Source organism: Genypterus blacodes, unplaced genomic scaffold, assembly GCF_046128005.1.
Source record: "Genypterus blacodes isolate CSIRO-AG114 ecotype Tasmania unplaced genomic scaffold, CSIRO-AGI_Gbla_v1 ptg000055l_1, whole genome shotgun sequence".
Lineage (NCBI taxonomy): Eukaryota > Metazoa > Chordata > Actinopteri > Ophidiiformes > Ophidiidae > Genypterus > Genypterus blacodes.
In genome coordinates this window covers 944,769-1,012,778 of record NW_027466867.1, presented here as the reverse complement: position 1 = coordinate 1,012,778, position 68,010 = coordinate 944,769, and the positions used below count along the sequence as shown (strand labels likewise).

The window sequence follows — 68,010 nt, the reverse complement described above, 5'->3', positions numbered from 1 at the left end:
CTGAGGTCGAGAAATGCGGCACGGGCTGGAACATCTGTAAAACTGGCTGAGGAACAAATCTGCCAAACGCTGAACAACAAACCGTTAAAAGGCTCAACACTCACACACATCCTGTGAGCTGGAAGCACTGCAAAGGGTACACACACACACACACACACACACACAGACTGCACCACACAGGGCTATATGGTGGTACGTGATGTACAGTATAATCAGAGCAGGAGAAGAGTCGGCATGCGTGCGACCGTGACATTTGCATGCGAGGATAGATGGATTTACAATCGCTCAATCAAAGTTCAAGGTCTGCGACGTTCTTCATGCATACCTTTAATGCTCATTCCTGTCGCATTATGGTGATGAAAAAGATGCGATTAATGCACAGAAATGTTGCTCAGAGTGCTTTTACATTAGAGAGTAAAGCTCCGGGCTCTTATATGGGAGGAAGATTGATTGAGAGACGTTTAGGAGCAAAGTTGTAAAAGCTGCAATCTCCAATTCTGTTGAAGGAGTTTATACGGGCGACAGAACGATTATAAGAATGCCTTTAGAATGAAGGAGGAATAGAATCAAAGCATGGAAATGAAGCAATGCGGGGGGAGGAAGAGGGAGGAAGAGGGAGGGAGGAAGAGGAGGATGAGGGAGGAAGACTGGAGGAGCTGCTGATGACCTGGATGAAACATGTCTGCATGAAAACCTGCAGAAAGCACGCATCAACAAGAGGAACGCAGTCACACAAACATCGTAATCAGTCAGTGAATTTGTAGTGGCAGGCATTGGTGTGTGTGTGTGTGTTTGTGTGTGTGAGAATGAGAGAGTGTGTATATATGAGGGAGGGAGGGAGGGAAGGAGGGGGAGCCAGCATTAGTCAACGTTGCCTGAGAGCGTCTGCATATATGCAAATGTACACACATGCACACACAGGGGAGGGCATGTCTGGGTGTGTGTATTCATATGTGTCTGTGTGTGTCTGTGTGTGTCTGTGTGTGTGTGGGCCACACAAATCTTTAAAGTCAGACTTTGGTGTCGATATCTCTTGTGAGGCCAGACGCTCTCAAATTACCTCAGATTACCGCCTGCTAGTACCGATGCTGCCGCTAATCGAAGCCAATTTGCATTTGGCTGATGGGCGAAGTTAAAAGCGTCTGCCTGATACGGTTTGCGGTGGAGCTGGGGCGCCGTCCCCCCCTCATACGTGTGCTGGGGAGGAGCGCCGCATGAAAGGGAACGGAAACGAGGGCTGACGGTTCAAGGAGGGAGCTTCAAAGGTGAGGAGGTGATGATAAACGGCCTGAGAGAGAGAGAGAGACGAGGCTCCATCAGAGAAGAGATGGATCAAAAGAATAGAAGACGAGGGAGGAAGAAGGCGGTAGAGTTCAGAGGAGAGGTAGAAGAAGGGGGAGGAGAAGGGGCTCGCGTCAAACATTAACGGTGGCAGTGCTGGCGGCGGAGGCCTCGGCACTGGGACTCGCTCCAAATGATGTGGCCGTTCATTATCGTCAACGCGGGCAAGGCAACGCCAGAGGAGCGATAGAGAGGGGGGGAGAGAGAGAGAGAGAGAGAGAGAGAGAGAGAGAGAGAGAGAGAGAGAGAGAGAGAGAGAGAGAGAGAGAGAGAGAGAGAGAGAGAGAGAGAGAGAGAGATACGAGCCCTGGGAAGTGAATGCTGAAAAATCCTTCGCACCAAATTAATCACTGTGCTTGCAATGTGTGTGTGTGTGTGTGTGCTGCTGAGAGTGTGTGTGTGTGCTGAGAGGGCAGAAGGTCCAATAAGTATCAAAGAGTCAAGAAATAACAAGAGAATGAAGAAGTCCACCTCGCTGAAGCACAACTAGAGACTTCTACAGCTTTCAGGTAAATGGGATGAGATGGAACCATTAGTGTGGACGCTCATTCAGTCGCTCCTGTCAGTGCGTCACTCTGATGTTGTGCGTCTGTATCTCTGTTGTCTAACACATCACTCCTGTGTGATGATAAGGTGAAGTACGAGGCTTCACTGAGGCATTTAGGGGAAAGATTGATCGTCTTAATGCAGGACAGCCACTTGAATTATCGTGTCAATTTTTGCGGCGGTGACACTCGCTCACGCCGTCTCAATCAATTCTGTAACCTTTCCACAAATCCAGCCGCCGCGTAGATGTGTGACCATCCAGTCTGAGTGTGTGTGTGTGTGTGTGTGTGTGTGTGTGCCACTCACCAGCTCGATGAGCTCCTGGTAGCACACCTGTCCCTCCTCATTGCTCTGGACCAGAGCTAACAGCATGTCCAGTTTGGACGGGTCCAGCTGCAGCTCATGGTGCTCCACCAAGCTGGTGAAGTTCTCCACTGCGATGAAACCGGTGTTCTCTGGGTCCAGCTGGGGAAACAAACACACAAACAACAGCACCGCGTCAGGAAAGCGGTGATAAAGACGTGACCTCGTTACTCGTTTGTGTCGGCGCTGCGCAGGTGAGACGCATCAGCAATCAGCCGGAGTCAGGATCAGCTCACAAGTCAGAGGACCAAAATAGATAAATAGCATCTAAAGGGCGGAGGAAGAAGAGACGAGCACCGTCTATGACACCCGGTTTAATTAAGCGCTGTTGCCGGGGTGACGCCTATGAGAGGATTCGGCCTGCCTTAAAGGAACGGCCCCCATTTAACCTCATTAAAGGAGCCTGGGGCCTGTCACAGGAAACAGCGGGGTCGCCATTGTTGTTGTTTGGAGCTGTGAGAGGGAAATAACAAGATATTCTAAAAATGTACAAGCGACCCGCAGTTCCCCTGAAATTAGTTGGAGGAGGAAGAAAGAAAAACACCCTTCAACGCCAAGAGATTGACTTTTCAGCCTTGCTCTTTGAGTGGCTGCTTCATTTGATGCCGTGTGAGTGTTTGCGTGCGTGCGCGTGTGCGCGTGTGTGTGTGTGTGTGTGTGTGTGTGTGTGTGTCCTCGGCCACGTTCGCAACTTCCAATCAGTGCTTGGTTTCGTAATCGCCACTCACTCAGCCGCCCCGTCGGGTTATTACCGCCGACGCCTGTGTGCCAAAGCTCCTCGTCCTAATTGATGTAAGAGGATGAGCATAATAGAAGGAGCGAGCGTAGCCGTCTGAAATAGTGCCGGGGTAAAAATGGAATGTAAAGTATAGGGTGTGTACCTATGTGTGGTTTAGGTCGTGTGGGTTTTCTGCACGCCGGCTTATTACTTCATTTTTTCCCCCGTCTTTGCTGGCTGATGGAGTGTTAATCTCTCACGCCGGCTCCCTTAAGAGCGTCTGACTGCGCCCCAGGACAAAGTTAAACATCACAAAGGAGCCACGTGGGACGGGACGGGACGGGGCCCCGGCCGCCTCTTATGTTACCGCTTCCTGAATGCTAACGGGAGCTCGTTAGATATCAAAGAGAGAGCTTTCACGTGTTGCATCAGTGTGGCGTCAGTGGCGGTAGATCATCTCTAACCCGGGTCACGATTCCAACGTGAAGACTCCACGCCGGGCTCGTCTTTGACTCCGGACCCCCGACCGGCTCGGGCCAGGGCAAAGGCGTTTGTAACGGGCGGCGGCGTGCGGCGAGCGGGCGGCGGTGTGTGGCGAGCGGGCGGCGGCGGTGTTGAACTACACCGTGTCCGTCTGTGCTGCAGGAGGCCCGACGTGTAAAAGCTCTACTGCTCAACTGAGGAACAAAAGAGATCAATGGGGAAATCCATCACTATGTGTGTGTGTGTGTGTGTGTGTGTGTGTATGAGTGTGTAAGCCGCATACGTGTGTGTGTGTATCTCCGCTTTGAGCTTTCTTTCTGCCTCACACAGTTCGAGGTATTTATGACCGTTAAATTGAATCCAAGCAGACCTGTAATTCCACTTAATCTACTTCTTTAACGCTCCTGAACATCTACTGTATGCACGCGTTCACCTGGGACAGCGGGCTGGAGGAGGGAATCAATGTGTTGTTGTGCGGAGACATGCCTGCAGTTTTACTCGGGTAATTACGCTAGCAGACCCTCCGTCTGCCCTGCGGGGGGCCGGGGAGGAAGGAGTCGACGTGTTTCACTCCAACAGATCGTTCAACTGATGTAACGTTTTCATCTTCAGCAATCATTTACAGGGGAAGCCATCACAGTTAGGGACCGTCAAGAAAGTGCAGTTCTCAAACAAATCTATATGTTCTGTTGGAGTAGAACCTCGACAAGACACACACACACACACACACACACACACACACACACACACCTTATCCTTGTACGCTCCCTAACCCGTTACATCCGCATCAATCCGCTGCATTTGTTTCCAGCCCCATTTCCCCTCCCGTTCAGTCTGCTTCCTTTGCCTTTGCTGTCTTATCTGTGGAGCTATTGATCGTCGATGTTACTAGATTCTTTTAAATGTTGTCTTGCACACCGCCCTGGCATCAACAGAAGAAAATGTTCCTATTCTCCCTGTGAGGCGCGCAGAGCAAACGGTGTGTGTGGACGGCGTTTGCTCAGGACGTGCGGGGCGGCGAGTCAACATGTGGGGGAGAAGAGAGGAGAGGGGGGAGAGAAAGTAGAGAAAAAGATAGCAGAGGGAGAGAAGAGGTGGGGGAAAAGAGGAGGAAGGTGCAGAGGGCAGCTGAGGAAATGAAAAGAATGAAGAACGATGACATTTAGGAACCGGCGGAGGGAGCGAAAGGTAAATGAGAGGAGAGGCGGGGAGGACGTGAGGAGGAAGACGCAGGGAGAATGAAAATGCCTCGGCCACACCGCCCGGGCTCCTCTTGCCTCTTCCTCCCTCTCCTCCTTCCTCTTCGTCTGCGTGCTATCAGAGGGGCCGTGACACACTCAGGCGCTCTGCATCGTCTCGCGGCGGAGGGGAGATAGATCAGATTGTAATGTGCTCCTGGCTCAGCCCGGGCTGACAGGGGGGAACAGAGAGCCACGCTGGGGACGTCTGATTACTGTCAGCCCCCATATGTCAGCACATCCAGCAGCAGCAACAACACACACATGCACACACATGCACACACACACACACACACACCGGCTCACGGTGTATGGCTGCAAATTTACGCGGAGCAAGTGTTGACACTAAGCTGTCAGGCGGCACAGAAACCTTTCCCATCGCCGCGTGACCTTATTCGGGAGAAACATTACACGGGGGAGGCGGCCTGCTGGGAGGGGGGGGAGGGGGAGGGGTCGGCCCTTGTAGCCAATTAAGGATATCAATTAATGAAGATGAGGTACAGCAAGATGAATGAGCGTTGGCATGGAGAAGAGGCTGTTTTTGGTGGCGTGCAGAAAAAGGAGGGAGGGAGGGAGAGAGGGGGGGAGGGAGAGGGAGAGGGGGGGGAGAGAGGGGGTGAGGGAGGGAGGGAGAGAGGGGGGGGGGAGAGGGGGGGGAGAGAGGGGGTGAGGGAGGGAGGGAAGAGGGGGGGGGGAGAGGGGGGGGGAAGGGGCAGAGGGGGGGAAGAGGGAGGGAGGGAGGGAGGAAGGGTTGGATAAAAGCGGGGAAAGATCCAGAAAGGGAAGCGATTATTGAAGCGATCCAACACTCGTGAGGCAGCGGCTTTGACAAGCTGCATACGTTGCCATGGTTACCGGTTGCCTGCGTGTCACCCCTATTCTTGCGTTTCCCCGTCTATTTTTCTTCTTTTTTTTTCCCCAAGAGGTATTGGTTTTCGCCAGGCAAAGCAAAGACACACAGGAGTGTGTGTGTGTGTGGTGGGGGGGGGGGGGGGTAAAGGAAACAAGGAAAGGATGCAAGGGGAGAGGGAAAACAGAACGTAGATGAATGGATAGAGAGAGAGAAAGAGGACGAGATGGTGGAGGCAGGGTGGAGATGTTGGCGGATTTGGGGAGGGAGAAAGGGGGAGCGGAGTGTGTGTGTGTGTCTAAAAGAATGGTGGAGGTGTTACAGGAGGAGGAAGCTAATTGGAGGAGAAGGATCAAGCTGTGGAGGAGGAGGAGGAGGAGGAGAGAAGAGGAGGTGGGGAATGCTGGGTGCGACGGGAGGCAATGATCTCCACCTGAACCCCCAGGACCCGGATTAGAGTCGGTGCCGTCACTCCGGCCGACTCCAGCCTAACAGGAGCGATCTGAGCGTTCCAATCTGTTCAACAAGCACGCGTTGTGTTGGAGCTACAGCCAGAGGGTGGGAACGCAACGACGAGGACGAGGACGAGGACGAGGACGAGGACGAGGACGAGGACGAGGACGAGGACGAGGACGAGGATGCGGACGACACGCCTCATGGTGTAATTATCAGGTTATTGCGGTCGTGAACTTGACAACTGGAGGAGGAAGTCGTCGTTGGGACTCGGATCAGATCCATGAGAAATGTTGCAAACCCAGATCCGGATGGTTGTTGTAATGATAGCAGCCAAGTAGGACTAAGCCAAGATTGTAACAACAGTCTGCAACAGGAGCATCGATCGGCGCTCCAGGCCAAGTCTCATCCACACGGTTCTGATCCAGAGGGGCAAACCCAATAATAAATCAAACCTGAGCTTCCTGCTGTTCATCCACTCTGTAATTATCACAATGCGCCGCTCTGTCCTTCGCTTCACCATGGTTACCCCTGCGACATCACCGACGGCCTCGCCGATCCAAACAGAAAGCGAGCAAGATTACCGACCGGATTCTCCTAGATGCAATTATCTCACTTCATTTTCCGGTACGGTACAAACAGCCGGGGGCGTTTCTTAAGAGCGGCCTCATGCAGACGGGCCGGCGAGACGTGATGAGAGGGGTCAGAGGGGTCAGAGGGGTCAGAGGACGTAGAGTGGTATAGTTTGTGCTCAACATAAAGACGTCAGAAAGAGCGTCCAGACTCTGAGCTCCTTCTGGAGGAGTTATAAATAAGCAGGGCCGCATAGTTTAGTGGTCGAGTACCATCCAGTCAAGTGCTGCCACCTTATCAGCGCCGCCGCTACAGAGAGGGGGAAGTGTGTGTGTGTCTGTGTCCGTGCTCTGATCACAAACACATGTGTGTGCCCGCATAAGCCAGAAATAGCCTGAGCTCAGCATTGCAACCTCCTGCAGACAAAGACTAATATAAAGTCGCTGGTGTGGCCATTGTTATTCTACTTCTCTCTCTTGCAGCATTTCCGTGTGGTTCAGGGTGACACGGCAACAACAGCCTCCCCTCCTCTACGCCCACATCATGACAACGATAGGACACAAGGAAACGCTGCCTGCCATGTGTGGGGCCACTGTGGGCGCACGGAGCCGAGAGTTGAAAAGGTTGCTGGTTCAAACGCCCTGCGTGGTTGCTCAGAGGTCACAGGCCAGACTGAGGTCGGGGGGTCGGTCGGGGGGTCGGCCTCAGACTCGCCCGGCCTAAATCAAATATTGACATAAATGACTCAGCGTCTTCTAGAAGCACTTTAAATGAGGCTGTGAGGGAACACACTGTATGTATTCTACACGGTTAAGTGCGAATACGGTAAACGACTGGAGCGATGTGACCACACACACACACACACACACACACACACACACACGGAAAAAGATGCATGCACAAACAAATGACCATCACCGCCGTCTTCCCCCCTTTGGGCTCTTAAGTCTGTTAATCAATGCCTTCATGATGCACCCCCAACACACACACACACACACACACATCTTACAGCAGCAGATAATCAATTCCTCCCTCCTGGACAGAACGGTTGACCAATCTCTCTGCCAATCAGGCCAAGCCCCCCTCAGGGCTGGTTCATCATCACAAACAGCAGACACATTAGACAGCCTAGAATTAAATAGCAGACATGAAATTGGGCTGGGAATACACACACACTCTCTCACACACACACACACTCACACTCACACACACACACACACATCAGCCTTCAGGGAGATCTCCAGCCAAAGATATGCTTTTCTGGAAGGAATCTGGCTTCAAACCGATTCGGGGATGTTAATTTGGGAGACGGCAGACCGAAGCTAAATACGGACGCAGATCCTGTTCGCTGTCGCCCGGCCCAAACACAGTTTAAGAAACCATACGTGAGAAGAAACGGTCAACATCTCTGACCAGCGTAGTGTTGGTTCTAGGCAGTAACACTGAATTGTAGGGGGGAAGAGAGTTCAAAGGCCGTTAACGGGATTTCTGCATCGGTTCTTGCGACTCTACAACAGCAGGTGAGGCAAAGTGCAACCATCTCAGGTCGCATGGAAAAGCAGGTGCACACACACGCACACGCACACACATACACGTACACACACATACACATACGCGCACAATCAGTCAGCAACAGCTCAAACATAAGGAATAGAACCATTTTACATGCATATCTATAAATACACACACACACACACACACTCTCACACACAGAGTAAACCATGACATTACGCCCCCCCCCCCCCCCCCCTCCCCTCCCCTCCCCTCCTGCTGTGGCTCAGGATCTGACCTCACGTTCTCCGGGGGGCCCCCACATGGCTACACGCTTGCTTGCGGGTGTCGCGGCGTACGGGTGGGAGGGTCGGGAGGGGGGGATGGACGGGACGCTATCCATCCCCAACATCAGCTCTAACCCAAAAGCCTCCTGTCTCAATCCCCAGGATAGACGGGCGAAGGTGGCAAAGGAGCGCCGTAACCATAGAAACCTGGGCGGCGGTGGCGGCGGCGGTGGCGGCTGCTGCTGCTGGCCCGCTCTCTTACCTGCTCTTGTATGAGCTGAAACAGGGAGCTTCTATCCATATACTGGCCAGGGAGGTGAGAGGAGCCGCCGAGGACAAGGGCATAGGGAGGAGCGAGAGAGGAGCGCCGGCGGTGTCGGCGAGGATGGAGGGAGGGTAGGAAGGGAGGAAGGATGTCAGACGAGGTAGCAGCCGGTGCCTAAATGGTAGCCCCCCCCCTTCTGTAGGTGCTGCGTCCCCCCCTTGATGGCGGGACCTGGGCTCCTGCTTCCTCGCCGTCTCCTCCTTGCTGCTGCTGCTGCTGCTGCTGCTGGTGTTGTCGTTCGAATCTGAATGGCACAGAGTGTGTGTGTGTGTGTGTGTGTGGCGGGTAGATGTGCAGGGCCCCCCTTGACTCTGCTCTCTCTCAGTGCGGCGTGGTGTGTGGCTAAACCCAGCCTTGGCAGACAACAGGCACGCACACACACACGCGGGCAAATCCAGCAGCTCTCATTCACTCTCCTCCTCCTCCTCACTCTCTTCTATCCTACTGCACTGACTGCTTGCTTGCTTGCTGCCTCCCTCTCTCTCTCTCTGTCCTCTCATCATACACACACTGCACCTCCTGCATGCCAATGAGGCAAGGGGAGGGAGGTGGCCCTTCTCCGCCAATGGGAGGCGCAGGGGGGCGTGGCCGGCGAGCTGCAGCTCCTCTCCGCCACGGCTCGGGGAGGAAGCAGGGGAAGGGCTCCACTGCGGCTTTGCTCGTACTACTGGCACAGAACCTCCAGCACACGTCTGGGCCATTACTCACAGACACACACACACACACACACACACAGAGAAACACACATAAAGTAAACACACAAATGCTACTAATATATCAGCAGAGTAAATCAGAGCCATGTGAGCAGATCTTAAGGGCCAGACGAGACAGAAACAGCAGCGTTTGTCACCCAGGCAGAGTATTTATAGCTTTACTACTTAAAAAAACGACTGCGTGGAGAAACCCTTCATACTTCCTGCTAATGAAATGCACCGGCACAGTCTGCTGCACAATCAAGCGCGCATCCTCCTCCTCCACCTCCTCCACCTCCTCCACCTCCTCCTCCTCCTCCTCCTCCTCACATGCACAGAGCTTAGACTGAACCCTGAATGGATCAATGGTCCGCCCATGTGCTCAAATGAATATCACTGCAATTACACACAGATTGTCCTCCCGTCCACTTCACGGTGAGAAGTAAGACCAGAACAAAGGCTCTGTTACGCTGAGCGGTGTGCAGGGATCAGAACAATACAAGTGATGAAGAAGGGAACTTGTTGGTTTCCCATATTGGATCCCAGACAAGAGGAAGAAAACCACATGTGACCACAGAAGAAGAACATATAGTTACTGCCTGATTCAATCGGTAATCAATTGAAGGGAATCTGTCTTTGTCTCTGTCTGTGGTTGAGAGCACTTGATCATTCTGAGCGGATGTGCAAACTGCAATAACAGAGCTGGATTGAGAGAAGAGAGCCAAACAGGGACTAGATTCATCTGTTGCCTTGGTAACCTCGAAGGACTCCTCTAACAATTATCTGACAAGTACCTTGAACTACAAAATAATCCAATGCAATATAATGATAAAAAAGGAGGGAAAGGAAGAAAGAGAATCCTCCCTGAAGATCAAACAGCCGCAGTGCAGCTCCACCATGTGTGTGAGAGGGGGGGAGAGAGAGAGAGAGAGAGAGAGAGAGAGAGAGAGAGAGAGAGAGAGAGAGAGAGAGAGAGAGAGAGAGAGAGAGAGAGAGAGAGAGAGAGAGAGAGAGAGAGAGAGAGAGAGAGAGAGAGAGAGAGAGAGAGAGAGAGAGAGAGAGAGAGAGAGAGAGAGAGAGAGAGAGAGAGAGAGAGACGAGCGGGGCCAAAGTTATTAGCAGGGAGAAGAACTGTGTGGGCCGTATGGATAACGTCAACGCGCCGCGGCTGTAAACGTTTGCCTTAAAAGGCTGCGAGCACAAAAGCCCGGGCGCTGGATCTAAATGGACTGCTGTAAACACACACACACACACACACACACTTACACACACACGTACTGCTGAATGTGCAGATGAACTGATGGAGGGACAAACGACAGATTAAAGAAGCAAACAGAAGCTACCTGTCATGGCTCCCATTAGATCAGCACTAAACATCACGGCTCAGAGTGGGAGTGAAGTCAGCAGCCCTCTGACTAAACCCCTCACGTTCACAACGCCGCCGCCGCCGCTAATAGAAGGATGCAGACGGCGAAATCAAACACACACGCGCCTTGTTCGTCTTTAACAAGGCCCAAGAGCAGCAGACAGAACGCCGCTTCTCTCCCCTGTGTGAGACAGACGGGAGAATAACAAAGCCTTTCAGCCCCCAAACCAAAACGCACATTAATTAGAGCGCCGCTCTGCACTCTCCGCTCGCAAGCTTAATGACCTGCAGGTCCACAAGACAAGGTGCTCATTTATCTGCGCCTTTGTGCGAATAGTTGTGTTTCTGTCCACAAAATGGATGGTTAGGGGAGCCTGTGAACACACCACAGGTCTGGATTCAGTGCACGTCTTAATTGTGTCAGTGCCGTAAGCGTGAGAGGAAGGTGTTTGTTGCTTTGCTGAGCAGACTTCTAATGTACAATGTGTGATGCAGGGATAAGTCTGGGTGCAGGCGGGGTTTAGAGGGACGGTGTGCTGGGGTTCAGCTTGTTTTGTTGTTGTTGCTGTTGTTGTTGCAGTGGGAATGTCCACAGCCAAAACATAGATCTGCCATTTCAAACAGCAGCAGAATCATAAAGCTGGTTGTTCTCCGTCTACCAGAGCTGCAGCTGAGGGACCAGAGGCACTATAGGCTGGAGATGTTGGAGCTGCCGACCGCTCCTAACAGTGAGGATGGGTTGAACGCAGTTGGACAGATTTCACTCCAGGGACTATAAAGTGTAACATAAACTTCAAAGTTAAGATCAGGTGAACCACAGACGTTCTCTCCCCCGCGTCCAATGTCCTCCAACATTTCAAACGTGTCCAATTCAAGAGGACAATCTGTGCAGCAGCTCTTCAGATGAACGCTGACACACAGGGAGGCAGTAGTCGAGTGGGTAGAGCTTCCACTTAAGAACCGGAGGGTTGCCGGTTCGAGTCCCTGCCGAGCCCTCAATTGCTCCCCCCTCTGCGAAGGGTGGTAATATAATGTAATGTAAGTCGCTTTGGATAAAAGCGTCTGCCAAATGATCGTAATGTAATGTAATGTAACACCTGTCCTTTACTTCACCCAAAAGCCACAGCAGTGACCAAATGAAAGGTGAGATGAATAGCTGTCTGGGTTTGAAGGTGAGTGAGACACAGGGAGACGACACAGAGGGGACGGAGGCACTTTGTGGTCCTGGTGGTCTGTAATACACTTAACACCCGCTGCATTGTGCTAGATTACATTACAGGGCCGCTGTATTGTTCTACGTAACAGTATTGTCTCTTGGCTGACCTTGTGTCTTGTGAGATAATAAGAGCAATCATTCTGGTTGAGCTCTATAGAACCCCTCTGCCCCAGTGGAATAATAAGAATTAGGATAAATGGTGCTTCACCCCGCCGCCGCTGAATGTCAAGAAGTAGTGATTGTGCAAAGGAGGGAATCACCCCGTGTGATGAAAAACAGAAAAATGAATCAGGTCACTGAATGACACAGTTTTAGTTCAAACTGCTCCACTTAGGGCGTCTCCTGGGGATAGAGAAGGAGAGGAGAGGAGAGGAGGAGGGCTGGAAAAGAGAGGGAATTAAAATTAGAAAAAGCAATAGAAGGAGGCGAGGGGGGGGCAGAGGGGAGGGAGACCGAAAAATGGATTTGAAGTCAAAGTTCAATCTGAATTAGGGGATTCTCTTAAATGTTGCCAAGATTTGTCCTCACAGGGGAGCGGGGGTCTCATCGGTCTGTCAAACATCAAACAATACCTCTATGGTGTCAGGTCTCCATCGGCTGCTCCTCCTGTGGCCTCCTGCTACAGCTGCAGTCACCTTCCTCTGGTGTGGAGAGACCCCTGCTGTCTACAACCTGGAGCTGCACGCCACACTGGAAGGGGAGGGAGGGGGGCTGGCCTGCATCCATAGAAACAGAGCACATGTTGTATCCAAGGAGTATCGACTAACTGGAGACAAGTTACACCAGCTAAACAATGGCGGCTTGTAACGCCTGCGCTGTGAATGAAATACAAGATAACAACAAAATAACTGTGCACTTTCCACGTTTATGGCCATAATAAACACAAATATAACTGCTCAACCAGACTGCGTGTGCTCCTCCACTACAGGAGGGGAAGTAGATTCATGCCAAGTCAAACATGATGTGAACGGTACATAAAACAATTACGTGCTTTTGCTGCCCTCTGCTGGTAAAACTAAATACCACCATAAAGTCTCATCAGGCTGCACAGGGGTCCAAGCACATGACCTCAACCTTTGGTGCTTCATGGTTTGGTTATCAACGCTCTCAGAGATCTGAAACACGGATTGCATCTCAATAAATAAATTCCGTTATAACCGCTAAGTTAAAAACGCGAGCCAGGCCGCCGGGCACATTGTTGACGGCCATGTGAGGTAATAACCGACAATAGCCTCCTCGCTGAGTCATCCCTGTCCGCCGTGACTGACAGCTCACAGGTGGCGGTGCGATGGCGTCCAATGAAGAGATGAGGCGCTCTGACAGCTGACAGAGTGGAAATAGTTACCTGCTGTTAATACTGAGGTGGCCTGAGGTCAGAGGGGGAGGGGCCAAGACGCTGACAAAGAGAGTCTTGGTGCGGCCCGGGCCGTCTGGGCTTCTGTTGGCCGGAGACCTAGAAATACATATTCTGTTTCTCCGTGTGTGTGGGTTTGTGTGTGTGTGAATGGGAGCTCGGGCCTGGATGTTTCTGCTCTGTGTTGTGCAGCAGTCAGCAAAACACACACAGGCAGAGGTGACACATGCTCACACAACCAAGTGTTGGAACAACTGTCACCAACACACACACACACACACACACAAACACACACACTGTGCAGCTGGCCTGAGGGCGAGTACATTAAACCCAATTTGAGTCAAAGCCTCGTTTTCATCTTCTGATGATATACCATCAGCAGCTTTGTGTACATTAAGAAACACACACATTTAGGCAACATAGCTTTGCTGTATCCTGGGGAAATAATGGGGATGAAGTTGTTAAAACTAAAACATTTAACACTTAAATCTGCTATTTTGAGCCGGTTCCCCATTTGCTCTATGGGATATTTTGGTCCATTATAAAAGTAAAAGTAAAAACAGGGGATCAGCTGTTTACAACTAAGTCACAAGAGTGTGTGATGTTCGGCCCCTTTCAGATGAATCAGTAGGGTTTCCTGCAGAGATGAAGTTGGAGGTTTGGCACTGGACTTTGTCATATCATTTCCAGTTTGATGAACCAATAAATTACAAAGTACTTCCATCCAATTACATCTAAGAAAAATACCAAGGGTTCACTTTCACTTGCCTGGTATTATAACACACATAAGGTGTAATAATGTCCAGGAATAGCTCACAGTGATGTCATAGCATGAGGACAGGGGAGTCATATTCATATTATCCATATCAATGTTCAATGTTAAAAACACAGTGGATTATAATTAAAAATGTCTGTAATCTGCAGGGTTTTGTGGATCTGAGCTGCTCTCAAATCAGATGTGTGAGAGAATCAATGAGGAGAAACCAAGAGAGTTCATGTCAAATATGAAAGACAGTGTAGATTAAACCCTGATGAAGTGATGAAGATAAAGCCTTCAAAGCTCCATTTCCTCCTTTAGTATCTATAATAGATCGGACTTTAATTTAACCTGATTTCACTTTGAAAGCCTGAGTAAACCAATCGCTCTGCATATCAAAGTCACTCAGAATGAAACTTATGTTGCTGTGTGTGTGTGCGTGTGATACTGGGTGATGTTTCCCAGAATGCCTCGGGGCCACGGGCAGGCCGAGACATGAGAGGGGTTTACACGCTCAGATTACAAGGTGGTATCAGATACATGTAGACGACATAATACCAGAAGACTGACATGACTGGGAGCTTAATGTCTCTGTCCATGTGAGCCACAGGTTAACTACACACACTTACAATACAGTGTGTACTCATCAAAGTACTGCTGTATATCAAGCATTACTACACTATACACAGCTTGTATCATTGTTATATAAGAGCCAGAGATGAGCTGGTTGATTGGTATTTCATAATGTAGAAGTGTGACATCATTGGTTTGAATTGTTTGGTTTATTGAGTGACGTCACTTTGTTAGTTTGACGGCATCATCATCATTTTATATAAGCAGCTTTAGAGTCTGATTGTGAGTCTGACAAACTGTTTGCCAGGCTTACCTAGTGCCTTGGTCAAGGGCAGTGGCAGGAGCATGAACCTGAGGCATTATCATGTCCATATTAGGCCTCTGCACTATAAAGCAACAGAGGTTCCACTCTTTCACTCTTCACTAACTGCATACTGGAACTCGGCTCACAATGAAATGATCATAATATAATTTGTGTTATAAAGCAACTGTTTTATAATTGCGAATATTTTGCCACATTAACAAAATGGATGGTGTATCAACAGTGGACGCTTTGAGGACCACCAATGGTACTCGTACCTCAGCTTGAGAACCCCTACCTTCCAAACAAAGTAGGCTCAAACACAAGCTGCGGGCCGATGAAGCCACGTCACTGAATTATGTCCACTTATCAGCCGCAAATAGTACACACACGCACGCACGCACGCACACGCGCACACACGTTATTAAGACGCCCGGGTCATCAGGTTAGATCAAATTAGGCGCATAATTAGGTTGAAATTGCGCACGGAGCGGCGGAGCGGCGGAGGGCGGAGGAGCGTCTGTCGGCGGGGGAAGGGAGTGGCCTGACGCGGGGAGGGAGAAGTCGGTGCTCGGCCGCTGTTTTTCAGCACCGCTTCCTGAACAAGGCACACACACTCATACACACAAACATCTCACACACCGCAGATGATCAGTGACAATAACAACGGGGAACTGTTCCGACACGAATCCCCAAAACAAGTCCCCGGCTGTGACTACACACACACACACACACACACACACACACGAACACACACACACACACACACACACACACACACACACACACACACAGTGCGGACAGCAAATCAACAAAAGCCATTTGTAGCCGTTACTGTACGCGCGTTCACGCAGCGCAAACCTCCCCCATCATTTAATCACTCGGTTAATATAATAAAGTATGAAAGGAATTTATTATTAAATGTGATATTATTCACCCCGGACCCCCCTCGTCATTCACCCTTTCACACACACACACACACTCCTCCCCTCCCATCCCCTTTATTCAATTGCGCCGTGCAGTATAAACATAAACACACTCCTAGTTTAAGTCTCTCCCTCCGTCCCTCACCCACCCATTCACTCCCTCACCAGTTCATCTAGAGCCCCCCCACACACACACACTCTCACACACACACCCGCCCAGCTGTGCCACGTGAATACCATTTCATTTCCTCACTCACTCACTCTCTCATTCCTTTATTCAAGCCCTCCTTGTTCACTTACCCACTAACTCACCCACCCCCTGGTTAACACACACACACACACACACACACACACACACACACACACACACACACACACACACACACACACACACACAAACCCAACTCACCCTGGCACACAGAGGCATGGAAGCGTTGCCTGGTGTGTGTCTCACCATCACACACTGATTTAATTTGAGCTGTAGGCTGATCATGGCACAGAATGGACAAAATCCATATGAAGCCAATTATGAGTGAAGCTATTTAACCAGAGGACACTTTGAGACAGAGTGTGACCTCATGTAAGAGACACACACACACACACACAGGATCACATCAATATGAATAGGACCAATATCTCCATTTGGAACCTGAAACAGTGGAACAGAACTCAGACACGCAGAGCACCAAAGTGAGAGAAGCCCACTCCTCTGCTGTGTGCGACTTTGATAGAAGAATCAAAATGGCGTTACAGGGAGGGACGGTAGAGTCTGATATTAAAATTAAAATACAACAGGGGGGAGGGGGGGTGATGGTAAAGTTTGGTTCTGTTGATTCGGATCAGCACCACGAACCCCGGTGTAAACGGGGCGAAGCAGCGAGTCCCCTCTGTCCCACTGCCTGTGCTCTGATGCGCCAGGTTCCTGAACAAAAGAAAGCATCACTGCGCTCCATTCTGAAGGACTTTGGGTCTCTGCTGCTGCCACGCTCGCAGCCGGACCCCGCACCCGGCCACACACACCACCCTCACACACCCCTGAGCCAGATATGCTGATCGATCTGTTGGTGTAATATCACAAATCGAGATGTTTGGAGATGTTGGCAACTTTCCTGACAATGGAGCTCGGTGGCGCCTGCCATAGTGACACATATAAGCTATTCTGTCCATAAAACATCAAAGACAACAAAGCAATCCGCCGCATTCCAGCTCATATTAACCCGTATTAACGTCACGAACTTCACCCACGACTTAGATATTGTGACATTTAATTTATAGGGGGTTTAACAGTAAATAATCTCGACCACGTCACTCAAAGTCAATGGCCGGACTGTGTTAGTTGGAAAAATGTATCGCTGTATTAAAAGCAAAAACGGAAACGCACACCGGTCGAACGGCGTGCATCCGTTCGAGCATAGATTCGGGTTCGATGTGTGTGTGAAACCGACCCGCTCGGTTCCGTCCGTTTGGGTCAATTTGAGACGAATTGTGCAAAATTGTTCACGGCACGCGTTACTTCCAGCGGGTTTTCCTGGAATAAAAGTTGTTCGCTGGCGACGCCGGAAGCGAACAAACGTGTTCCGGTGAAGCCCAATGTCTCCGCTATCAGCTCATAATGTTTGATGCTCAGAATCCCCGCCGTAGTTTTTATATTTGCCAGAAGTTGGAGGATGAAGAAACACAAACGGGACGGCGCCAGTTCCATGGAGTCCGCTAGATCAGCTGCTGGCAGTTGGTGTTCTCAATCACGTCCGCAGATAGGCTTCATAGGCTCACAAAAGCGCCTGTGGAATAAGACACTTAAATGATCTGGTCTTCTGACGCGTCACCGTGTGCGACACATTATAAACATTATTTTTGGCAGATATTAGAGTAACTTTGGGGGATTGTGTCGCCATTTCGGACTTTTGTTTGGGCTGAAGCTTGATTTGTAGCCGAGCTCGTATTCGTGCGCTTCACGCCGCGGCCGCAGATTGAACCGGACTGAGCTGTAAAGAGTTGACAGTGGCCAAGGGAAGTCCAAAGAAAGTGGCGATGGCAGAGACGTCGACACCAGCGGCTAAAGCGAAGAAGACGGCGAAGCCGAGGAAACCCGCGTCTCATCCCAAATACTCGGATATGATCACAGCGGCCATAACGCACGACGGCAACCGGAGCGGATCGTCCCGTCAGTCCATCAAGAAGTACCTGACGAGCCACTACAAAGTGGGCGACAAAGCCGATGTGCAGATCAAGCTGGCCCTGAAGAGGCTGGTGGCCGCCGGGGTGCTGCGCCAGATCAAGGGCGTCGGTGCGTCCGGATCGTTCAGGCTGGCCAAACCCGAGGACACCAAGAAGACCACCAAGGCGCCGGTCGTCGCTGCCAAGCCAAAGAAGGCAGCCAAGCCCGCCGCCAAGCCCAAGAAGGTGGCCAAGCCCAAGAAGGTGGTCAAAACTCCGGAGAAGGCCAAGAAAGTGGTAAAGAAGGCGAAGAAGGTGGCAAAGAAGACGACACCTGTCAAAGCGAAGAAGACAGCGGCGAGGAAGACAAAGTCCCCCAAACCCAAGGCGAAGACTCCGAAGAAGGCGGTCAAGTCCAAGCCCAAGGCGACCAAAAAGGCGACCAAAGCTGCGAAGAAGAAGTAAAGAAAAAAACGAAAAAAAGGACAATTTCACAAACAAAAGTCACTGTAAATACTGTAAGGAAGTGTTTTGGTATATGTATTATTTTTGTATGGTCTCATGCAAACTTTACGCTTTTGTTTTTACCAACTGTTTCTCTCCTCATTGCACTATAGCCTGAAGATGCTGTAGAAGTTCAGTACTTGTGAGCATTTTTATTTGGCGTTACTGTTAAGAATTCCTCTCTGATCCTTGGATATGGAAAAGGAAGAAAAAAAAAAAGTATGTACAGGCGGCTGAACTATTAAATAGTTGTTGTTTGTGCACGAGGTCCTAGTTTAAAGTACAGATCCGGACTGAACCTGAACGTCACGCCAGGTTTTCTCCTCTCCAAGCTCCGTAGTTTGTCTTTTGAACTCCATCCTGTGTAAATTTCCTCCTCATGTTTTAACGTTCATAACATCAGCACACGTCCCGCTGTGTTCCAGTCACTTTTGGAGACTTTATAACGCATTTCAATAAACCTTGTGTCATCTTCTACTAAAGTGTGTTTGTCAACTTATTGCGCGCGTTTTACGCGTGCGTAAAGGTGGAGAGGCTTGGGAAGAAGAAGAGATTAGTTACAGTGTATAGGGATTAGTGTAGTTAGAGTGAGAGTGTGTGTGTGTGTGAGCGCTCAGTCAGATGAAGCGACAGTATGACATTAAACAAAGACCGACACATTAAATAATGCATTCATGTATTCTGAGACACAATCTTGGGCGTCAAAATGCCCGACGGAACCAAAAATGGCACGGATGAAAGGGACTGTGTGTGTGTGTGTGTGTGTAACCACTTTGCTGGCTGAAAGGAGTTTGAGGTTCTGAGTGATGCTGAACTTGACTGGTGCTTATATATGAGCTGGATCCTGGGGGCGTGGCCACCACATGTATTTAAAAGATGCACAGTTTCAAAGTCAGAGACAAGAACTAAATCAACACGTCTCCTCTCCCGCCACACACCGCGGCATCTGCATCAAGGCCGGAGTCTTCAGGTCCCATTTCCCCCCCGTTTGTTATTCCCAGTTTAGAATAGTGAAAACTACTTTGCTGAGAGGCTGCAGAGTGGAGGGGCGGGGGGGCTGCACGGCTGCGCACAAGCGCGCGCGCGCACACACACACACACCGCCTTCACCGTCCCGCCTCTCGGCACACGCGCAACACCCCCATCTAGCGGCGTCTTACGGGAACAGCAGGACAACAGTGGACCATCCGCTCAAGTGGAACTGATGAAAGCCGAGATTACACGCAAACGACCCCGGGCACAGTCATGCATCAGGAGCAGAATCATTGCACTGACCTTGTCCCGTAGCTTCAGGGAGGGGGGCGGGGGGAGGGGTGGTGATCAAAGCAGCCTGCCATGCTAAAGAGCACAAGGGTAGAGACCAGGGCAGTGGCAGCAGGCAGCTTGCGGGGGGAAACCTGAATTCCCTTCCTGTCATGCAGCGGATCATATGGATTTGTGATCTACTTCTATAGCGGCTGTAAGAATAAATCACACAATAGAACAGAACTGAAACTGGTGGCAGCACTTTTTTAAATCATACCTCATCTGAAACACAGTGTGTGAATGAACCAGAATGAAAACAGAGGCATACTTGGGTAGAAATGCTGAAAATTTAAAAGAACTACATTCAGTCACAGCTCATCACCGTCGGCTCTCAATCTGACCGACATCAACATGAAACAGCGTCGGTCACAACATGTCCTCCACCCAGACGGCGTCCTTTGTTGTTTTTGTGGGGGAGAGACGCCCACACAGCCTCTTTTTCCTTTATTATTAAGTAAGCATCTGATTCCGCTCACTGTGCGTAAGCAAACACTTTTCCAGTCGCAGAAATGAATTCTGCAAAAACAGCAGGCTGTCGGCTAAATTAAGCAAGAAGATAAATGACACCGGAGAATCACAACGGCAGATTAACGGAAAGCTGCAGACTCCCATTCTGCTGCATTTAGGGTTCTGATAAGATTCTGCGTGTGTCAGACGGAGCCAGGGTCCAGGAAAACGCCAGCAGATATTTGATTGACTCTTTGCTTCCCCTTCTCTAATATGAGAACACTTTTCTAATGTGCAGATTGCCATTTTCATGCACAGCAGAGCAGCAGAGCGGTGGAGGCGTAGTCACTGCTAAGAACAATTTAGACAATCGTGTTTAGGCAAAGTAAAAGGATTCAATCGTAAAACATGCTGTTACTCGTCATTACCGCTAGCAATGCTCCAGTTATTTTGGCAAAGTATCGTCTCAACATCTCTGGTGGATTGTTGTCACAGAGGGTGACGGTGTGGGGTTCAGGCGGGGGTGGGGTGGGGTGGAGGGGGGTGGGTGGCCATGCGTCCGACACACCCCTGGATGTCCGGTGGTGGAGTGGGGTTACGACACGTCCCAATTTTGTGGAGTACGGAATGATGACGAACACTTCTGGTGCAGCTCAGTCTAAGCTTTGGGTCCGACCCCCGGTCCAATACTTACATTTGGCATTTTTTGTATTCTGCTTCAGAAATACTGCAGGTTTATAAAACTCTCTGGTGTCAGGAGTCTGAAACGTGAAGGAGGGAAAGCCGGGGACGCAGCGTTCTTCCTGTTTCACCAACAAGGCACCGGTCAATACGGGAGCAGCTGCCGGCGTATCCACGCACTCCACTCACACTTCATGGTGGGACAGCGTGAGGCTGAGCGAGGTCCTTATGGCGGAGTGGGCGGGGCGAGTCGGAGAGCTTGGCGGAGCTACGGGAGGCGCTCGTCGGTAAAAACTTAAAAGGATGCGAGATACGTTCTGATTCAGTCTGTGGCGGCTCAAGCGCCGGTCTTTAAGAGGTCTTGGTGTTGAAGGCTTGAGGACCAGAGAGAAAGCGAGCGAGGAAGAGAAGGAGAGAGAGAGAGGAAAGAGCTCAGTTGGTTGCCGAGTCATTTTTGTCTGGCGACGGCTCTATAGATGGCGAAGCCCAATACTGCAACCACGGCCGAGCCCAACGCCACCCTGAGCCAGAAGGAGGTGTTGCTCATGTCCGACCCGTTCAGGTGTCTGCAGAGGGGGAAACACGGAGAGGTCAGTTAGTAAAACCAAACAGCGGAGGACGTGAGCGGCGGCGGCGCGTCCGAGTGGAACTTACGGGTACGTGGCGGCCCAGGCCAGTTTGGCGTAGATGTTTCTGCTGGTGGCGTCGGTGGAGATGCAGGAGAAGGGCTGAGGCGGAGGGAGCCGGTGTTTGTAACAGAACTCGGCCGGGGTCATGCCGTGCAGGTGCTTGGCCTCGGGAAGGTCGACCTTGGAAGCCACCAGGACGCACGGGATGTTACTGTCCATGTAATGTTGCTAAAGAGAACAAGAGAGAAAAGGAAAGGACGATCTGGTTAATAGAGGGAATCAAATACAGCTGACAGTTATCTTGGCGTTCCTTCCTGTTGATGATGTAACCGATGAGACTTTGGAGCGGCTGACCTTGTAAATACTGGCGCAATAATCAAAGGAATGTGGGTCGCTGGTGTCGTACATGAGACAAGCCACGTCACACGAGGCGTCAGAGGCCTTCAGGAACTCTGCCTCTACATCCACCTCGTTCAGCTGCAGAGGAGAGAGAGAGAGAGAGAGGGGGGGAGGGAGAGAGAGAGAGAGAGAGAGAGAGAGAGAGAGAGGAGCTTAGGCCTCCGTCGTGCTTAATGAAGGGTGAAAGGTCAGACTTAAGGTGGTGAAGGGAGGGAGCGACTCACGATGAGATACTTCTCCTGTTTGCCGACTTGCACAGTGTTTATGGTGTAGGGGGAGAAGGCACTGCTGGGATTCCCCTTCATCTAGAGGAGACACAAACGACAGAGCGGCGCGTGTCAGGAGGTTATCGCACATTAACCGCGTGTGGCATGTTGGGTGTGCGGGCGGGCGAGCGAGCGAGCAGATGACGCCGCACCTCGGTCACGGCGCTGCGGCCCAGGAGGCCCTGCAGGAATGCGGTCTTTCCCGTCCCGCGCGGCCCGATCACCTTGCAGAGGAACACAGAGCGCTGCGTCTGGCCCTTCTCCAGGTCCACCTCTCTCTCCCGCGTCACTACAGAGCAACACACACAAACACACACACTCTAAACATAAACACAGCGCACTAACAAGCCAAGCATCCTCCAATAATCTCACTTTAGATTTCACATGTATGCTTTCCTCAGGCTCCCTATAGTACACACACACACACACACACACACACACACACACACACACACACACACACACACACACACACACACACACACACACACACACACACACACACACACACACACACACACACACACACACACACACACACACACACACACACACACACACACACACACACACACACACACACACACAGAACATTTGGTCCAGTGCGTGCATGCATGTGCAGACACACACACTCAGGTTTCAAACTCATTCATTCACACCTCAGAGGACGGATGTACAGGAACGTAGCGGACGGCAGCGACCTGGATTAGCTCCAATAATCCTCCGACCTGACAGAGCTGAGCTATGAGAGTGGGATTAGGGTTACCATGGAGACGATGTCACCAAGCACCACGTGGAGATTTGTCATCTTTCACCAGATACTGCTCCATCCGCTTCATTTCTGCACACACGCACAGACTCTAATGTCCACACACACACACACACACACACACACACACACACACACACACACACACACACACACACACACACACACACACACACACACACACACACACACACACACACACACCTGTGACTGCAGCGGTCTGTGACTCCTGCTCAGTGAGGATTGGGTAGCCGAGGTAACCCAGGTGCTCCAGGCAGCGGTGGATGTCAAGGTACGCAGAAAGCCTGTGCGTGACAAGCGTGGACGTGGACACACACACACACACACACACACACACACACACACACACACACACACACACACACACACACACACACACACACACACACACACACACACACACACACACACACACACACACACACACACACACACACACACACACACACACACACACACACACACACACACACACACACACACACACACGCTTTTTAATCAGTGCAGATCAATTCATAAATAAAAGGTAGGAGTGCACATAAACCAAACGCCCTAAACCCCACAGCAGCAGACGGAGACACTTACACCCACTGACACAGGAAGCCGTGGTTGGAGATGTGGCCCTCGTCTGTGGTGGGGACGCTGCTGTAGACCTCGGCGCCCCACGGCATGTAGGGACACACGCAAAACAGGTGCTTGAGCTCCGCCGGCGAGAGGGCGGAGTCCTTATCCTAAGAAGGGAAAGGAAAGAAGAAGAAGAGACGGCTCAACACGGGCAGCAGCCCAACAGGACGTCACCTGGAGGGCAGACGGGTCCACTACTCACTTCATCATACTTGTCAAACAGCCGCTGCAGAAACTGGTGACCTAACTGGTTGAGCTCTGTGGTGCAGCCGACAGGAACTCTTAGTCTAAAACAAAAACAGACAAACAAGATATTTACCAACCCGACTGATCTATACACACATATTCAGATCACGTATTCCACAGATGAACGTACTCGGGGTAAAGGTAATCGTCCATCAGCTCCAGATTGTCGTCGTAGCCAAACTTCCTGAGGATGGTCCAGGTGGTTTCATGTCGGCCCCTCTGGATGAATAACGTGTTGAGGAACAAGAAGCCTGGAAAACAAGAGGGATCACGTGTTGGAGTCGGACTAACGTGTTTTGTAAACGCTGCGTGTGTATGTTGTGGAGTGTGAAGTGTCACCGTTGAGCGTCAGGCCGTTGTCCTGCACTCCGTCGCTGGTGTTCTTCCACACCACCGTCTTCACGTCGTCTAAGGCCTGAGGAGCCAGAGGGTTCCCAAAGCAGGATTTCTGCAGGAGCGGATGGGTTTGGAATATCAAACACTGGGCTCTTTGTTTGAATGGCATTGAAGGGCTTTTGTCTGGGCGAGTACCTGGAAGGTGTTGAGTTCGGCGTCGCTGAGGATGCGGTCGTTGTCTTGGTCGGAGATGTAGAATATTCGGCTCAGGGCTCGGACGCACATGGGCTTCAGCTGCAGGAGGAGAATGGGACGGAAGTGAGTGGACTTCATCAGAACAACAAACAAACGTGCTTCCCTTCGCCGCGGACGCCTCACCTGTTTGTCCTCGGGGTCGTACAGAGGGGCGGTGGGGTGCAGCACCGCCTTCTGAGCGTAGTAAAACAGCTCAGAGATGTTCTTCAGGTTCTTTGCCGAACACTCCACACACGTCTCGATCTCAGAGAACTGGTTCATGATGGGGAGAATGGTTTCCATGGAGCTGCCCGAGCGCAGGTCCGACTTGTTCCCCACGAGGATGATGGGAACCCTGTGGCACGGAGACAAAGGGGAGAGATGTACACACCTGCAACCACTATACAATGGACTCACAATGTTACAAACATCCACAGGCAGTACAACACACAGCCATACACACACACTTACTTGTTTCCCTTCTCTGCGTCTCCATTCACAAAAGGGATCCATTTGGTTTTGATCTGAAAGAGCGGAGGAAGTTAATGTTAGAGCAAATGTGTGTTACGCTTGCAGTGTGTAGCCCGCTGGAGATGAATCTACCTTCTCTATCGTGTCTTCGTTGGTGACGTCGTACACCACACACACCACATTGGCCTGTGTGTGTTGGAGAAAGGACACGTCAGGAAAAGCTCTCTCTGTTTTAAAGTGTGTGTTTGTTAGTGTTGGCCAGCTCTCACCTTGATGATCTCATCTCTGAGGACAGCGTCGCTCTGCTCCTTTTCTGTCAGGGTGAACGCCAAACATAAACAAGGTGCAATTTGAGCCTCACACACACACACAGCTCTATAGCTCACATCCAAATGAGCAACAAGCAGCAGCAGCTGATCAGTGTTTACTTTACTGTGTGTGACTTTTTATGTGGTGTTACCTGAATAGTCCACGATGTGTGTGGGGACCTTCTCTGGGGTGACGTCAGCAGGGATGGTGATCTCCTCAGCTCTCGAGGGAACCTGTGTGTGTGTGCGCGTGTGTTTATAAGTGAGATTGCAGATCAGAGGACGATGGAAACAAACTGATAAGCGACAGGAACAAGACAGGAAGAGATCAGATCTGTTCAGACACAAACCTCGTCTGGAAACTCCTCCCCAACCAGCGACATGATGAGCGACGTCTTCCCCACCTTGGCTGAGTGGAGATGATAGGAAACGAGTCAAACACATTGAAACACACTCCACAACAACAATCACATGAAGTACAAGACTCACAAATATATCACAACAATAAATGTGTGTGTGTGTGTGTAACTGTGGATGTGGATTCGGGTTGTGAGCAGCAACTACTGCAACTTAAATGCTGACCGTGTGTGTGTGTGTTTGTTAGTGGTACAAATAGGAGTGTTGCAGAGCTCATGTTACTTCTGTGCGCTTTGTCTGACCTCAAACTGCAAGCGCCTATGTTGGCTGAGTAATCGTTATTTGATCTCTCTCACACACTCACACACGGATGTGCTGCACGTCCATGTGGCATAAAACAAACAGTTTCCCTGCCAACACGAATTTGTGTGTTTTTAACCCAATACGTCGCTCGTTCTTCACTTTAACAAGTCAAGTTTACTTATATAGCACCTTCAGAACCGCCAAAGTGTACAGACATACGTAAGAAATAGTAATAAAGCTGTCAGAAGATGAGAGCTCAGCTTTAACCCTGACAAACCCTCATTGCTGCACGCGCATCGGCTGAAACTGACACCAGCTAACTTAGTTGAGCTTCTAAAGTCACGCTTCTAGAGGACGCTAAACACGGAAAACTCGCAAAACTATTTCTCTACATGACACATTTGTTGCCGAAATATAAATATCTACTTTTCCGGAGTTGCTGAGCTGAAGCGACCGAGCTACAAACAAGTTAGCACAAAGCTACAGCTGCTAATGTTTGCTAACGTTAGCCGGTTAGCTTGTGGTCGGCTGTCAGTGAGAGTGACTTACGTTCCCCCAACAAAAGTATCCGGACATCTTGTTTCATTGTCGCTCTCTTGCAGCTGAACAGTCAGACGCGACGCGGTCCCAAGGCGAGATTCAACGCTCATCAATCAGAACGGCTAATATCTTAAGCTAAAACTTTAAGTGTTGAGCGCCTCTACAGCGCCATGGAGCCAAGGTGAAGACGTTCTTCTTCCGGTGCGATGCCGCTGAGGGGTATACGGCGACAACGCGCCCTCCACTGGACCTATGGAGACACTGCAGCCCCGGTGTTTACCTTGGCAGGAGAGGATTCACGTCATTCGGTGTAAATAAACACAAGTGCAGGGGTCCATTTAGCCCGGATTACCTACTTTAACTTTCTCTGCTTTTACAGGAAACGGACAAAATCAACTTGAATATTTGCTGAAGTGCGTAGAGATTAAAGGAGTGAAATTCAACTGTATTTCACATTTCTAATTTTGTTGTAGTCTTCACATTTGTCCACCAACGTGTGTATTACAAAGCAGGTTCTGAAATTATAATGCAGTCCACATCTATACACTCCCCCCCGTACTTGTGATGGTGGTTGAACGAAGAAATCAAACAATTCTGAAGCTACAGCAATGTTGTTTAACACAGATATGAAGTCATCACTGCATAGTTGTGGCTTATTCACAGCAAGATCACCCTCCAGTCAAAACTGATTTATTTTATAAATATCACAGTAAGAAATGTTTCACAGAGCTTCTCTTGAAAATGAAACTATTTCTGTAAAATATTTGATTTCTAAAAGTCTTCAATATGAACCAATAAAATGACATAATAGAAAAAAAAATCCAGGCACATGTGAACAGGGACAGAGTCTACATTTAGTGCAATCCATTTCTACTGTCAGTCTAAAAGAAGCCGCTCAGATGTCCTGCACCTCCCACAGCAGGATCTCATTGTAGGCCACCGTGAAGAGCAGCGAGCCGGAGGGAGAGAAGTGACACGTCTGCAGGGCGTCACTGTGCTGGAGGAAGTCCTGGAACCGGCCGCTGCTGGACTTGATCAGCTTTAACACTCGCTCTGATAAGAGACGGGGACCAGTCGTGTTAAAACAAAACCTGCTAATTTAACCACAGACGTGCAACCCTTGGCAAACAAGCAAGATGGAGTTTTACCTTTTGATCCTACAGCGATGAGGTGATTCTTAGGGGAGAGGCTGAAGCATGTGGCCCAGTGGGGAAGCTCAATCTTCTTTATGATCTGTATTTGGAACATGAGATCAGACACATCAGACATACATACACACCTTTACAGTCATTGTCAGTGAGATGAAATTCTAAAACGAACGAGATAACAGCAGGACACGCAGGCAGAGGGACAGACAAGTGGTTGGACCTGTTTTCTCGTCAGGCTGTAGAAGCTCAGCTCTCTCTCCACTCCGTATCCAGTGTAGACCACCAGGCTGGGGTCAGACGGGCAGAAAGCGGCCAGACTAGGAGGGGGGCCGTCATCCTGGGACAACAGAGAAATGTTGTAGAGAGATAAAGGTGATCAAACACTAACCATGCACTCATTCAACTTAACGTAACTTCTTTCACTCTCACTCTCCTCTGACACTCAACATCTGGCGAGCCATTTGTAATCGTTGCCATGGGATACTAATGAAACCTGAGAGCAGTACCTCAAAGTAGGCCGGAGCGGGGAAGGTCAGCCAATCCAGCAGGTCACACTTGTCCTTCACCCAATCGGCGGCCCACACACTGACGCGTCTGTCGGTGCTGGCAGTGAGCCACATGTCGCTTCCATCCAGGCCAAACTCCTTATACTGGGAGGGAGGATGGAAAAGAGCTTTAGATCAACTGCGATGAGGAAAATGAATGTTAAGGAACGCTTTGTGGGACAGACAGAAGAGCGCCACCTAGAGGAAGTGGGCCTGAGGCAGCGAGCTCACCTGCTTGCTCACACACTGGATGGTGGTAACTGCTGCACCTTTGTGGTCTCTGATGATCCGTAGAGTCGCTCCGCTCACCGGGCTGCTCACTGCCACCAGGCCGTTGAACCCAGCAGACAGAATCACCTGACCTGCACGGGACCAAAGGGAGTTTAGTTTCCTCTCTGGAGCGTCTTTAGAGGCAGGAAGTGACGCTCTCTCACCGTCAGCAGAGTAGCGGATGGCGGTGATGGCCACATGGTGGGGCTGCAGCTTCATCTCCATCTCCGACGAGCTGAGACGGAAGATCCTCAGCGTCCCGTCGCTGTATCCCGCTGCCACGCACGCTTTCCCCTCCGTGGAGCTGGGGGCGGGGCTCCAGCACACACAGCCGCAGCCCTGAGAGACGCAGCACGGCGGGAGACAGCGCCGTATTGTAAATGCCAGGTCTCAAGCTCCTCTGGTTCAGACTTGTAAATGTTCCCTCACCTGGTTGAGCACTTGGAACTGCACCACCAGCTCGTTGCTGGACGCCAGCCACACCCTCACGCTGCCGTCCTCACTGCAGGTGGCAAAGTGGCTCTCGTCCGAGCTGAACACCACGTCGTTCACCTGGAGCAAACACAAACACGGCTTCAAACCTGGGATGGCTGTGTGTGTGTGTGTGTGTGTGTGTGTGTGTGTGTGTGTGTTTCTAAAGACTCCAGCTCCCATGAGTACCTTGGTTTTGTGGCCGCTCACCAGGCGGACGCTGCTGTTGTCTAACCAGTTAATATACCAGAGTGTTCCCGCCATGGTGCCCACCACGCCCATGTCCATCGTGTAATCGAAGGCGGCGCTGACCGTCGTCCCGTCAACCATGATCTCCCGCTCCAACACCACCATGGAGCCCCTGGAGTCATCACACACACAAGAGTACAAAACATATGACTTCTTCTTCTTATTAATGGAAATCACAGACTGTCAAACAGGGAGGAGATTAGATTAGGAGCTACACACCCGTCCTCCACCGTGCAGATCTTTCCCTGAGGCTTGGCGCCCTGCACAGCTTCTACCCCCCACAGTCGCAACCAGCGGGTGTTGCTGCCTGTCAAAAGTCGGTTCCCTCGGCACAGCAGGACTCCTACACAGAGGAAACACACACTTAAACCCGCTGACTATTTACAGACCCAGTCAGTCACTCAAAATGATTATTCTTGTCCCGACACGCTGAGGATACGGAGTCGTTTGTACCAATCTCTCCTTCGTCAGCTTCCCAGGTCATGAAGCAGCGCTGCGTGTTGATGTCCCAGGCACACACGTGTCCTCCGTTGGTGGCGGTGTACAGGATGGAGTCGCCGTGGTAACATAGAGCCGTCAGTTCCGCATCACCCACCTGAGCTGGAACGTTCTCCCTCTGGACCTGGAAGGTGACGGAGAACAGATCAGATCAACACTAAACAAGTCTTCATCCCTCTCAGATTGTCTGAGTTGAACGCGTCCGTGCACCTTGAGGTCGACGTCGGCTCCTCTGGTGTGAATGAGGCAGAAGTAAGCCCCCTGGCCGCCCACACACGCCATCTGACTGGACACTGAGGGGCTGAACGCTGCGTCGTGAATGGGCCCTGAACCTCTCACGCTGGACAGCAGCTGGAAGGTCCTGGTGCTCCACAGCGCCACCTCTGGGTCAGAGAAGTCTCCTACAGGGAGGGAGAGGCGGGCGGAGGCAGAGGTTTGGTTAGAGTAGAGACCGGTAGAGAGTTTAGAGTCCAGCCTTGTTGTTGCGTTCACTGACCAACAGAGAGGAGGAAGCGGTCATCTCTGGAGAAGGCAAGACTCTGCACCGCCCCCCTGTGGTGTGAGATGGTGTTACAGCACGCTCCCTCCTCAACGTCCCAAATGCAAATGAGGCTTCGGGTGCCGTCGCTGCCGCTGGCTGCTGACGCCAACATCTGGAGGAGAGAGAACTCAATGAGACCAGCTAAGACAATGGACTAACACAATTGTGTAACTGCAGCAGGACAGCATACAGCTCTTTCACTGAACACAACACACAGAAAGGTGTCAGCCACGTCACCATGGAAGCCATTTTCACGTTTCCTTCACCGGCCTCTGCCTGGTGAGTCTCCTCTGAGTGTTCACTCCCTCCTAAGTGACCAATTATCCAGATGAAACACTATCATTCTACAGAGAAAGGACGATGCTTCAGTCTATTTTAATCTAATAATTAGCTCGTTACAGCCACAGCTCTGCAGGAGATGGTTGTGGTTGCTTTTGTTTGGGGGATTCAAAGACAGAAGCGTCTCGTCTCTCTGCTTAAACCCGTCGACCGTACGACCACGCCGTACCTTTGTGTCGTGCGTGACAGCGAGACAGGAGACCTCCTCTGCGTGGCCGTGGAAGTGTCTCTGACGTCCTGTGTGCAGATGCTCCACCACCACCACACAGCCACACGAGTACGCAAAGAGGCCTGCAACACACACACACACACACTCCATCCTTTATGGATGAGCTCAGAGAGGGATTTGAGATTTGTGAAGTCATTCTAGTTTATCTTCATTAAAGAAAGACATTCTCCATTCTCTGCTTGGTGACCTTGGTCGGGGCTCCACACCATGTTGCCGCGCCCGTTGCCATTGTAGCCAATCACAGCCCTTAGCCTCAGGCCCGCCTCTCCTGGTTGAGGAGCGATGGCAGCCTGGAGAGTAAGGAAAAGGATCAAACACAATCACTATCCTGTCTTCTATTCTAGATCTCTGAATCTGCACAGTGTTGTCTTTACCTGATCAAGAGAGGAAGAGTTGAAACGAGGAGTGAAGTGTTTGTAGCAGTCTGGCTGCTTTGGCTTTGGACCCTTTAACTTCAACTCGGCTGAATAAAATATAGAAATATGATTGAGAAGAAGGAGCAGAGAGTGAATCAGGTGAAAGAGCAGAGCGGTTTAGTCTTTACCAGATTCTATGTGAGTGGCGTTGAGTGGAGAGGAATCCTCCAGCTCTGTGACCTTGAGGAAGGAGACGGCAGGCCTGGGGTCAAAGCCCGGGTCAGGGCTGCACTGGACGGTTTCAAGGCGAAGGCAACGAGAAAACAAAACTGCAGGAAGGAGAAGAGAGAGAAAATGTGACTGGGCAAGAATAACATCAGGCATCCAAATCGGTACTAACACAGGAAATGACCGATCCTTCTTCATCCTGCAAGAATCCATCAAGAGCACAAACACGGCGAGCTCTGCATTCTAATTCACTGCAAAGCTCTGAAGCTAAGGGTTACCGTGCTGGTCAGCAGGATCTATGGGGCTGAAGCGTGGCGGCGGTGAGGAGGGGTGAGGGGCCGACTGACGAGGGATCCCACTGCATAACAGAGCTCCGTTCACCTCAGCTGCTGACTGGAGCGCTGGGTCACACACACACACACACACACATTCTTTAGACATCAGGTTTGTTTCTATGTCGGTCAGGCACCAGGACACTCACAGTCACTTCACCTGCTTTAGAAGGTGAAGCGTGACCTTTGCCGGTCAGAGCTTCGATGGGATGAGCGAGGAAGTCCCAAATGAAGATGGCGTCTCCCACGGAGACGACGCCCAGCTGATCAGGTGTGAAGCTCACCTGGCGGATGGGTTGACTGTGGCCGATGAACATCTGGGACAAAGATCACAGGAAAGACAGGAATCAGGTCTCATTCAAATCATTCAAGTCTGCGCTTCCTCCCAAACACACACACATCCTGATCCCTGTTCACTACCTGTGTTCTGATATCCTGCCTCATCTTATAGTCCCACACTTTCACAGCGATGTGTCCGGCTGTGAGCAGGAAGCGGCTGTCCTCACTCACAGCCAGAGACGAGCACGGGTCTCTGTGCACCTCAGACACCTGGAGAGGAGACGGAGGAAGTCAACAACAACAACAACAACAACAACAACAACGCTCACATCTCAAAGTAACACAACAGGTACAGGTGTGTGTGTGTGTGTGTGTGTGAGGTGCAGCGGGCCGTCCTGCAGCTTCACCTCTCGGAGCAGTCGGCCCGTCTCCGTGCTGATCCACAGGATCTTGTTAGCGGAGGTGGCGACCAGCAGGTGTCTGGTGGAGGCCGGGGAGAAGCAGACCTTCAGAGCCGAGTCCAGACTGGAGCTCGCCACATCCAGCATGCTCACGTCCACATGGAGCAACTGTGACACGGACACACACACACGCTTGTTCATAGCAGCTGAGTAACGTGACAGAGGGCGACGTGCTGACGGCGAGGACGTTACCTCATCCAGAGTTTGTGCGTCTGCGATGGTGACGATGTACTCCGACGGACCCACAAAGGCCAAACGGCGGCTGTTGCTGCTGAGCGTGAGAGCGTCTGGAGCGCGTTCAGTCCCTTTGGCCACCACGTTGCCTAACCAATCAGGGAGAAGCACGTCAGTTTGTCAGCGGTCCAAACAGAGAAAGTGTTGTTAGATGATGATACAGGTTTGCACGCACAGAGCACTCTGAGCATGTGGTGTTCTTCCTCAGAGGAGTTGTAGATCACAAGCGAGCCCAGGGAGCCGGCGCTGTACATGAACTCCCCGTCTGGAGAGAAGGCCAAGCCCACCACTTCACCTTTGTGCTGCCTGGAACACACACAGTACAGAATGAACACATGAGAACATAAATGCAGCGCCGTTTCTTTGTTTGTTTGAGCCGGATGTTGCAGACGTACACGTGTTCTGCCCGCAGCTCGGCAGCGGCGATGTCAAAGACTCTGATGACGCCGGACTTGAAGCCACAAGCGAAGACCTGCTCTCTGGGGTGGAAGGCCACGGAGCAGGGGCTGTCCTCTGACATGAAGTCGTACATCTAAGAAGAGGGGGAGAACAGGACAGACAGCTAATTCATCTCTCCACGGTAAACAAATGTTGTGTAGCGTCTCACACATCCCAGCTGCTCTCTCCTTCTCAGACCTGCTCTAAGGAATCCATGTTCCAGATGCGGACGGTGCCGTCGCAGGAGGCGGTGGTGAGATGCCGCCGAATGCCGTCCACGCTGAAGCCCAGCACGCTGTCCGTGTGCGAGCGCATCAGGGCGTTGTAGCTGCGGCTGCTCACGTCCAGGTGAGCCAGGATGCCGGTGGAGGTGGCGGCCAGGACGTGGAGAGCGTCCACAGAGATGGACACCAGGCTCAAGGGGCCTTCAAGCTCTGGAAAACAGTTTGTGTTTACAGATTGCCCCCTAAAAACCACAGGAAGCGGCCGTTCTTCCCCGGCTGAGCTCTGTGCGTCTAGAGATAACAACTTCAAATGCTGCGGTGGCATTTATCAAAGGAACTGACATTACAAGAGCTCAAACTGCTGACGTTTCTCAGACCTTTTCAGCCGTGCAACCCTTTCATCACGTTCATCTGTCGCCTCCCGGTGAATCAAAGAAGCCACCATTACCTAGTTACGCTTTAAGGTCGTGGCGGGGAACGGAAACGCTCCCAACAATCCCGAGCCAATCTCTCACCCGAGCTGCTAAAATACCAGCCCATCTAGACGTGAACTCAAAGTGACAGCCCTGCCTGAGGAGGGAGACGTGTTTGTGCTCTCACCCGCCTCCAGCAGGACCTCGGAGAAATCCAGAGGCCAGAGGCGCAGGAAGCCGTCCTCAGAGCCCGTGGCGCAGAACGACGACGACACGCTGATGCTGTTGATGGCGATGGCGGGACCTGAGACAGAGACGACGTGCAGCCGGTTACTCAACTGTTCCTTTCCATCCGTCTGCCAAGGCCCTGAAGTGCATTGTGGACCCACCTGTGTCGAAAGTCATCTTCTCTCTGCGTTGTGTGTGTTGTTGTTGTGCGGCCATGAGTCTCCTCGCTCTGCCAACAGCCACTCTGTTGTAATCGATCTCCAGGATGTGGCCGCTCCGACTGCTGGCGAATCTGACAGACACCCGGAGCAAAATGCAAACGTTTAGTTGTTGAGATTCAGAGTGGATTCTCACTTCCATCCCCGTTGGAACGGCGTGATTGCGTGTGTGAGTGAATGTGACACGTGGCGTCCGGTTTGCCGGCTCACAGCGTTCTGTTGTCGATCAGCTCGGTGGGAAAGCTTCCCTCCTCGAAGGCCACGTCTGTGAAGTCCAGCGACTGGTACTCGCCCAGGTTGACGGGACAGGAGCGCAGCGTCCCGCACCGCACTCGCCACAGACGGACGTTGTCTCGCCCGCACGACACCATCCTGAACACAGAGCCCAGCGTGAACACACACACAGATCACACAATCCTCCGTTATTATCCTGAGTTCCAATAAGCTGAGGTACCTCGTCGCATCAAAACAGGCGACCTTCATAGTGTGGATGTCCACGTCTGTGTGAGCTTTGGCGATGATGGTCACTTCTCCTTTAGCCACGTTCAGAGTGTTCCACACCACAACCATCTGAGACACGACGAGCACACACTCCAATAAGAGAAGCAAGAGAGCTGAGGAGGTATTCAGCATTTTCTGTTCTTCGTTTAAAGTCCGACTAGTCTGCAATGCCCTTAAGGGAGTGTGTGTGTTTGTGGTGTTTACCGCTTTATAGTGCCTGTCCTTGCCTACGCCACAGAGAACGCCACCGTTGTACGAGAAGCTTCCAGAGGAGAACAAACAAGACTCAGTTAGAAAGCGAGGCCTCCTGTGGGACCGGGGCTGAAAGTGTGTATGTATGTGTGTGTGTGTGTGTGTGTGTAGTACCTTAGAGAAGATAATGAATGAGCGTGAGTCCTGAACATGGCCAGGCAGTTTCCTTTATGATAGTCCCACACACGAACTATGCTGTGTTTGCCAGCTTGAGCCGAGGCCAGGACCGTCGTGTCGCCACTGAAGGCCAACGCCGACACCTGCAGAGACAACACACACACACACACACACGTTGTGGCTCCATCAGCTGCACCGTTCTCCACACTTCAGTGGACTAATGCATCCTGTCTAAATCACCTTCTCAGTGTGTCCAATGAAGAATCTCTGCAGGTTGGAGGAGATGCACATGGATACGATGATGGCGTGACACGGATACACCACCGCATCGCCACATGTGGTCCACAGGGCCTGGAGGATGAGAACAGTAGAGCTGTTACACCTCAGCTTAGTATCTGCTTGACTGTATAGGGATGACAGAGTTGAGAGGAACACAACGTACACATTTGGTGGTCGCTCCTCCAAAACCGATGATCCGACTCAGACTCAGGATCGGGTCAGGGAGGGACTTCTGAGGAGGAGAGCAGGGAATCATTTGGCTCATTTCATGTATTCAGGTATTTGTTACTTGTATATAAGTTTGTCTCGCGCTTCTCCTACCATCATGCGACCCGAACAACGTGGAAACAACGGATTTAAAAACGGATCTACGGCTAAAGTTCGCGCTCCGTTCGGTGTTTGTTGTTGTCGGTGCGCTGCAGGCTCACAACACAGCTGAGAGAGAATGACGCCATCCGCTAAACGTCTCTCTGCTACAGGGAGCAGGAGAGTCTATGACGTCAGAGATCTGGAATACGAGAGTGACAGTTTCTGAACGCGTGGTGGCTGTTCGACGCGATCGAACATTTTTCAGATCGTCGTTGACTAATTTTCACTTTCTGGGCGCTTCGCTTGTTTTCCGCCATAGATGAAGATCACCAGCCACACACACTCTCTCTCACACACACACACAGCTGGTTTGTGACAGACACATGCGCGGATTTCCACCTGTCGGTATCGTATACAAACATTTAGTAGACAGGTTTGATCCAACACGAGCAGGGAGGCGAAGTGCGTCACAAGATGGCTGTGAGACCTGCGAGCGAGACAGCTGAATCTGTCTCACCCCTCTCAGCCCTGAACGTCACACCTGACCGCTTCAAATCCGAAAAACAACTCTGCCCTCTGGTATTATAGTATAATAATACTCAGTAATTCATTAGACCTCTTCTGCGTCTCTGTTGTGTCACGTCTTACCTCCTGTCTGGACTTTGTGGTCGATGACAGATGAGAAACAGCTGCGTAAACAATCTGGAAATACAATATAATTGATCGTAATATGCTGTGGACAAACGTGCAAAAGAGGAATCATTTATTATTCCATATTTTATAGAACTGACAGTTTGATTTCCGATGTGACCCATTATGTTGAATCGGAAAATAAATTGGAACGGCCTGGACAATATTATTGGGACCAAACCAAATATTTGGTTTCATTTTTTTGAGTGGATCCCTGTAATCAATCACTGAATTCAAACTTTCCTTCTGTTCCAGTCTGGAGAGAGTGTTCCTCCTCTTGTAGCCTCACGCAGGAGCACAGCAGGACATGTCACATCACAAATCAAAATGTCAGTTTCATTAAATATGGAATGAAGATTGGCCAATTGGGAGTCATATGTTGTGTTTAGTTGGAATGGTGCACTCCAGCCAAGTCTGTATAAAGCTTTGTGACTCATATGTCACATTAAGAAGGAGCACAACAACCAGCACAAAGCTTCACCTCCTCTTCCTCCATTTCCTCCCTGTGGTTGCCGCGTGCGTCCTCTGGATGCACGTACACGTGAACACCGCCGCCGCCATCACCATCACCTTCACAGGGTGGCTTTGATGGCAATCGGTGTGAGGAAGAGTGAAGGCTGTCATCGCTGGGACAAAGCGACTCCTCCTCATGGAAAGTGGAGATGAGACCCAGCTCGGGTACATTTGTCACAGAGGGGGTTCTGCTGCTGGGGAGCTGAGGAGACCGAGCGGAGAAAAAGGGAGAAAAGCTACCAATTGAATCGCAAGGACTGAAATAAGATAATAAGATAATAACAGAGGTGAAATATGAATAACTTCATTTACGACGTCAGTAGGTCTTACTGGTCTTGGCGAGGTGATCTGCTGGATGAGGGACAGGCGGTCCTGCACTGGTTTACTGAGGTGGACGCATCGAGTCTCTGCTCTCACGGGGCTCCTCTGGGCGGGGGGGCAGTCTGGGATACAGAGGCATGAATAAATGAACGACAAATGGAAAAGTAAAATGTCTGACTCATACGCAGAGCAGCAGGCTCCCTGAAAATAGTCGAACCAAAGATGTGCTGCAACAAAAAACATAGGAAAGTGTGAAAGAGTGTGTGGATGAGTGTGACTGTGAGTCATTTCAAAGCGTACCCGTCTCAGGCTTGGGATCGTCTTTCTGAATGGAGTCGAAGGGTAATTTGGTTCCTTCCGAGGGAAATCTGTTGGAAGAGACATAATGAATGGAAAGTACAGCTGCTTAAATCAGTGACCCGTGTAGTTTCCATGCATCTCTGACAAAAGAGAAAAGCACACTGCTACCTTTATACTATGAACCACTGAATGCTGTAAATTACTCTTATTGTGTTCAAAATGAGCTTGAATCTCTCATTCTTGCAAAGGTCAGTAACAATGACAGTGGTACACTTAGACACTGATAAGGGATGTGTGTGTATTCGGATCACCGTACCTGATGTGGTCGTAGAGGTCGTGCCAGCAGCTTCCTCTGGGCACAGGGAAGGACATGTCTCTGGGCACGGGGCCTGTGCCCAGAGAACAGGACAGACCCATCAGCTTAGCCTCGCTGAAGGAAACTCCTGTTGACAGAGAAATGGAGAGTAAAAAGTGCCGACCTTCACATGTAAACACACATCTTCCGTCGATTCTCACCAGGATCTAGCAGCAGGTCACTGGTGAACATGTTCTTCACTAACATGTTGGCACAAAGCTTGACACGCTTCAGGTGTCTGTAGCAGCGGCTGAGGTAGGTGGAGAGGATGTACTGCAGGTCAAGGGTCAGACAAGTCCACCGCACCATAGAGGGGGCCGGACCCACCAGACCTGGGCCACAGAAAGAGACCAACACCATCAGAATGTTATTGACAAGATCACGCTTGTACTTCTTTGTGAATGTGAACGTGTGTGTGTGTTTTACCGCGTCTGGCTGACTTGGCTGTGCTCTCGTAGACGGAATCCTTCGCAGCTCCACACAGGAAAGGAAACTGCAGCCAAGTGGACGTAGACTTGAACTCTTTGAACATGTTGGAGAAGGAGATACGGACAACCTGGCCCTCCTACAGATCAAAGCACAGCAAGGGGGAAGAAATGTCTCAATCATTGGAATAAAGGGAGGCTTGTAATTTTATAACAAAGCGTATTCATGGGGTTTCTTTTGGGTATCAATTCCTAAATGTCAGCATTTACATATCTCACTGGGCATTATCATTTATCATTTAATTAATCTATGAATACATTTATTCTATCAACAGGAGACAAATCTCCCATTCAAGAAGCCTTTGAGCTGCAGGAATACAGGAGTACACTGTAGAGATTTCACCGGACATAATTGATCATATTAATTGATTAAGTATTGCATCCAATCTGGATCTGGTTCAGGTTCCGCACCTCTGCAGCAACATCCAGGTGGACCATGAAGTACTTGGCAGGGACGGGCTTGAAGAGGAGGTAGTAATAATGACCCGTCAGCCCCAGAGACTGGTTGATGTTTTTGGGAATGAGAATATAGCTGTTGACAGGAACGGGACCCCTGATCCGGAATACCGAACACTTCAGTGTCTTGTCCTGGTGGATTGAATGGAGAGGAGACATTTGTTAGACATATTGTTTTCTTTATCCAAATAGCAAGTAAAGGTACAGAGAGAAGGTTACCGTGTGTGTGGACACGTCTCCCTCTTTGGATGATCTCTTCCAGTCTTCCACTCTCACATGTTTGAAGATGTTGACGTAAGGATGCTGCCAACCTGGACCACACACACAAACAAACACGCACAAACACACACACAGAGCAGATTTCAGGAAACTTTACAACTGTAGCGCCTTTTAATGGGATAACAATCTGTGTGTGGTGCCTGAAGGTGCTCTGTAGTTGTGTAATGCCGTGTATCTATGCGTACCAGGTGTAAATATGATTGTAAAGGTGAATCTTACCTGTTGAGGCCATTGAAATCCACTTGTTATTGTCGGAGTTTTGCAAACCTCGAGCAGCTAGCTATTGTAAATATACATATACGTCCGCCAATTCACTCTGCGGTGTTTTCCGTTCATTAAAAATATAAATATATCCAGTTTCACGTCATGATATCGTATAAGAAGCTTTCTAGTTGTCCAGGGTAGCACGTAAACAAAAACTTTGCTTGGCTTTGCTTGTATCCTTCCCGCTATAGCCGCCGCTGTTTGTACGTCATGACGTCGTCCTAGCTGCACGGCCCCTTGGCTTTCTGGGTAATGTAGTTCAATGAGCAAAATACGGCTCAGACACATTAAGGAATTAAATAAACACCATCAACGCAACATATTTCTAAAAATCACTGTTTCATATGACAATTATAGGACAATATGCTGTATAATAATTACTTACACTTAATATTTCTCAAGCTATACGTTAAAACCCATGCTACCCATACCATCAAACATGAAGAATCCGTACAAACAAACATTTTTATTTTCTCTCCATTATTTACTCACAAATACGTCAATAATTAATCACATATTTACAATTGTACGTATTAAGTCAACACATTTAACATCTTCACAGCAAAGCACATGGAATCATAAAATATACAATGAAATATATTCAATCTGAATCTATATTTACAACATTTGGGAGCGACTCCACGGGGTCTTGAAGATGTATGAGGAATGACATCTGCATAGACGCCTGTCCGGTCCCGTCTCTCTGCAGGATGCTGCCTGTCATCATAGCTGAGGGACAGTGCAGCAGAGACGAGTCATGGTGTGGTGGGTTTGGCTGAACTTGATGCCTAAAGGTCGGTGAACTCTCAGCAGTGGGAGAACAGTCAGGTAGGGCCCGTGTTGGTGTGGCGGAGGATTTGATGCCCTCTGGCACTGTGGCCATAGAAACGGTGTCCACTCGAGAGTCGTCCACGGCTAGTCACTGTCCACAGCACACGGTCTCTGCCTCTGACCTCCAAGTGCACAACTTCCTCTTCAGCTCTGTTCTCACCTGGATGAAGAGAGGACGTCAGAGGCCATTTAACTGTGACGCAGGATGAATGTTACAAAATGGGAACATGAAAGTACCAAACCTCTTTGTTGGCATAGCAGTAGAGCACAGCAACCAGAAAGCCCTGCAGAGAGGTCAGAGGTCATGATTACTTAACCTACATAAGAAAGGTACAAACCACAATAAGGGGCTGCTTTAAATCATGTTTACCTGAAATGAATTGAGGAAGAGCGTGAAGAAGACTTTAATGTAGCGCAGAGCTCCAGATGTCTGCTCGTCTACAGCAAATATAAATATGACCTCATGAATTCCAAACAGAGGAATAAGGGTGAGGGTTGCCTTCGCAAGCCTAACAGGACAAAGGGAATATCAACGAAATCAGAAGCCCATGCAGTTTTTATGCATCTTTCACATTTCATCATTTTAATTCTCCCTTTCCTCCATTTACTCCTCTTTGTGCTGTCTCTTTCATCTTTCAGCTTTCTTTCCTTTTGTAAGAAAGCTGTGATTGCGGCTCAAGGCCACAATGTAGCTTCATCTCTAAAATCACTCTAAGGCTACTTGCCGCAGCTTGTAATCAGGGTAGCTCTGGTTGCTCGCACGTAATTTGGAGAGGATGACCTGCAGGATCTTCATGAATATCAGAAAGTTGATCTGTTGGTCAAAGAATACAACTATCAATTGTTGCAGCCGGAAGAAACATGGAATCAAACACTGAGACACAGACTGAGACAGAGTCGTCCTTACCAGTGAAGCAAACAGGATTGGGAAGCGAATGATCCACCAGTAGCTCATGTTCTCATTGAGGGCCCAACACCTGGCGACAAAGAGAGAGGTGTTTAATCAACCCTGCTGATTATGGATCAATGAGGGCAGTAATCAGTCAGACATATGGATTCACACATACTCTTTGTTTTCTTTCAACAGCTTCATCACCACCCAGGGAACCACAAATAGAACTGGAGTACCTTAAAAAAGAAGACGAGACTGTAAGTGTCAACGTTTCCATGGGAACCATCATGAACACTCACAGAAGACAGAAGAGAAAAGAGTATACCCCAGCCAAGACAGATGTATAGGAAGTAATTGCTGTTCTGAATGAACACCGACGCAATTAACACAGAGTACAAGTAAATGGCCTCTCCAAAGAACCAGTAGTGATTGGCCAGCACGCAGTACTGCATCATCACCTGGGCTATCCTGCAGCCAATGGCAGCCTTGGAGATATAGAAATGAAAATGATCTTAAAAACATATATACTCTCCAAACAATTACCTTTGTAAACAGCAGCTAATGTGCAATTAAATGCCGTGACCCACCTGGTGGCTGAGCATCTCACTGACATCGGCCTGCTTCATGATCTCCCGTCCCCAGTGGCGCTCCAGCATGGTGTCCTTCACTATGACCGACACGGCTCGCAGGATGAAGGACATGAAGAGGTTTGCGTGAATGTAATTCCTGGTGCAGTGGAGTTTCCTGTCAAGATACAACTAACTATTTCAATGTTTCAGATACAGAACACTTGGTCTTTTTTAATCTTCTTCTTCTTTATATTGTGTGTGCGTAGTGAAACAAACTGATTTCCCTGTTAGATACTGTTGGTATTCATGCTGCTGAATGTTAGCTGGTCTTAAATTAGCATTTGAAAGCATCTGTCATGAGTCAAGTATCTATTATTATTGTCATTAGAGCGGCATTGTTGAAGGGACTTATCACACTGAATAGATACCTGATGCTGAGGAGAATAATAAGTGCCGTGGTGAGTGTGAACAGGGACAGGGAGTATCCGACTGTGTATATGGTCCTGAAGCTCACCATCAGCTGCTTGAACCATAGCTGTGAAGGCAATTCCACACCACCCACTTTAATAACAGCAGGGACTCACACGGCAATGACAAATGGAGAGAACAGGCACTACTCTTTCTCTCACTGCTTTGGGTTTGGAATGATGAATGAGGACATACCACCTGTGACGCCGCCTCTTTCTCCTCCTCACACTGGGTCTTGTCCCTCCATACCTGTCTGCTGTTGTCCCTCTCCCAGAGGCCATCGGGGCCGCACCGTCGACGCACCACCCCCTCGGACACTGAGAGAGAAACACCGACGCTCTCATTTATTCATCCATCGGTTCACAGGTCACAGAATATTCTAGCCAAACCGAGACCTAGACTCGGGTAAAGGTGCGAAGGTTCTAGCTTCTGTGTGGAGTTTGTGTTCTGTCCACGACTGCAGGTTTCTCCAGTTTCCTCACACAGTTGAATGATAGCTGAGGTGCACAGGAAACTAGAATGTGAAATTACCTCGAGGGTTTGTTTGTCTCTCATCCAGTGGATCCTAGGATCGGCACAAGGCATTAAACCTAAGGTGAGGGGGTCACCAAATGGGCCGACTGTCCAACTAACTAACACCACACACGCCCTTACCGTGATAAAAACATGACTTTGACCCAGCGTGACTCACCTTGGTCGTGCCAGGGCAGATAGAAGGGGCAGGAAATGTTGACCACAGTGCCAGCAGGTGCATCAGGCCAGCAGGCGTATCTGTCAAATGTTCTATTACAGAACGAGCCTTCAAGAAGAGCAGAGGCAAAGACAAGAATACACTGATGTTAGGTTTAGTTTAATATCTAGTATGTGTTTCTCCCTGATTGACCAGATGCAGAAGTCTCCACGTGCCTTGAGGGAAAGGCTCTGAGTCGATCATTCTGATGCAGTCTTCTTTATACTGGACCCACTTTCTATAGGTCTCCTCTAGGATCTCCCCACTGGCCATTTCAAACTGTAAGGACATTGTGAATAAACAGTTAAAGTACTCCATCTTCATCACCAGATACAATCTATGTGTTAACTCCCACGTCAGTTCTCATTGCATTGTGTAAGGAGGAACCTTTGGTGCTTTGACGAGCAGCAGCAGGCAGATCAGCTTCATTCCATATTGTGTTCTGTCCATTGCTGCAGTAGAAATGGAAGAAAGGAGGAACAAGAGAACATGTCAACACTGTATTATTATCTCTATATGCTTGGAGAGAGTTACGACGTAATTGTGTCCTCTCACCACTCACAGGGTTTACAATTGAATCACTGGACGCACAAAAAGAACTCTCTTCCTCATTACAGGTGTCAATTTGAAATGTAAATTGTTATTTGCATTCTAAAAGTCCATTTGAAACCTAAACTCAGTGTGTGTGTCCTTTTTAATAGCACTCAGTCCTCCTCTGTTGACGCTCCATCGCCGCGATGAAGAGACATGTCAGGATAGTGACTAACGTGTAATTAAAGCCTGTAATTGTGACAGGAAGTCTGCGTAACTATAAGTGACGTCTCGAAGGTCTGAGTGGCCACGAGAGGACGACCCCCCGCGGCTGTGATGGTTTGGTCCCCACTATAGCTCATCCACAGAGACATGAATCAGACAGCTAATGCTATTTTTTCAACAGAAGCTCTTTGTGATGTGTAACATTGGTGAACATGTGTCAGTCAGTCAATCATTGTGCACTTTTGCCATGAGTTGTTGTCGGCAGCTCGCTCTGAAAGTTGGCTGAATTCATTCTCGGTGTGTGATAAATTGTGTCATTATTTTCACAAAGCCTGGCAGTGAGGGAAGGCGCTGCTACTTAAGGGGCAATTTTTGCAGCATTTCTTATCAGTTCAAGCTTGGGAGAGCCTGAATCCCAGCCCTGAAGAGAAAAACATGAATGTAGAAATGTCAGAGCTCAGTCAACAGCACATCACAGCTGTCCTCAGAGGTGCTGGTGCTGGTGTGACGGATCAGCCTATGAATCACAACAACCTGCTGGGATTTTGGCAGCGTGGAAGCTGCAGGGCATCATTAACTCACTCAATGTCCTGATTTTGCAGCCGGAATGCAATCAGCTTCTATTTGTGCTTCTACCATTTCCATAAAACAAATCCACTTCTCACATTTATAAATTCCAATATCCCAGGCGATGTTCAGTCTTTGCAGAGGCACATTGATACAACAATGAGGCAGGTGTGCAGAGCAGATTGGGTCAAAATTTCATATTTAGTAACATGTGGCTTAAGTGTAGTGTAGATTTGATTAAAGGTCAGAATCTGCACTTGTGGAATGTTATGAGACATTAATCATTAAATAGATGCATTTCTTTAAAGCAGCTGCTGAAAGCTTTACGTGCTAAATGAGCCACTTTCATGCGTAAAGCAGCGGCAGCGGCGGCAGCATTACGCATGGAGTTTACGCATGGCGACGCCGTTACACTGCTAAACTAACGACTTCACACGCGGCTCCGCTCACAAACACAATGAGGGGGAAAACGCTGCTGATGTCTGCGTCGAATCCCCGTACAGATCATTTAAAGGAAGAACGGAAAGTTTTTCACTTACTTACATTTCTGTGGAGCATCTCAGCTGCAACGCTGCTCGAGCTATACTGGCAAAGCGAGAGACACACACACACACACACACACACGCCTACAGGTGGAAGAGGATTGGTGGTGGAGTGTGTGTGTGTGTGTGTGTGTGCGTGTGCCTGTGCCTGTGGAGGCAGACAGGCAGACAGACAGGCTGCATTTATATCATAATTAGATAAATGTGAACCCTTTTTGCCTCTTTACACAAACAGCGACTGAGTCTTGTGCCGGGGAGGAGAGATTATAAACGTATTCCAAACACAGAGGAGCATCAAACATGTACATGATGGGTGACTTTAGAAATCAGACCAATAATCTGAAATAAAAACAAACCAAAAATCTAAATAAGGCACTTCATAAACGCTGTGAACTTAATTGCTGGTTGCTGCAGGAATCAAGGAAACGAAAGCACAAGTGGCTTCACACACACATTATCAATTTGTGAACCATTATGGAAATGAGCGCAGAAAAACAATCTGTCATAAACAATCTGTCATATCTGCTATTAAAAACAAAATGTGTTATCAAGTCAGTTAGGAGAGGTTTTGAACCCCCCACCCCCTCTCTGTTTGTCTGTCTGTCTGTCTGTCTCTCTCTCACTCTCTCTTCCTCCCTCTCGCTCTCTCTCTCTCTCTCACTCTCTCCTTCACACAAACATACACACACTCTACATGCACATTAATTGGACTCACTGCCTGTTTTGAAGATAAAGGGACAAATCAAGAAATTGCTGAATTATTTACGGACCAGTGTGTGTGTGTGTGTGTGTGTGTGTGTGTGGGAGGGGGCCCTCACACACACACACCATTCCATTAATATTCCGTGTGGCCATGACATTCCATCTTCTGTGGAAACAAACACAAGCGTCTCACACTTTAAGTGTGTGTGTTGCATATCTCTCAGCAGCTGTGAGGATTCCTCTTGTCTCTGAAAGCATCAGAGTGTGGAGATGAGAGCTGGGCTAAACCTCTCTGAGCAGCCTCAGTCTCACACCTTGGATTGGAATAATGTTGGCAGAGTGGGAGTGTGTTAATATGGACCAATCACGTCAGATTTGTTATATCGTCACATCTTCATGTCTAATTCAGATGTTTGCCATCTCACAGTTACCCTGAACAGTTCAACCAAGCCTCTATATAGATTTGTTTGCTTGTTATTGACAAACATGAAACATTTTCTCATGGCGACCCGGTGACATCCGTTGCTATGGTTACCGCTCAAAGCTTGTCGTGACATTGAGGCGTGTGAAGTTCTACAGGTGATGAATCTCAGCCTCATCTGGCAGGCGAGTGAAGTGTGTGAATGAATCCTACAAAGCCCTCCTGTTTACTTCAATGAAACAGTTTAAAGAGTGATATTATCAAGACATCTTTATTCATTTACACAGTGGCCAAACAGCACAGACAGCCTGAGTGCTGCACAGCTACACAACAACGCACAGCAGGACGCACAAATAAGAGAATAAATACGTCACACCAGGAAATTAAATATGGAAACAATTAAACAATCTTAACATCTTACAATTACAGAGAGCAGCTGCAGGATCAATGTCTCTGTTGTTCTCTAAAGCCGATCGTCTGTCACAGAAGGGATGAAGGAACATTTCCCCCTTAAATATTAAGGGGAGCTAACTTTGAGCTAACTAAATCTGCTTATTCATCATCATTCATCATCAAGTTCTTCTTCAGCGCTCCATTTGACGCGTTGAGCAGTAGGTGTGAGTGAGGAGAAATGACTGCGGCCTCCTCCTCCTGGCTGTCGGCCCCATGGGGGGGTGAAACTGTCACATTTGCGGCACAGATTACCTGAGAGGTTGCCAGTTCTGCTCCGTATGAATCATGCCTCAGTGACAAAATCAGCCAGCTGACACGACAGTAAGAATGTAACGTTAACGGGCCCTCAGAACACACACACACACACGCGCACACACGCACACACACACGCACGCGCGCACACACACACACACACACGCACACGCACACACACCCTCTTATTCTGGCTGATTGGACCTTTTCTGAGTGTGTGCAACTGTGCTTGACATTTCACAGTCGCATTCCCTAGGTGTGTGTGTGTGTGTGTGTGTGTGTGTGTGTGTGTGTGTGTGTTGCATCTGTGTTTGGTGACTCCCAGAGGTGGAACAGAACAGATGGCAGGAGATTGTTGTGAAAATGCAAACAGATGTTGAATCCATTTGTGTAAACAGACAGGAGTCACCGTATGGAGATGGGTTCTAGTGACGCAGCTCCTTAAGGACATAGATTGACAGTTCAGATACACACTTCCTGGGTCAGATGTCCACCACGCAGCCCGGCGCGTTGGCCCTTATGGCGTCAGATATGACCTTTGCCCCAGATTCTCCGACGCCATTTCCTTGCAAGCTACAGGGAAAATGTAGATTGTTGATATTTGACCTGAGGCTTACAGGGAAGTTTAAGGAAAGTAAAGAACATACTTGATGTAAGTAAGTTGATGGTTTCCTTTCAAGGCCGTCGCAATGAATATGGCTCCATCCATGCCCAGAGAGTTCTCCTGCAGGCTGCACACACACACACACACACACACACACACACACACATGTCATAACTAAGCGTCATCTTTGCAGGCAGGTTGATTGCGTACACAAGGGTCCAATCCACAGACAAACATTTTGAGAACCCTTTCTTCCTTTCTTTCTTGACCAAACTGGCATGTGTGTATCATCATACAGTCGCTATGGCAGCCATGTTGTTTCATTGCTTAGTTTGAGAAATGTTCTAATTCTGGCAGCACGTCTCTCTCTCAAAGTGACTCAGTGGCCCATTAGAGCAGCTGTTCAAAGTAATTGTGGAGCAATAATAATGGATAATAATGAAGAAATCTCATGTCACATTTGACTCCTCTGCTTATTACCTGAGATTTGATAACTATAATCAAATTACAACTAAGTAGTCTCAGTAGTCTAAGCTGAAGGAACGCAGCAGATCCACTGGTACAATAGTTCTGGATGTTTTCTCAGCTGGTGAAGAACAATTTTTGACACAAATGACGACGAGAGATTGAACTCACTTCAAGGATTTGAGGCTTCTGTTGTGTTTCAAGGCGTTGGCTAAAGCCTTGGCTCCCTGCATGCCCACAGCATTCCCACGCAGACTAACAACAACAACACACAGGGGAAACGTTCACTTGAAAACATCCCAGCAGAGGAGAAGTATTGTTTTATCATAGTGTGAAACAACAATCAGGTCTGGACTCACTCTAACGTCTGCAGGCACTGGTTGACCGTCAGCGCCTGCGCCATCGCAACGGCCCCGCTCGTGCCCACGGAGGCGCCCTGGAGACTGAAGACACCAGACACATCATCACACAGAAGCACTTTGACCCCTATCAGACCTGAATATAACGTGGTGTGTGTGTGTGTGATACGGACCACAGCGTGCGGAGAGACGCGTTTGTTTTCAGGGCTTCTGCCAGAAATATCACACCTTCATTTCCTGCAGAATTCTCCTGTAGACTAGTGAGGGGAAGACACACACACACACACACACACACACACACACACACACAATAAATGATCAACACATAACATAAACTCTGGGACAGTAATATCCTCGATGTGATTATGGATGATCACGATCAAACAGTAAGACTTTGCCCACAAGCACAGCTTCCTGTGACTGAATACATCTTTGCAATTTACCCAGGATCAATTTAATGACAGGGAATGTGATGCAGCGGCTGAAGCAACAATAAAAACAGGTGTGCGTGTGTGCGTGCGTGCGTTTGTGTGTGTGTGTGTGTGTGTGTGTGTGCGCGCGCGTGTGTGTGTGTTTGTGTGTCTGCTTGGGCCTTACTCCAGGAGCTGCAGGGTGGTGTTGGAGAGCAGAGCATGGGCCAGAGCTTTAGTGGCAGAAGACTTGATGAAATTCCACTGCAGACTAAAGAGACAGGAAGGAGGAACATGGAGTGGATTAAGCGGCCAAAGTGTTTCCATTGACATCATGGTAGTCTCTTTCTTTGTTGCAGGGACTCCAGTCTGACTTACTGCAGTGCGGTGAGGCCGTGGTTCACCTTGATGGCGCCTGCGATGGCCTGGACCCCGTCGTCGTGCAGCAAATTGGCTGTGAGGCTTGAAGAAAAAAACAGTCATCAAAATCCAGCAGCCAGTCAAGCTGTTCTGAGGGTAATGGAGTGAGAAGCCGCGTCTCGGCGGGTGTGGAGCTCATTAACCAGGACACTCACTCCAGGTTCTGCAGAGAGCTGTTCTCTCGGAGAGCGTGGGCCATGTTCTTCGCTCCTTCCACCCCGATCGAATTCTCCCGTAAGCTAATTGCACAGGAGATAGAAAAAGTCTATTTATGACTTGATGGCCAGACGAGGAATATTGCAGAAAATGGTGGCTGCGGCCGTCGTACTCACTTCAAGGAGACGAGGCCTCGGTTGAGCCGGAGAGCTTTTGTTAAGGCTGTCATCCCTCTGTTGCTAATGGAGTTACTCTGGAGGCTGAGGGGAAACACGTCACAGCATTAAAACGCAGAAACGACAAAGGTTGAGAACACAGAAAGACGCGACATGTCGAGGGGGTGTTTGTGCGCGGTGTGTGTTACTGACTGCAGTGCCAGCAGAGTGTGATTGACTGTCAAAGCCTCCGCCAGAGCCACTGTGCCTTTGTCTCCGAGCTGGTTACTACAAAGGCTGCAGGAAAGGAGAGAAGACAGCAATTTGGTTTCACAAAAAGCAGAATTATTGCATCATTGTTGCTCCTAAACAGCATGATAGCATCGATGGAGCGGTAATCAAAGGTTACATCAGGTTTGTGAGAGTCCGGTTCGCCTTCAGTGCCTCTGCTATCCGTTTGGCTCCATCCGCCCCGATAGAATTCTTCTGAAGACTGGAGAAGGAAACGTGCACAAGTGAGAGAAACACACACACAAACATAGACACACACACACAGCAACAGGTAGACGCAGTCAGCAACTCACTTCAGAGAGTCGAGCTTGCGGTTGCATTGCAGGACCTCGGCAAGAGCCCGAGCCCCTTCCTCCTCGATGGAGTTATTCTGGAAGCTGAGAGAGAAGAATCAGCAAACGCACCGAGAATAAAACAGAATCTAAAGACGGCACACTCACTTTATTGAGACCAGGACTTGGTTCATTTTCAGGGCTTCACCCAGGAAGCGAGCGCCTTTGGAGCCGATGTTGTTGTTCCTCAGGCTGGAATAAAACACACGGGGTTCAGACGCTGCAGTTAAGGCTAAGCTGTGATCACCTGTCCTGTACTCACTCCAGAGAGGTGAGGGTCCGGTTCACCAGCAGGGCTCGACTCAGGGCTTTGGCTCCTTTGTTGCTGATGGCGTTCTCTGCTAAACTATAAGGGGCGAAGGAGCGATGACACGGTGTTACGATCCTGCCCTTACATTAGGATTGACACGATATTTAATGTAACTTCACCTCATCTTCTGGATGTGGCAGTCTTTGGCACTCAGTAGGCTCCCCAGCAACTCCATGACATCATCTTTAAAGCGATTACCCTCTAATCTGAAACAGATAAAAGACCTGAATCCTTGTCCTGATTATTCTCACCTTATTCCTCTTAAACCTGAGGGGCTGCTGACCTGAGGTTGGTGCAGTACAGCAGCTGTGGCAGCAAACACTTGACATTAGAGTAGCTGAGAGAGGCAGACAGGTTGATCTCCTGGCTGCACTCTGGAGACACGTGCAGCAGGTAGCCCAGCACAACGCAGTGAGCACGAGACAACTTCCCCGCCAGGCCACCCAGCCGTAAGTCCTCCTCTACGCTCCGCAGCAGCTCGGTGTGTTGCAGCTCCTGTAAGCAATACGCCAGGTTGACGGCACGCAGGGACACCACAGGGCCCCCGCTGTCCAGGAGGCCCTGCACAAATCCTGCTGCCCATCCCTTCTGGGTTCCGTCCTCTTTCCCAAAGGCCAGCAGCCCGGCAAGAGGTTTCAATGCGGCGGGACTCAGCAAGCCTGTGAGGAAGCGCACAAACACATCCAAGTGACCGTTTTCAGCTTGTTGCGAGTGCTGCAAGGCGTTCCTGAAGTGGTTCTGGAAACCGATTTTGGGCCAAGACATGGTGCTCTCAGAGAACAGATCAAAGATGGCTCTCTTTGACGACATGTGGTAGAACGTGGCTGCCAGAAACTCCTGCAGAGACAAATGAGTGAAGCGGTACGTCGTGTAGATGAGCGACTCCTCTCGAACCAGAACTCCAACTCCCAGGCTGGTCTGGGTTAAGAGGAGATCTACTCCGTACACCCTCAGGTCCTGCTCACTGAACGTGTACTTGTGCTTGATGAGCCCATAGAACGCCAACCGACCCAGATTCCCCAGCAGTTTGCGATGCCCTCCGTGCTGCTGTTCCATCTTTACCGGCTCTCGGCCTCTCGGTTCACCCAGCTCTGCCTTCATGGAACAGAAGTAGGCGTAGAGCTCAGTGCAGGTTCTGGGGAGGTTCTCCTGCAGTCCGCTCTGCATGATGTACATCAGAGTATCCGCCACTATCCAGCAAATACTCGGCACGTAGCACATTACCATTAAAATCTTATTGGACTCTAGATGTGTCAGTATTGTACTCGCAAAGTCCTTCCCTGAGAAGTGATGCTGTAGGAAGGTCTGGATGTCCTCGGGGCTGAACCCTGGAATCTCTGTCACCCTGTCCACCAGACCTCCAGGGATGAGTGAGGCCACCCTGGGCCTGGAGGTCACCCACACCGCCACATCAGGGAGCAGGTTCCCTCGGATGATGTTAGTAAGCAAGTCATCGATGGACACTTCCTTCTTAGGGTCGGTGCAGGACGCCGCGTCAGAAAAATTTAAAGTAAAGCGGAATTCATCCAAACCGTCCAGTATGAGCAGCGTCCGACAGGAAGTGCTGAGGACCAGGCTGACGTCTGTCAGGTGAGGAAAGGCCAGCTTCACCAGCCTCTCTGCTGAAACCTTCTCCAGTGAGTTCAGCTCACAGAAGGTGAAGGGCAGCACGAAGCTCACGTCGCTGCAGATGGACCCTTGGCCCCACTGTCTGATGAAGTGTCGGACACAGCTGGTCTTGCCGATTCCAGTCACTCCAACTGTGAGCGAGACCCTTGGAGGCAAACTGACCCGGGTCAGCGGCTCCAGGAGCTTGTCCAGGTCCAGCTGTCGAAGGTGACTCCTCCTGGCTCCCCGTGTCGCCCCCACCTGCATCAGGTCGTGTTCCTTCTGCTGCAGGTCGGAGAGTCCGTCCACTAGGAGCAAAGTTCTAGAGGAGATGTTCAGCTTGGAGCAGCCCATCGGATCTTTGTCCTTGTGAAGGTCGTATCTCTGTAACAGCGCCTCTTTGTGCTCGCTCACAATCAGATCTGCAGATAAGAACAAGCCAGTTAGAATGAAGGATCGTGTCAAGGTGTTCAGTTTTGATTGCAGAGTCTCATACCGTGCTTTAAGATGAGCTGGGCCTCCTCACAGTCAGAGTTCTGGATGAAGCTCCTGAGGGCGTTGGAGCCGTCACTGTCCGTGCTGGAGACCGTGGCTGTGAGCACGTTAACCTGCGACTGCAACTGGCCTGCACCTTTGATCCGTGCCTCCTCAGCCGCACTCAGCAGATCCGCCTTCCTCAAGTGGGTCAACATCTCCTCCAGGAACCTGCCGGTCACGAAGCGCTGCAGCTGCTGCTCATGCTTGTGGACCCAGCCAGCATCTACACCACAAGAAGAGTTAGAAAGAAGTGACCTGAACGTGACCTGATGCAGCTATCGAAACGAGAAACACTTCCTTATTTAAGCATTCTTGTGTCACAAACTTTAATTTGAAGGGTTATCTATCTCTCTTTAATTAAACACGGCCGATTCCTGATTCATATCGTTCACATTCTAATAAGAGGTAATACCAGGTTGGACGCACAGGTTGTGAGGATGTCAGTAGAAATTAAGACTTATCTGCTGTAGGAATCTGCTTTACAATAGAGCTGAATATTAATGTTTGGCTCTTTTAATCAAAATGTTATCTAACTAATTCCAGTGAATAGCGACAGAAATGATGAAAACTCACCGTCCGCCTCAGTCAGGGCGGAGACGCGGCTGGACACGGACTGGAGGTCCACGTAGCAGTCGTCCTGCCATGTGATGCGTTTGCTGCGGTCCATGATAGAATCATAATGAGCCCTCCTCTCCATGGGAAAGTGGGACAACGTCTGCACATAGATGTTCCTGTTTCGTAGCTATAAGGGAAATAAATAAAGGTGAGGGCAAAGGACAGAACGGAGTAGTGTTGCCTAGCATTTCAGCAGGATAGTTCTGTTAAAGAGTAGCTGCTGTTGTCTTACTTTATGTGGGAGCAGCATTCATACAGAAAGCAGTGCAAAGTGCAATCACACAGGTTCCACCTCATGTCAAAAGCAAAAGTCTTATCTGCTTCTAACTGCTGGCAACTGTTGGCCAACCTAAACAAGCAACCAAACCGTCGACTCCTTCGTCATTGTAAACAGTTGCGCAAGCTCCACGACTCATCAAATACAGCAGGATGGAAGAGCAGCAGAGTTAAGGCCATATATAAAATAAAAATAAAATAGGCCCCAAAAGAGATCCCTGAGGAACGCCGCCCGCCAGAGCAGCAACATCAGACATGCAAACACCTACCGAGACAAGAAAAGCTCTGAGGAGAACCGATCCAAAGCAGATCCAGCGACGATCACCGACTGGTTGTCGATCTTAATGCGACGGTCTACAGCATCAAGCGCTCCTCTAATGAAGCAGAAACAACTAAACTGATCACTCTCTGCTCTCTTTCGCCTGCTTCCCAGGGGCGTTAAATAAATGTGACATGCCACATTTGAACTGTGCTGAAGGGTTTTTCGCTGAAACAAAGCGGCGAATGTCTTCCTGTGTGGTTTCTCGCTGATCACGTCAACGCTCGCGAAGGAAGCCGATATGAAACCTCAACCTCAGAAGTGCTGCAGACGGCACACCGTCTTCCGCTGGCGAGCTGGAGGACGTCAAAACACTTTTAAACATAACAAATGTCGCCGTAGTAACAGCTTGCAGCGAGTGTCAGCGGTGCCATGTGAACATCCAGCAGTGTCACGATGCAGGCAGACATGGGAACATTCATGCAGATACTAGCAGGTTAAACCGTTATACATGTGGGGGTGGAGGCCCAAGGCTAAGCCACTGTGTGTCTAAAGGAATGTGACGATGTTCAGGGAGATTACATCTAAACTTGCTATACGTTGGCGTTGATTTGCCGGGTCAACAAGTCTTTGAATAGAGCATTTGAAAAGCTCCTCAAGTGCCTCAGAAAGTGTTGACCCTGAAACGTCTGTATATTTACAATCATCTGCTGAATCACTTGAAAGCCACTTTGGGAAGATAAACACACAACATACACACACACACACACACACACACACACACACACACACACACACACACACACACAGGTAAGTCATTATGTATCAGTGAGTGATGTCAAACCTTTCAGAGGACAGAGGATCCTGCCCACGTGAGTCTCTGATGGAAGATCATATTCCCTCCTCAGTGTTTCAGTGAAAGTGTCGTAGACCTAAACTGTCGTCAGTCAGACGCTTGATGGAGTCGCCCGCTCAGGCTGCACCTCCTTCCTGTCTATCATCTGCATTTCCTGTGTTGTGGCGGTGTTGCAGGTTTTGATGCCGTGACTAAAGCGGAACGTTGAGCTTTTTTCGACTTTTTCTTCTTCTTCTTCTTCTCTTTGCACCTCTCACCTACATACACACACACACACACACACACACACACGCACACACACACACACATGAATACAGACAAACACAGATGTAAGAACTCCTGCAGAGGGTGCCGGAAAGGAAAAGGTCAAACTTATACTGTACTTACTTTATAGCACAAACCTTCCACTGTGGAGCTTTGAGTACATTCTCCTCCTCTCTGTTTAAGGAAGACCTAAACACACACACACACACACACACACACACACACCCTCACATAGATAGAACATACTGTAGAACACACAACATAGATTCTAACTAACTTCCTTACTAAATACATCTATCTGCCCACAGGACCGCGCCACTACAGCCACACACACTTCCAACCTCTCACACCCAAACACACACACATGCACCCAGACTCATGTGGCTTAAAGTGCTACCAGAGGGCACTTTAGTGGCACCACAGCTTGAGAACCACAGGTATAGATGCTCCTGTCATCAGATAATAGATGATAAATGAGATAAATTGCCATAATTAGGGCAGAATTCAAGGATTGTGCAAACACAGATGTTCATGTATTGCAGAGAGAGAGTAGAGCTTCTTCTCCTCTTACTGCACAACACTGACGCCCCCACATTCCTACACAAGGCCAACAAAATGGATAAAACATCTCTGGAGAAAAGCTATTTCTTGAGCCCACAAGAACACACACACACACGCACACGCACGCACACAACTGGAGATACATAGACATGAATGTATCTCATCTAATGTATTTGAATATGAACATGCAGGCGCTGAGATGCGTCCAGATGTGCTGGATTCAAATCGACAAACATATCTCTGCTATGAAAAAATACCAGAGATCCAAACAAATCAGCTCGTTTGCGTTACACACAACATTTCACACGCATGATGTCGTTTTCAACAGAGCCATTTATTTATATCCACTAAATCTCAGACTTTACACAGGTTTGCATTGGGGTTGGACACAGTGAGGTTGAACATGTGGATACAGTGACTGATTATTTTGTCTGAGAGGGGGAAAAACGTCACTCGGATGTGATTTGGCAGAAAGGTTTTGCACGCTTTAGAAAGGGGAAGTGGGGAAGAGAAACTCCCCTCTGCTGAGAAACAGAAAGCGGTGAGACGGCAATACAAGCAGAGAGATGAAGTCATTTAAACACAAAGGTTACAAAGGTTACTCCACATTCAGGTTCTTTTTCCCCCTTTTAAAAAGCCTTAAAGGTTTAATCAAAATCTGCTTCTCTTCATCATCTTTTCTATTCATTTCTACAGATTTGTGGGCCCCTGAGAATACAAACTGTGTATTCAGAGTATTTACATATGGCTGCATGAGAGATGGCTGTGCTTTCCCTCTAATACTTAAGGCGTCACCTAAGAGAAACTAAAGGCACATTAGAGGTTCAGGAGCCATTAAAGACACTTGGAATAAAGAAAATATGTCTCCGTTCTAAACTTAGCTACTCTTCATCAGCCGAGCCGCTCGTGTCCTTTTCTAATTTCTGATAAAAAAATGTAAACATTTCGCTTTAATTCAGCAAAAAAGTGGTTACAGACACTCGTCACAAGTTAGCTACACACACACACGCACACACACACACGCACACACATGCACACACACACACACACAGGCATCAAATTAGATAAACACTTTCACAGTTAAAACACAATCGAGTGCTTGGGAGGACTCGAACCTGACATGGACGCAGCAGGACAAAAAAAGCAGGAAGTCACACACACACAGCTGGGACAGATGTTACAGGCTGTTTACAGGCTGTTTACAGGCTGTTTGTTGGTAAACATCTGTGCAACACCAGCTGGAAATGGGAGAAGAAGCATTTAATGGACAAAACTTCCTGCGCCATCATTAAAAATCTCATAAACACGAAGTCCAAGCGGCATTTATGCCAGAGAAATGAGTGAACACATCCCTTTGCTCTTCATCCTAATCGTGTCAAAGTAGTACTCAGCACACACACATTTTTTTTTTTTTTTTACAATTACAAATAAAATGTTACTATGTTTTCCTTCTTCACATCACAGGCCGCCGCTCGCTGACATGTGATGTGTGGTGGCGGCCATGGAACGTCACATGTCACACACGCTGCAGGATGCGAGCCAGCGGCCTGCAGAGGGGAGGAGCTGGAACCCTGACCCTGCCCACCCCGCCTGCCCCCTGCCTCTCTCAGCCTCTCCAGTGCCACACCGGGTGTGACTCCGGGCCTGGATCACAGGTCTGAGAGTCCCTCTGCGTGTTCGTTCAGCTCCATGGTGTAGTAATCCAGAGGGCGCCTGAGGAACAAACAAGAGTCAAACACGGGTCAACGCCAACATACAGACAGATTAAAGTACAGCTTAGTGTTGTGGTGTTTCATTTGGTGATGAAGGCCCATCAGCAGTTTGTTAAGTTAAAAGCATGGAGATGTGTGTATCAGTCCATTTATGCAGCAGGAAGTTAAGTTGCAAACTGAAAATTCCGTTAAAATCCCATCAACACTAACAGGGGGAAACATTCTGCCAAAATGTGGAGGAAATACAGAAAAGCTCTCATACGCTGCCATCTAGCGGCCGCTCTGAGGAAGTGCAGTCCATTTTACTCACAAACTAAATCCATGAATTATGATAAAATTAATAGAAAATAAATAAATATAACTAAATTAAAATACATTTCAACATTTAGACCAGTCTTGTGTTGATTTAATAATAGAAAATAATGTTGACTCCTTACCTTCTCCTGTAGAAATATGTAAAAACAGCAGCGGCCAACGCCAACAGGAGGAGCACAGTGACCACCAGGCCGATCTGCAGGCCCAGAGCGGAGGCTGGGAGGAGGAGGAACATCACAGCTCAGTGTGTGTGTGTGTGTGTGTGTGTGTGTGTTCACAAATCACAAAAGGACCCACGAGTCATCTTAACGCCTGGTGTTCCGTTCTTACCTGTGCTCATGTGTCGGTCGGTGGTTGGCGAGGAGCAGGAGTCTCCACGTGCGGGGGACGGGTGCATGTGGGACGTCTGGACGATGAGGGCCTTTTGGTGCGCAGACAGGGCCTGGATGTTTCCCCACACTCGCAGCCACCCGGACACACAGGAGAAGTTGGCTCCTTAAACACACACACACACAAGTATACAGTGGTTTTAGAGGAACCATATGTAATGTCGACGAGGGAAATAGGGAGAATATGTGAAGGATTGCGTCTCACCCTGCAGGTAGAGAGCAGAGATGCCACAGTGACACCGCTGCTCCAGGTACTCGGCCACCTCAGCCACCTTCTTCCCCTGGATCAGAGCGCTGCAATCTGACGCACAAACACAAAAACACATCCACTTAACTTCAGCTGCCAGTGTCTGACATCAAACTATTGTTTCGTCAAGTACAAAACTCCAATTAAGTCTTGCGGTCATGACTCACTTCCCGCCTGCTCTTGCCGGTCCTTGGCCAGGGGTCCCAGGCAGAGGTCGATGTGGCTGGAGAAGGCGGGGCTGGGGCAGAGGTTGGAGCGGTGAGGCGTCGGGGAGGAGCTAGTCCAGGAAGACGGACTCCTCACCTCGCAGCAGGAGCAGCGACTGAGGGACACCGGGCCGTCCTGCACCGACCTGAAGACGTGAGAATATTAGGAGAATAATCCAAAGAATCACAGCTCAATGAGGATTTAATGCCACAGAAGCATCGTGTGTGTTTACCTGAGAGCTGGGATCACCTGTCTCCCTCTAGTGGCCGAGAGAGAGGAGAGCAACCGCTGATTCTCACTGAACACCAGCGCGTCTCTGAGGCTGGAGTTGGTCAGGGCCGTGCCGGCTCTGCAGGCGCTGAAGAGGTCATAGCACAGAACCACGGCGCCCCGAGCGGGCATGGCCACGCCCTCTAGGAAAGTCTGATCTAAGCAGAGGAGAGAGGAGGGTGAAGCAGCATGAGAAGGAGAGAGAGGAGGCGGGAGGAGGTCACTGAGGTAAAGGAGATCTCCGTCGCCCTCACCTGCTCCTGTGACATTCCCGACGATGTAAAATCCATCCTGGTTGACGGATCCTTTCAGAGGCAGGGCCATGACGGTGCCGCTGCGTTCCTCTTCGAACACGGTGAGGACCAGGCCCCTCAGCGACGTCATGGGTGGCCCCCGCAGCTCCACAAAGGCTCTCTGCTGGCTGTGATTGGTCCAGCGCCCGCTCGCCACCTCGCTGATCACCACACCCTCGGGGGCCGGAGGCGGGCGCGGGCAGCTGTTCTCCCTCAGCGGTGTGGGCGGAGCCACCTGTACGGATAAACACATTGAAGTTAGACAAAACCGGCTTCTAAGCGCTAACGTGCGGCGGTGATTCCACTCACAGAGAACGCAGACAGGTCAGCGGGGTAAAGACCGCCGCAGCGGCTGAGGGCCTCATCGCCCGGCAGGACCTCAGCATCCTCCAGCAGGGGGAGCTGTCCCGGGGTCAGAGCGTCACTCAGCACCTGCGCCTCCTTATCCGACCCCCTCTGTCTGTACACCACGGCGTCCAGCAGGCCGCGGGTCGGGACGCCCCTCTGCATGGCCGACGGCGGGCCCAGGGGGCTGCGGTATATCGCCACGGCGTCCGGCCCGTTCTGGATGGTGTTGGGGGGCAGGCGCAGCGACGGCGCCGGCACCAACCTGTCGCTGCCCAACAGGAAGTAGCCCCTGGAGGTGGTGAAGTGTCCGCTGAGGCTGATCTCTCTGTACGGCCGGTTGTTGTGAGCGCTGAACAGCAGCAGCCAGACGCCCTGCAGGGAGACGCGGCGGCCAGACGGGTGCCACAGCTCGATGTACTCGCCGTCCTCGGCTGCACCGGGCGAATCCGTGTTCAGCTCGTTGATCAGGAAGTCGCTGTTACCCCAGGGTGGGAGGTGAGGCGGAGCGTCCGTCCCTCCTGGCGTCACTGAGACCAAACACAGAGAAGAAGAAACCGACATGAAGCAGCTGGAGACAGGATGTGGACTCTGTGCCTGGAGGCCGGTACTCACCGATGGTGTGAGGGCAGATCTTTGGCCAGGGGCACTGGTTGGGTTGCCCGGGGGTTTGCGGGGCCTCCCAGAAGACACCTGGGTCTCTGGACCAGGTCGCCACGCCACAGCGGCTCAGATAGAAGCCTCCTTCTCTCAAACTGACAGGAAGAGAAGAGAACGACGTGAAACAGAGGAACAACAACACACAAAGACCTCTGCAGCCGTCTGTCCTGCTCTGTGTGTCTCATGTCGGGCGGCGGTGCTACCTGTTGCTGAGCTGGTAGGGCTGCCTGCCAGGGATCAGGGTCTCGGTGAGGTTGGCACTCGGCGTCCTCCCCGGTCCGGCGAACACGAAGGCGTCCAGAGGCTGCAGCTGGCTGAGCCGACTGCCCACCGGGAAATCTGCCGCCCTGCCGCTGTAGACGGCCACGGCTCCACACTCGTCTCCTGATCAACGAGGAGAAGAAGACAACCGATCAGTGAAGCAGAAGGGGGCGGAGCCGGAGCGAGCGTGACCCCCCTGAGGCGCACTGACCTTTCATGAAGGTCTTCTCTATGGTGATGGACACCATGCCGGTCCTGGAGGTGTCCACGTCCACGCTCACGCTGACCCGGTCCGTCCTCCCGTCCACCACCACCAGGACCAGGGGGCCGGCGGCGGGGGCCTCCGACAGCTCCACGAAGCCGTCCACCTGCCCTCCGCCCAGCTTCAGCTCCGTGATGAGGGGGGCAGTGGCGGGCGAGGCGGGCGGGGTGCAGTTGTTCCTCTGACCCGGCGAGGGCAGAGACACCTGGGAGCCCCAGCGGTCCTCAGACAGCAGACACCTCTCGATGGACTCGTCTCCCTCGTGGAAGCCTTCGTCCTCCACGAAGGCCGCCTCCCCCGGGGTCAGGATCTCAGCCAGGACCTCTGCGCCCGTGGAGCGGCGGGTCACGTACACCACGGCGTCCACCAGCCCGATGGCGGTGGCGTTCATCTTCTCGCTGTAGCGGGAGGCGGACGTGCGGTACAGAGCGATGGCGTCCGGGCCGTTCTGGACGGTGTTGGGCGGTAGGTGGATGGCGGGCTTGGGCAGCATGTCCACAGAACCCACCAGGAAGAAGCCCCTGTCGTCTGTGCTGTGGCCTTTAAGGTCCAGCACTTTGTACGGGACGTTTCCGTTCCCGTTATAGAACACCAGCGTGTGTCCGTCCAGAGAGGCTCGCTGACCGCTGGTGTGATACAACTCCACAAACTCTGTGGTGTCCAACTTGGGGTTGTCGGCGTTGATCTCGCTGATGATCAAGCAGGAGTCGCCCCTGACGACCAGCAGCAGAGACGAGAGCAAACAGGCCGCACGGGCAAAAGTGACCTCCATGACTCAGCTGCTCCTCATGGAGACGCAGGAGGCTTCTGAGGAAAGGAGGGAAGGAGGAAAGTGAACACGTCGGCCACCAGAAGAACAAGACACACACACACACACACACACACTCACAAAGCAACAATGGCAGTAGTAACAGTTGTTTTACTCGCAGGATAACAAACTGGTGATTACTCAGCAACAAGTGCAAGCCTCAGATCGCATCTCCTGCCTGCACACACACACACACACACACACACACACACACACACACACACACAGAGAGAGAGGGGAATGAAAGAGGCTTTATGAGTCTGCATGAGTTCCATGTTTTGTCCGCGGTGACACGGAGCATGACGGGTCTGCTGCATGAGTCATGACATGTTGCGAAATGCCACTCCGGCTTCGGCCTTGGCGGCGGAACTTTAACGAAACGATGCAACGCGTTTATGTGCGCGAATATCCAGCCGTTATTAGTTCAATCGAAGTCTAGTTCGGTCCCCGGATCATCTGAATTCATCTCAGCCGTGATGTTGGTGTGTGTGTGTGTGTGTGTGTGTGTGTGTGGATGTTGCGATGCAGCTACACGCAAATCGATCGCTTTTTCTGGAAACTAAAGCCAATTTAGCGACAGAATGATGCGTTTTAGGATCTAAAGATGAGTTTGTGAAGTTAAAATTGCGGCCCGGATCTCATCTTCCGCCGCAGTTATTCCGGTCACGGTTCGGCGCTGCGTGGAGGAGAAAAGCCCGTTAATCCGCCTCCAAACGCGGGCGATCAGAGGCACAAAAAGCGGGTGAGACTTACCGGGGTTCCTCGGTCCTCGTCGGCCGGGTGAGAGGAGCGCAGAGCCGCGGGCAGCGTCGGTATGATGTCGGTAAAGTTACTTCTGCGCCCTCCGCCGCTCCCTTCATTCACAAAGCAGCACTTTCTCCCCCCGGAGTGTGGGGGCGGCCAGACTGGCTGAGGGGGATGATGATGCTCCTCTTCCTCCCCTCCGCACACACACACACGCACGCACGCACACACACACAGCACAAACCACGTAAACACCCAAATGAAGCCACTAAACAGCAGATTCTCGCACATTTCCAAGATACAGAATGCAACATTTAAAACATCTTTATATTCTTGACAACCCTGCAAATATTTAATGGGTTAATTTCTTCACTTTATGTTGAATCCTGGTCTCTCAATCCAGATCAGGATTTCAGGATTTTCAGGTCATTTACATGCAAACCAGGTCACTGAGTGAAGTTCAGTCAGATACAAATTTGTTCCCGTTGCCTCATAAAATGCTTTTCTATGACATTTGACCCTGAAACATCTGCATTTTCAATGAATGAACCCAGGGAGAACTTGAATCTTAAGGTCAGACCACCAACAATGGGGACCCCCCAAGACCTGTGACCCCCATTCTGCTGTGGATGCCATGAAGTCAAACACTTAGTTCCTATTTTAATTCTCCTTTCCACTGAGTTTGCCATTTATTTTATATTTAAAGACTCTATTGAGGAAGTGAGGAGTGGCTCATGCATTTTCATGGTTAAAAGGAACCCAAACTTACAGTGACATCGTCAAGAAATGATGTCTGACACACTGGACAGGACCTTCTAAAGATCAATCAATACAGCATGTTGGACTCTGACTGACTGCTTGGGTTAATTAGGGAGTTAATTGATTGTGTTTCCTACAGATGGTTCTCACCCTGAGGGCCCTGATGTACGACTCTCCTGGGAGTTTGCAGGAATGTGTAGCAAACCGTTCAATATTCTCCACGCCGAAGCCAAGAACAAGGTTAAGGTGGCAGCGTTAGTGTTTCGTTGCCCTCAGAGCTTTCTGTGGAAACGCTTCTTCACTTTAAACCTTTGGCTGCGATTGCGTTTGTATGAGTCAGAAGGCTCAAAGTTTCATTTCAGGTCTCTGTGTGTGTGTGTGTGTGTGTGTGTGTGTGTGTGTGTGTGTGTGTGTGTGTGTGTGTGACATCGCCGCCTCATGACTGGACAGCGGTCAGGAAATTCACAGAATGTAGAAGGTGAATTTTGACTCAAACAGAGAGTTAGTAATGGAAAGGGAGGAAGAGTCAGTTGTGAGTTGCCAAATAGAGGGAAGTGAGAATGTTGCGCTCACACTTGGGCCTGAATGCAAAGGTCGGCTTGACGTCTCAGACAGACGGCTCACAGGACAGATGAGATGGTGTTCACATCTTTATGTTTGAGGCGATACCTGATTCTGGTTCCCTATTTTGTGCTTGTGTGTATTTATGGTGTGACCTCATCCTGTCTGGACTCATCACTGATGTCCTACAAGCACCAACGCTTCCACTGGAGAGATACTGGGCTCAGATCCACGACTGAGACGTTTGATCACAACCTGCCTGAGAACCCTACGATGGCTTCAAACCAAACTACACAATCCTCCACATGTTCATCTACATCTGCATCACAATACACACACTCATGCCAAAATTATTGCTCTAGCTTTCCAGTCACTCTGGTGAGGAAGTGAGATGGTGTCTAATTCGTTTTCAGGGTTTTGAAGAAGTCCAAACTGACATTACAAACCTCCAAAAAGGAACTGAAAACACTTTAAAATGCGGTTTGTCAATACTAGAAATGTATTAACGTCACTATGACTGTGCAATGTAATCATAAACAACCGTACTAACTACTTGTTGACTTGTTTTTGGCAATTAACGCCATCACACTTTTAAGATGCAGTACCAATTTAAACCACAAGATGGCCCCGTAAGCTAAGTAATGAGCTGAAGCACAACATGACAGCCTTCTGTAGCAGAGAGAGGCCTGGAGGACAAACTAGACTTGGGAGAATAATGAATACAGACTCTGCGTGTAATATGAATCTGGATCTGATGAAATGCAGGAGAATACTGGAAGGTAAAAGTGTAAACGGTGCATCATCTTAGTTTCAGTCCACCGGTTCAGGATTCAGCTTGTGAGACTTCTAATTAGCACTTCACCTTCACCGCACTAAGCTGACAGACTGGGGAGGGGGGGGAGGAGGAGCACAACTGGAAGTGTCTCTCACACACACACACACACACACACACACACACTGACTGTGATTCCATTGTGTTGCTGCCAAATTTAAATTAAACTGTCAACTGGGGGAAAATGACCGATAACCAAAGTTCCCTGAGGTGAAACGAGACGATTCTGACTCGAGTCTGCCTGTACAGTGAGGCGACCCTCTGATAACCTGCCCACCTGTGTGTGTGCGTGTGTGTTTGGCTGAGGGGATGGACTTTGACGGAAAAAGGTCAGTGTAAATGTTAATGATGCCCAGAGAGTTTGGGAGCTTCCTGCGGCGGCGGCGGCGGCGGCGAGCGTGCAGGAACACTGAGTGTCTCCATCGACTTTCTGTCCCAGGTCAAAGCACCGTCCACAAGTTAGATCTCATAATTGTGGCTGGATGGCTCTGATGACTCACTGCTGCTGTTAAACCCGATACTTGTTCCACTCTGATGATATGGAAAGATTGAGTGCTCAGCGTGAAAAAGGAGATCGGGTCTAATTACCTTGAGAATGTAATATAGAGCATCCATCCGCTCTAATCCTGGTTAGAGTGAACTGGGAAACCACGGGGCCGACCCAGAATCCTGCTAACCTGGCCTGGGAGCCCCTATAGGAACAGGAACTGTAGGACTTTGATGTATGGCTGTATGTATGGATGGATATGAAGGGATTGTAATACATAATTCAATCCAGGCTGGTGTTCCCGGTGACATATTGGAATGTCACAGGAAAGAAAGCAGACATCAATCCACCCGACAGGCCGGTCCACAGCGTTTGATGCAAATCTGCTGCGTTTCGCTTCTGGACTCGCTGTTCTTGGTTGGCCGGCCCCCGTATCGTTTAACAGGAAAAGACAGAGGCCGCTCAGATCTGCGTGCCAGCGGTGCAAGAATGCATCCCGCCCTGCATAATTGAACAGGATGTAGGAGACAAACGCTGGCTGTCATGTGACCGGGGTTTGATGGGGTTTAGATCGTGACAGACAGTCGGACGTGAGAGCCGAGCCGTTTGGGATGATGAGATGAGTTTCTGCCCCAGGGTGAACAGGCATACAGACACACACACACACACAGACACACACACAGGAGCAGGTGGTGGTAAAACAGTGCGGGTGAAGACATTAAAGTGCAGATTCATCAACCTCGGGGGGGTTTGCTCTTTTCAGTTCTCCGTCCTGCTTACATCTCGTCTAGACATCGCTGCTAAGAGCTCCTCCAAATGTTTCAGGAATCAAATTAGCAACATTTCCATTAAGATCTAGTTTCGTGGCTGCTGAAGAAGTTGGCAGGTAGCGCTTGTCTGAGCTGGTGGGCCGTGTGGAGCACTATTTAGCAGGTGGGAGAGTAAACTTCTTGGTGCTGAAGACGACAAATGTGAAGTTGCAGAGAGTCCTGGATGTGATGATCTTAATTCAACCTTACATTAGAAGGCATACACCTCTCTCTCACACACACACACGCACGCACACACACACACACACACACACACACACACACACACACAGTTGTTTTTGCATGCTGCCCGGCGCTGCACGTTTCCCCGGTGAGCCTTAAGCCAATTTTTCACCTCATTAGCCTGGACGGAGAGAAGAAGTGGGCCAGTTTGAGGACAGAGAAGGTTTGTGTGTGTGAGTGTGTGTGTGTGTGTGCGTATGTGTGTGGGTGTTAACAAAGACAGCGCGAGGCCGTGTGAACTGGAGTGTTTGTACAAACGATGACAACGTGGTAAGAAAGTGCAGCAATGTGTGTGTGTGTGTGTGTGTGAGTGTGTGTGTTTAAATTGTATGCGTTGACGTGCACGTGTGCGGCCTGATGCCAGGGTTTGACATTGATAAATGCTCTGGTAAGGTCTGTGTTCTCTCTCTCTCTCTCTCTCTCACACACACACACACACACACACACACACACGCTCAGGCACAGACGAAGCTTTCTCCTCCTTCTCTTTTTTCACCACAGCACCTAATGAACCTCATCAGCATGCAGCGCACAACAGCAGCTCGCTCAATCCAATCACGTGAGTTTACCCTATAAAGCGTGTGTGTGTGTGTGTGTGTGTGGAGGTAGGTACGTGTGTGTGTGTGTGTGTGTGATGTAGAGAGACAGCCAGGGAGATTCCCCTTTGTGTTCCCCAAGGTCATGCTAAAGGACTCACAAACAGATCGTAGACAGGAGACGGCAGCAGCTCGTCTCCGGTCGTGTCGAGCTCATGGAGGTTAAAAGCAGCAAATGGAGGAGGAGTCTGCCTGTAGCCCAGCAGATGTTTGCTGGATTATTGATCTGAGTGGTGCTTCACCGCGCCACCCTCTCCCTCTCAGCCTCCATCCTAAGCTTGTTATGATGATGTCCACTCGCACCACTGAACGCTCCGCGCCATCATCCCAGGGATCAGCCGCCAAAGGGTTAATTGATGCGAGGGGATAAGAGGTGCGAGAACGCCAGAGCTCGGGGCCGCAAAGTAGACTTCTCCGGGAGAGATCGAGCGCATGTTTGACACCCGGTTCCCATGGCAACTGGCAACTGTGCTGTACCTGACCTACATATGTGTTGTATGGACACAAACGCGTGTGAAGCATCTGCTACTGTGGCGCCGCACACCGGGCTGTGAGGACACAAAGGGACGAGGAGACTAGAGACAGACTGGAGACAGACTGGGGACAGACTAGAGACAGACTGGAGACAGACTGGGGACAGACTGGAGACAGACTGGAGACAGACTGGGGACAGACTGGGGACAGACTAGAGACAGACTGGAGACAGACCGGAGACTGGAGACTGCAGACAGCGACCCCCGTCGGGCCTCCATACATTTACATACATGTAGTGATGTCATACAGAGGGACACTTTGACGGATAAACCCCCTCGTGTGTGTGTGTGTGTGTGTGTGTGTGTGTGTGTGTGCTGTTAAATAATGACAAAACACAGAAAGAAGAGAATGAACAACGAGACAAACCAAGGTCAGGATGTCACACAGGGGTTCTCAACCTGTGTGCCAGAGACCAAATCATCTATTAAACTATTTTATTTATTTTCCAGCATTTTCTTCCCTTTCTTTCTTCATTATCTCCGCTGTCATCACAAAGTAGCTGTTCACTTTCTGCTCCTTCTTCTTCTTCTTCTTCTTCTTCTTCTTCTTCTTCTTCTTCTTCTTCTTCTTCTTCTTCTTCTTCTCCCGTGTTTGGTCGATACGACACAGACAGGGCAAGGGGACAGCGCTCCCCTGTGAGGCATGCTGGGTAATAAATCTAATTCCTGTCTGCAGCCGGCCCATGGGGAACGCTCTGGCCCACTTTTCAACCTAGACAAATATATCTGCAAAATGGAAGAAAGTGGGACAAAAAAGTGGTAGAGGGACGCACCTGAACACACACCTGAACACACACACAGTAACAGAGTGAAGACTGGAAAGAAGTATAAACACAACATAACATAATGAGAAGCAGATAAAGCTTTTCTGCCTTGGTGGAGGTATGTGATCGAACGCTGCTTCCACTTATGCTGTCGTTGTTGTTGTTGTTGTTGTTGTTTAAGATGACATCACCTGCGTACATCTGCAGTTTGAGTGGATTGAGTTCTCCATCATGATTCATCATCATCATCCTCAGCTTCCCGTACACAGAGAGTCGTTCAATAAAAGAACGGCCCCAACCTGAAATGTCAGCCAGTGTTCCATCCTGACTCACTTCCTGTTCAAAAAAAGGGAAAATAGCTGATGATCTCTCTGCCGGTGTGACGGAGGCCGATATCTCCCCCTCGCCTGAACGCACCTGAGCGTCAGAGAGTCAGAAACTCAGAGGGAAAAGTTTCTGTTCCTCATCTGGAGGACAGAATTGGAGAATTGTCTCTGAGGACAGACAGAGGACAGAGATCAGGTCCGTAAGCAGCCTCTTGCGGGCCGTTACGCGTCTCTGTCCTTACAGGGTCGGGCGCCGACTGTGACAGTGGCATCGCCGTTTGCTTTGTGAAGTAGAAGAACAACATAAGATCACATCAACATCTACGCTCCTTCATCTTCCTCTATGCTGCATTATGTTCCAAAGCTCCTTCTGTGTCATTTTAAAAACAAATATTCAAACTTCTCCTCTCACGTCCCTTCTCTGCGGTCCACAGGAGACATGAAGGCCAGACTGACGCACGCTGACTCACTGTGCGAGCGAGCGAGGAGCCGCGCCGTAGCCTTGAAAGGCTTCTCTCCTCTCTTTCATCTCTCCCATTCGCAAAAAAACCAGCGCTTTATATTTGACTCCTTCGTCGGCGATGAAGGCTTTATTATTAAAAACCTGATGAAGCTGCTTCCCTGCCTTTTTCCGTGAGGCAGAGCCGCGTGTGC

General features: G+C 50.0%; 8 protein-coding genes across 11 annotated transcripts in view; 1 reads left to right on the top strand and 7 right to left on the bottom strand.

Moving 5' to 3' along the window:
* Positions 1–8,759, bottom strand: part of rhbdl1 (rhomboid, veinlet-like 1 (Drosophila)) — a 27,642-nt gene extending 18,883 nt beyond the window's left edge. For both annotated transcript variants that reach the window (XM_076152100.1, XM_076152101.1), the window contains exons 1-2: positions 8,606–8,759; positions 2,194–2,352 (exon numbers count right to left, since the gene is read on the bottom strand). In XM_076152100.1, the coding sequence (XP_076008215.1) occupies positions 2,194–2,352; positions 8,606–8,644 (198 nt within the window). In that variant the 5' untranslated portion in view covers positions 8,645–8,759. The remainder of the gene's footprint in view (positions 1–2,193; positions 2,353–8,605) is intronic.
* An 8,870-nt stretch (positions 8,760–17,629) lies between these two features.
* h1-0 (H1.0 linker histone) lies at positions 17,630–18,985 on the top strand. The gene has a single exon (XM_076152218.1). The coding sequence runs from the start codon at positions 17,885–17,887 to the stop codon at positions 18,473–18,475; it is 591 nt and encodes a 196-aa protein (XP_076008333.1). The 5' UTR covers positions 17,630–17,884; the 3' UTR covers positions 18,476–18,985.
* A 1,018-nt stretch (positions 18,986–20,003) lies between these two features.
* On the bottom strand, positions 20,004–26,656 carry rhot2 (ras homolog family member T2). The gene is made up of 18 exons (XM_076152086.1): positions 26,460–26,656; positions 25,601–25,659; positions 25,403–25,484; positions 25,212–25,255; positions 25,075–25,128; positions 24,943–24,995; positions 24,616–24,826; positions 24,433–24,531; positions 24,241–24,349; positions 24,032–24,152; positions 23,858–23,942; positions 23,617–23,762; positions 23,215–23,315; positions 22,394–22,530; positions 22,200–22,280; positions 21,931–22,053; positions 21,602–21,804; positions 20,004–21,513 (listed from the first exon to the last, which is right to left on the bottom strand). The coding sequence occupies exons 1-18, from the start codon at positions 26,494–26,496 to the stop codon at positions 21,396–21,398; spliced, it is 1,863 nt and encodes a 620-aa protein (XP_076008201.1). The 5' UTR covers positions 26,497–26,656; the 3' UTR covers positions 20,004–21,395.
* A 489-nt stretch (positions 26,657–27,145) lies between these two features.
* wdr90 (WD repeat domain 90) lies at positions 27,146–39,465 on the bottom strand. The gene is made up of 42 exons (XM_076152335.1): positions 39,228–39,465; positions 38,949–39,040; positions 38,685–38,861; positions 38,215–38,353; positions 37,950–38,120; positions 37,750–37,876; positions 37,434–37,501; positions 37,143–37,255; positions 36,781–37,014; positions 36,258–36,311; positions 35,464–35,532; positions 35,262–35,372; positions 35,019–35,164; positions 34,857–34,914; positions 34,606–34,721; positions 34,362–34,523; positions 34,095–34,225; positions 33,893–34,009; positions 33,267–33,502; positions 33,026–33,162; positions 32,806–32,936; positions 32,589–32,719; positions 32,343–32,504; positions 32,077–32,205; positions 31,817–31,973; positions 31,603–31,725; positions 31,285–31,425; positions 31,115–31,203; positions 30,928–31,030; positions 30,681–30,802; positions 30,128–30,284; positions 29,842–30,032; positions 29,587–29,755; positions 29,353–29,476; positions 29,074–29,245; positions 28,843–28,965; positions 28,578–28,752; positions 28,375–28,505; positions 28,105–28,248; positions 27,819–27,935; positions 27,599–27,683; positions 27,146–27,503 (listed from the first exon to the last, which is right to left on the bottom strand). Exons 1-42 carry the CDS (start codon positions 39,238–39,240, stop codon positions 27,346–27,348), a joined length of 5,505 nt encoding a protein of 1,834 aa, XP_076008450.1. The 5' UTR covers positions 39,241–39,465; the 3' UTR covers positions 27,146–27,345.
* Positions 39,466–40,191: 726 nt separating this feature from the next.
* Positions 40,192–43,053, bottom strand: LOC143001875 (glucagon receptor-like). Its single transcript, XM_076151715.1, has 12 exons — positions 42,939–43,053; positions 42,724–42,831; positions 42,228–42,349; positions 41,993–42,099; positions 41,583–41,739; positions 41,321–41,480; positions 41,171–41,231; positions 41,011–41,080; positions 40,829–40,917; positions 40,474–40,612; positions 40,346–40,387; positions 40,192–40,263 (listed from the first exon to the last, which is right to left on the bottom strand). The coding sequence occupies exons 1-12, from the start codon at positions 43,051–43,053 to the stop codon at positions 40,192–40,194; spliced, it is 1,242 nt and encodes a 413-aa protein (XP_076007830.1).
* Positions 43,054–46,005: 2,952 nt separating this feature from the next.
* nlrc3 (NLR family, CARD domain containing 3) lies at positions 46,006–54,347 on the bottom strand. Of its 3 annotated transcripts, XM_076152183.1 has the most exons (20): positions 54,097–54,347; positions 53,263–53,367; positions 52,676–52,844; positions 52,062–52,325; positions 50,241–51,987; positions 50,077–50,163; positions 49,910–49,993; positions 49,756–49,839; positions 49,609–49,692; positions 49,434–49,517; positions 49,238–49,321; positions 49,046–49,129; positions 48,869–48,952; positions 48,672–48,755; positions 48,481–48,564; positions 48,057–48,140; positions 47,884–47,967; positions 47,696–47,779; positions 47,103–47,186; positions 46,006–47,028 (listed from the first exon to the last, which is right to left on the bottom strand). In XM_076152183.1, the coding sequence occupies exons 3-20, from the start codon at positions 52,797–52,799 to the stop codon at positions 46,938–46,940; spliced, it is 3,405 nt and encodes a 1,134-aa protein (XP_076008298.1). In that variant the 5' UTR covers positions 52,800–52,844; positions 53,263–53,367; positions 54,097–54,347; the 3' UTR covers positions 46,006–46,937. The 3 variants fall into 3 exon arrangements, with proteins under 3 accessions (XP_076008298.1, XP_076008296.1, XP_076008297.1); XM_076152181.1 differs by lacking the exon at positions 53,263–53,367 and having other exon boundaries at positions 54,097–54,346; XM_076152182.1 differs by lacking the exon at positions 54,097–54,347 and having other exon boundaries at positions 53,263–53,496.
* Positions 54,348–55,041: 694 nt separating this feature from the next.
* LOC143002207 (myosin phosphatase Rho interacting protein) overlaps positions 55,042–68,010 on the bottom strand; it is a 203,029-nt gene continuing 190,060 nt past the window's right edge. The window contains exon 26 of the transcript XR_012963762.1: positions 55,042–55,066. The gene's annotated coding sequence lies outside the window, so the exon portion shown is untranslated. The remainder of the gene's footprint in view (positions 55,067–68,010) is intronic.
* LOC143002300 (uncharacterized) lies at positions 55,249–61,582 on the bottom strand. Its single transcript, XM_076152336.1, has 12 exons — positions 61,456–61,582; positions 59,844–60,701; positions 59,575–59,755; positions 59,327–59,466; positions 58,676–59,241; positions 58,328–58,601; positions 58,036–58,231; positions 57,764–57,948; positions 57,555–57,650; positions 57,291–57,455; positions 57,083–57,176; positions 55,249–56,646 (listed from the first exon to the last, which is right to left on the bottom strand). Exons 2-12 carry the CDS (start codon positions 60,664–60,666, stop codon positions 56,583–56,585), a joined length of 2,784 nt encoding a protein of 927 aa, XP_076008451.1. The 5' UTR covers positions 60,667–60,701; positions 61,456–61,582; the 3' UTR covers positions 55,249–56,582.

Excerpts from the sequence above, each read along its gene's own strand:
- h1-0 (XM_076152218.1), top strand. The coding sequence starts at position 17,885 with ATGGCAGAGACGTCGACACCAGCGGCTAAAGCGAAGAAGACGGCGAAG.
- rhot2 (XM_076152086.1), bottom strand. The coding sequence starts at position 26,496 with ATGAAACAAGATGTCCGGATACTTTTGTTGGGGGAAC. Across the intron at positions 25,660-26,459 it reads GATACTTTTGTTGGGGGAAC|CCAAGGTGGGGAAGACGTCG; the intron begins GTAAGTCACTCT and ends ATCTCCACTCAG. Across the intron at positions 24,350-24,432 it reads CCGAACTCAACACCTTCCAG|AAATCCTGCTTTGGGAACCC; the intron begins GTACTCGCCCAG and ends CCGCTCCTGCAG.
- wdr90 (XM_076152335.1), bottom strand. Across the intron at positions 37,256-37,433 it reads CGATCCCAAGCCTGAGACGG|ACTGCCCCCCCGCCCAGAGG; the intron begins GTACGCTTTGAA and ends TCTGTATCCCAG. Across the intron at positions 32,505-32,588 it reads ACGCACAAACTCTGGATGAG|TTGCTCCATGTGGACGTGAG; the intron begins GTAACGTCCTCG and ends TCCGTGTCACAG.
- LOC143001875 (XM_076151715.1), bottom strand. The coding sequence starts at position 43,053 with ATGTCCTTACAGTTTGAAATGGCCAGTGGGGAGATCCTAGAGGAGACC. Across the intron at positions 41,232-41,320 it reads ATACATCTGTCTTGGCTGGG|GTACTCCAGTTCTATTTGTG; the intron begins GTATACTCTTTT and ends TTCTTTTTTAAG. Across the intron at positions 40,388-40,473 it reads TCTTCCTCAATTCATTTCAG|GGCTTTCTGGTTGCTGTGCT; the intron begins GTAAACATGATT and ends ACCTCTCTGCAG.
- nlrc3 (XM_076152183.1), bottom strand. The coding sequence starts at position 52,799 with ATGGAGAGGAGGGCTCATTATGATTCTATCATGGACCGCAGCAAACGC. Across the intron at positions 49,693-49,755 it reads CAAGTCCTGGTCTCAATAAA|CTTCCAGAATAACTCCATCG; the intron begins GTGAGTGTGCCG and ends CTTCTCTCTCAG. Across the intron at positions 48,565-48,671 it reads CACGGCCTCACCGCACTGCA|TCTGCAGTGGAATTTCATCA; the intron begins GTAAGTCAGACT and ends CTGTCTCTTTAG.
- LOC143002300 (XM_076152336.1), bottom strand. The coding sequence starts at position 60,666 with ATGGAGGTCACTTTTGCCCGTGCGGCCTGTTTGCTCTCGTCTCTGCTG. Across the intron at positions 59,756-59,843 it reads AGAGAAGACCTTCATGAAAG|GAGACGAGTGTGGAGCCGTG; the intron begins GTCAGTGCGCCT and ends CTCGTTGATCAG. Across the intron at positions 59,467-59,574 it reads CCCTACCAGCTCAGCAACAG|TTTGAGAGAAGGAGGCTTCT; the intron begins GTAGCACCGCCG and ends TCTTCCTGTCAG.